This window comes from Sinohyriopsis cumingii, chromosome 4 (genome assembly GCF_028554795.1).
Source record: "Sinohyriopsis cumingii isolate HCF-2022 chromosome 4, ASM2855479v2, whole genome shotgun sequence".
Classification (NCBI taxonomy): Eukaryota; Metazoa; Mollusca; class Bivalvia; order Unionida; family Unionidae; genus Sinohyriopsis; species Sinohyriopsis cumingii.
Window position 1 is genome coordinate 117,277,590 of NC_142964.1, and position 72,089 is coordinate 117,349,678.

Consider the following 72,089-nt stretch of genomic DNA (forward strand, 5'->3'; position numbering starts at 1 on the left):
AAAGAAGGATGGACAGAGAAGTACAGACTTCAGAAACAGCAGAGAAAGCAGCAACAGCAACAACAGCAGCAGCAACCTGAACCTGACAGAGGCTTTGTCGACTGTCGTATCGATACTAAAGAGTTCTTCTTTTCTTTCCGAAGAAGCAGACCTTATCCTGGGAGAAAGCCTATCGTCAGAGGAGGCCGCCATCTTAGAACCTAAAAGATTGCCATAGCTTCAAGTTCACACACGAAAAAACAGCCCTTTTCAGGGCTACCCCAACCTCTAGAAAAGAAATAACAATCGATTGCCTATAATAAGTTCAAAAAATAGAAGTGCGTGTATAAGCACATGAATTCTTTATCTTGCTTAGAAAGTGTGTGTGTGTGTGTGTGTGTGTGTGTGTGTGTGTGTGTGTGTGTGTAAGTATTTTCTTGAAGTGGCTTGTCAATTTTTTTTAGAATAATGATGGGTAGTATAAAAAAGTGAGTGAGTGTTTTTTTTAGGTCCGCGCGTTTTGGGTCACAATCTAGGTAATATAAGTTTTGGGTTTTAGGGGATGTTTTCCTTCACGTCCGCGCGTTTTAAGTGATGATCTAGGTAATATAAGATTTGGGTCTTAGGGGGATGTTTCCCTTCACGCCCGTGCCTTTCGTATAAATTGAAAAACCTCTCGGCAGTCTAGTTGGTTGGTTGGTTAGTTGGATTATAGTGGTTTTCGTTCTTTTGAACATGTACCACTTGTTTATTCACGCACTGCGTGATTTTTAATTACTCCTGGGGGAAGGAAAAGAAGCCTCATCCCCCAGGCTTTTATGTACTCACAGAGTACTGTTTTAATTTAGCCACTCAGGTGTAGGACTAACTAGTCCTTAACAACCTGACTGAAAGGCTAATAAACATGAGTGGGAATAGTCACACCACACACTCATGTTTCTTAGTTGGATTGAAATGCCCCAGGTGTCAACCCAAGCAGTATGTGACGCCCGCCACGATTGGTCGGCAGCGATGACGTCACATTAGGACACCTGGTCTTGTGGCAGGTGGAAATCGTTCCACATACTGTCACGTGTACGTTGTCCGAGCGTGGTAAAGGAGGAAAGGTACTCGGAAAGCCAGCCATGGATGTCATGTACTCCCGAAAACGCCAGCCCGTACTTGTTCCAAATCATGTCCAGTTTTACTAATGGACAAAATATACCAATAATGTGTTAGCCACCTCTGCAGTTAATCAAATCATAAGAGTTATAAATTTTTAATAAATTTTCCGAACAAGTTTGAATTTAGTGTACATAGTGTACATACTTACTGAAATTAAAAACCAATACTTATTGAAATTAAAAACCAATCGGTCAAGTCTAAACGACTTATAGCAGTTGAGTAACGCATGGTAAAAGAGTAAGTGTGAGAATTTAAACGGCGGTACCAAAGCAGAGCAATTCAGATGTAAGATTAGTTGATCTAGGAGGGATACCAAGTCAAAATGGATCCCTATTAGATATTTACAGGCAATTTTAGTAGCCCTAAGAAGGGCCTTTTGTTTTTAGGCAAACGTTCCCCGTCTGTCCTCTGCTTCCCTGCATAGCTGGGCTGTTTTGCTTTCTTCGTTAGTTTCCCCAGGAAAGGCATAACCATGAAGTTTAGCGATGTATTTAGCCGCCTCAGTCAGCTGGTGCAAGGAGAACTCTGAGTAAGCTTCATAATAGAATTGGCTCAAAATTCTGACTCCATAATGCCATTGTGCCCGTCGTGGTTTCTGTGTACCAAGAGAGCGCCAATTAATGTATTGGATTGCATTGACGAAGTGGCCCGCTTTTTTGATATCATCAATTGCCTTTCCCAGTCCCATATTCCGGTAGATAGAGCCTTCCTTTTTTCCACTCTGTTTAGGTGGTGCAGGTTCCTCAACTTCACCGCCGCTGGATGATGATACTTCCAGGGCCGCTGCCAGCGTGGAAGTTTCAAATTCTTCGGGGTCGTCTGCCAACATTGCCTGGATTTGGCGGAGTATGTTAGTAGAAATAGTTTGTGAAGCTTGATTTAAAATTTCAGCCAGTTGTTGTTGAGTTACTAACGGATCTTGGTCCGTATTGGTATGGACAGTCTTATTCTCAATCCCTGCCCTTTGTGTTGTAGTTGTGTGAGAGGTAGACTGTTGTAGTTTGTTCTCTTGTTGAGTCGCAATACTGGAGTCACGTGGTAACTGGGTCTGCTTTCGCTCCGTGAGTGAGTTCGTAGAGGTGTTAATTTTCATGCCAGATGTTGTTTAAGAGACAAGGAGACGGTTAAGAGTAGATCAGGAAGGCAGTATAGATACAAAATAAAAAAAATATTTTTTTTTTTTAAATTTGTTTTTAATTTGTTTTTTTTCGTCTTGAATTCCTTATTTATTTTGATTCCTTATCTTATTGGTTTGGAGTGAAAACTTGTTTTATGGTTGTTTGTATCCCTTTTTGATTGATCAACACTACAAAATGAGCAGAAGGCTAGCGAAACGTTTTGAACTTCATGTGCACCTGGAAAAAAATAAAGTCATTGGGAATGTTAATTTAATCTGAATATTGTACGATATTTACATCCAGATATGAATAAATATTCCGTCTGCATTAATTACACTCCTTTATCGTTATGATAGTTAATGTAATTATTGTTTAGTTAAGTTCCTCTGAATATATTAAAATACTGTGTTCCATTTAAACAAAAACAAAAATCTTTTCTGGTTTAAAATATTTAGCATTACAAATCTGACGTATCGAAAGTTTCCTATCGAGCTGGTGTTATAACTTTCTTAACTCGTGTTAAAAACGAACTATTAGTCTTGCGAAAGTAACTGAGAAAGAAGGATGTATCAACATATAAAGAATGCAAATTGTTGAGATTGTTTTCGTTAAAGTTATATAACCGAAAATGTGCAATAAATGTTTAAAATCGGAGAATAGAGTGAAATGTATCTGAAATTATGGATAATGAATCTATATTATCAGGTATGGACAGTGTATTTAATTTAATTATTTGATATTATGTAAGTATGGAAAGTAAATATTATTTAAATATCTGATATAATGTAAGTATGGACACTGAATCTAATTATCTGATGTAATGTCTGTAATTATTCTCCTAGTATGAAAAAAAGATGTTTGACATATATAATTTATTCATTGGTTTAACCATAATGATATGTAGTACAGCTAAGATTCCTTCCTTTGTTGACTTTATGTTTCGCTAACTAAGTGTTGAACGGTGAACTATCCTGAACTGGAAATTTTTTGTGTACATGCGCATTGGAGCTAAGGGAGGTAATTTTTGGCGCAACGATCAGTAACTCCGTTGCAACACGATAAGTAACTCCGTTGCACCCGTGAAACCAGGTATGTGAGCGTACCTGGTATAGCCAGGCTCTTCTGTTTATTGATTTTACTCTTCAATGTGCCCCTTGAAAAGTATATTTTCATCACATAGGTTTATTGCCTCACGCATCTCAACTCGGTCACTTGTTTACTTATTTCACCCATAATATCTCGGCATCCTCCAATATGCAGCTTGGACTAGTTTATCATGCCGATTTCTGTTAAAACTCACACTAGGTTCAGGGCCTTGGAGAGCGATCACAGGTCCTGGGGTAAGAAACACCCGGGTCTCTCCTTGTTTATGTTCAAAGAAAATTTGTCTTTTATAAAATTGAAAAGTGTTCGGCCCGGGTCCCTTTACGGGCCCCGGGGATGTACCCCGGTTGCCACCCCCACCCCCATCGGCCCTGGCTAGGTTAACTGGCCTCTCCTATTTGATTTATTTGACCCGTACTCCTGTACATTCTGTACAACCACAGGACGTAAATATGTCAATTTCCTTTCACATCTTTGATCAAGACGTTAAAACCCTGTATTGTCATAATAACTCTATGTTCTGTCTCAACTTTTCCAAGTGCATCATTTTCTGGTAGCCTCATCAGTGCTCTGTCCTATTCCGTTACAAACTTTACTTGCTTGCATTACCTTTTCTTTCGGTTCTATTGGTCTATATATGCGATTCCTCTGCACGTACTTATTCTTTTCTTTCATAATATTTTTCTTTGTAAAACACCGGAATGAAATAGGAATAAGAAGATTGAGTCTCTTCACCCCCATTCCCTCATACATACCTCTGTAAAGTCATTTCACTATTTAACGTGTTTGGAAGCCGCGATAGCTCACTTGGCAGATCAACCCACAGTGGCGTCACAAGGATTGGTGTCACCCATTGCGGTAGCTCATGGTGTCACCCCCATGGACCTCTTTTCGTAACAGACCATACAGAATCCCTAGTAATTTCAGTTTGGTATCACCCCCTTTGATGGTGTCATCCGGTGCGGTCCGCACCCCCACCCCGAGTGACTCAACTGTCAACCCATGATTGAAACTACATGTATATATTCATGACAACGCTATATGTATCTCTCTGATGTTTTCGAACTTCATTAATATTAATCAAAATAAAATTCGGTTGGTGTGTGCTGGTGGAAGGAGAGAGGATGGAATGGGAACAACACGGTGAAGCAACATAAAATGAATGGAAGATTATGCATTATTCCATTTTATATATATATATATATATATATATATATATATATATATATATATATATATATATATATATATATATATATATATAAACATTTACGACCTATTGTGCTAGACGTTATAGTGGCGGATATAATTTAATTATAAACGTTTCTGCTTTAATTTAAAGATGTACAGGGTGGGGTTCGGACAACAAGTAAATACAATAAAGTTTTAAAAAAGTGTTTGGGTAACCTTTTGTTTTTAAATTACATTAGCAAGGTGCATAATTAAACTAATTTAACGTTTCGTGTGAGTTGTTGTTGTTGTTGTTGTAGGGCTTAACGCCATTTTTCAGCACAAGATAGGCTATACATGGCGGCCAGTATTAATGGTGGAGGAGAACCCGGAAACCCCCGGAAAGAACCACCGACCCACGAGAAGCTACTGGCAAGCTTTCTCACATAACCACATTAGCCGAATCCGAGACTCCAACCGACGCAGACAGAGGTGAGATGGCAGTGATCCGTAACGGTAAGCGCTTTAGACCACTCGGCCACTCGGGGCCCCTTTCGTGTGAGTAAACGTTGGCAAGATAAAAGGGCGAGAAGTATCAATGGCATCAACATATCAATTTGTTATAAAGCAAAAATCATGGTGTAATAGAGTTGTGTGTTCTAATGTTAGTCGCATCTTTACTTGTTCAAATCCACCCATATGAATGCACACTATCACGTTATTTGTCGAGTGAGCTATACACGTTGTTGTTACCTTAACTGCAGCGTATCCCCCGGGGGTGTAAAACTGAAGGTAAAAAAAAAACCTTGGTGTCAGAACTGGGGGTCAAATAAAAAATGTGGGGGTCAAAAATATGCTGACAAAGTTTCATCCAACTCGTACTTTTTCAGCTTGAAATAGGACATTGCAACTTGCACAACATACTCTCTCTCTCTCTCTAAACATACAAATAAATCAACATGCACAATTAACAAACAAATGCATTTTCAATTCAATAAATAATTTTATTAATTCATTTTTCTTTTAAAGTCTTACTTTTAACAGTCTCTTTATAATCTTTTTGAAGTAATATTATAGACCAACATATTACATACAAGGCAATACAAAAAGCCTAATAAATCTTTTTAACCGAATGGCAGTCATTTTACTGCCAGTCATAAAATGTGTACTATCATCGGTTTCATTGTACTTCGTCCTAGAACGAATTTATCCAAAAATCAAGGAGGCTAATGATTCATCTTGTTTCTAATAAGTTACACTTGAACTTTAAGGTCTTTCTTTTATTGCAGCAAAGTTAAAACCCAGCAGAATCTTCAATAACCCCTTGACTGTGTAATCCAAATAAAACGCATTTGTCTCGGCAAGTTTACTGATTTCTTTGTTGTGAAAAAATGTCTTGGGTTATAATGTGTTCTCCAGATATCTTGTGGTGAACGAGGGCAGATTTGTTAAAATTCTTAAATCCTGTCACGTAAGGATTGTTCACTTTTGCAGTCTTCGCAATCACGCTATAATAAGTAACACTACAACCTTAACTAAATTATCTTGTTTGTCTAATAAAATAAATACCTGTATCGGGAAGTATATACGCTGTTGCGTGAGGACATTATCTTATTTGTCTAAAAAAAACCAAATACCTGTATCGGGAAGTACATGTATGCAATGTCTAACTTTGATGATTTCAAGTCGAACTTCCTAGTTGTTATTAGTGACTATTCACGTGCTGGATTTAGGTCGAAATGCAGATATATTCTTTCTTGAGATCAGTTCAGTACGATATTATTGTTTGAAATATTAGATACTTCGGAATGTATTCGAACTTTTAAAGAACATCAGATTAATGTCACATAAACCCCATGTTAATAGATAGAATTTAGTCTGTTGGTATGTATGTATGCATTTATGCATGTATGTATGTATGTATGTATGTATGTATGTATGTATGTATGCATGCATGCATGCATGCATGTATGTATGTATGTATGTATGTATGTATGTATGTATGTATGTATGTATGTATGTATGCATGCATGCATGCATGCATGTATGCATGTATGTATGTATGTATGTATGTATGTATGTAGGCCAGTATATACATGTAGGCATGTATGTATGTATGTATGTATGTATGTATGTATGTATGTATGTATGTATGTATGTATGTACGTATGTATGTATGTATGTATGTATGTATGTATGTATGTATGTATGTATGCATGCATGCATGCATGCATGCATGTATGTATGTATGTATGTATGTATGTATGTATGTATGTATGTATATATGTATGCATGCATGCATGTATGTATGTATGTATGTATGTATGTATGTATGTATGTGTTTATGTATGTATGTATGTATGTATGTATGTATGTATGTAGGCCAGTATATACATGTATGTATGTATGTATGTATGCATGCATGCATGTATGTATGTATGTAGGCCAGTATATACATGTAGGCATATATATATATATATATATATATATATATATATATATATATATATATATATATATATATATATATATATATATATATATATATATATATATATATATATATATATATATATGGATGTATGTATACATGCATGCATGTGTGTATGTGTTATACACACAAACACACACACACGGATTCGCTAAAATAGAAAGAAACATATGAGCCTCTATTAGTCACACAAATCACACAATTTGTCATTTTATCAAAGCAGATAAAACAAACACAATCCACAAAGATCAGTTTTAAAATAATAAGTTTTGATCCATGCTAAAGTTTAGTAAAGGAGTGTACGAGTATCACAGCAACAAATATTTTCCACAATATTTTTAGTCGTTCATTTTTTGGAACTTCAGTAAGAATAATTTTTGCGTAACTATTAGAAATAAAACATTTAAAGAAAATAGCTTTAGCTTGATTTTTGTTAAGTTAATGGCATGAAACATTTTAAATTATACGTCTAACAGATACATTATTTTGTGTTTTTCACTTTCATTATTTATGTCAAAACCGCGAGAGAGAGGCAATGACAAGTAATGTCCCCATTGTATGTTTAATGTATTAAAGATAAATACTGAGCATCCTATATGGGTAAAAGGGTATTTTATTTACAAACTGCGCCTTATTACTATACAGCCTGGGGTAAACATGCAGTTGCTAACAGTAGTTGAATTCTACATCAACGATAACTATGAAGTACTAAGTAACGGAAAAGAGTGAAAACCAAAACGTTTTGTAAAATTCAACATTTATTTTATTTCCCTAGAATACAAATTGAAAATTTAAAAGTATCTTAGAGCAAAATTAAATCCCAAAATAGTCCTAAAAGTTCTATCACAAGTCTAAATGTATAAAAATTCCATATGAATTCCATTGGTGATCCGAATTCAATATGGAATGTGTGGATGTGCTTGTAGTGTCGAATGTACCAATGTGTCAATGACTTGAAATATAGCGATGTGTTAACGGTCTTGATTTCGCCCAATAATATAATCCAAAAAGGCCATTGAATGAATTCACATTAATCCCAACAACAAAAAATTGTTTAATCCGAAAATATTACTGAACACTTTGTAATTCAAGTTAACAAGTCCACCCAAATACAAACTGAACACAATAATAAGACTGATTCCAGCACGAACGTTAAAGTTGGAATGGGTAATTTTTCAACTGAACAACATTGATATAAAAAGTTAAGACACAATAACATACCCAAAATGTACGTTAGTTTCCTTTCTAAAACATTCAAGGTTGTCAACAAGTTTAGGAATTTCCAAGTGATATCTGATATCATAGACTTAGATTAAAAAAACAAAACATGTTTTACTCCATTAATAATGATCTGAATATTTAATCTCTTATCATAGAGATATATTAGCTATGTATTAGTTTGTTTACAAAATACATGTTGCTCGCCAGGCTGATGATTAACCTGATTTCGTACTAAGGTCATTTACAAAATACAGAGATACTAAACATAATGGTGGAGAAAAGCCAAGAAACAACGCAAATTATATATATATATATATATATATATATATATATATATATATATATATATATATATATATATATATATATATATATATATATATATATATATATATATATATATATATATATTTAATAGTATGTAATGTTTCTGAAGAAGCCTATGCATGGGTAGATTTTATGCACTAGTAGGATAGTACGTTGATCCTTAAACCACTTTAATTTTATTCCTATCGCAACAGAGGTACATCTGAACATAAAAAGGAAGGTCTCATAAGGCGTTACTTTTATACTGTGGACCTCCAAGGGGGTATTTCTCCCAGTTCACACATCATATAATTTCTATCGTTTTCAAAAGTTTCTGTTTATGAAATTGTGCACATTCATATGCATGACAACAACAACATCATTGCTAATAGCATTTTGTAATTTATTCTCAGGATTTTTCCCCAAGGAACATTTTTGAGAAATTTTATGATAAAATAATTTGATAATTTTAAGGCAAGATGAATTACGTATGGCACGAGTTAAGCAAATGTTGCCACAAACCGTAATCGGTGATCTACAGTGGTGAAAACTATATATCAAAATTATGAACAAATAAATCCATACAAAAATATAGTACATCAATATGCGCATGCGTGCGTACAAAATATATGCATGCATGTATGCGCATAACTTTATAAACAGTTAGCATAGTAAATACATTTTAAAACATCCAGCAAAATACATTTTTTGGAAGAAATAAAAATAATAATAGATTTACTAAATCTTGAAAACAATCAAAATCTTGAATCGCAAAAACAAATGAGCATTATTATTTATTTTCTAGGCTACCACCATCGCATTTTTTACCATCACAAGTCATACACAATCATAGTTAGATCAACTAATGTCCAAGCCATATTCACGACCAACCAGTTTGATTCGTAACGCAATTAAAAAAATTAGATGGAAAGAATAAAAATGTGACTTTAATTACACTTATTGTAGCGCAAATATTCCAAACTACACGGCTATACATAGAGAAAAGACTCTCAATATGAGCAAAGTAACGTATTCAGTCGCTTAATCACTTGGAATGTATTTGACCTAAATGTTCTGTCTGACTCCATTGCACGTTCATTTACTTAATTAACACGACTCGTGCGGCAAAGTTTTCAAATAATGTTTGTACCTTGATTTTGGGGCTGAGAATAAATTAGACAAAAAATGTCTTCTTTTTCTTTTGGAGCCTTTTTGTTTAAAGTCAGTTGTGTTTTCATAGCAGGTCAGTGAACCTACTCTTCTGTTGTTGGCTCCCGAAAATTCCGCGTGTTTGACATTGTACACAACTTTCACTTTGACCTTGTATCACCTGAGAGTACTTGCGCAGGTCTAAAATATAACTTTTATATTTGTTTTGGGGGGTTTTATTTTGAAGGAGACCGCTCTGGTGGTTTAGTGGTTAGAGAGTCCGCCTCAGATGCGGGACGTCGTGGGTTTGAACCCTGGCTGAGTCATACCAAAGACTTATAAAAATGGTACATGCAATTGCCTCTCTAGGCACTCAGCAGCGTTAAGAGGTTAGTGTTAGAAATGCTTGGATAATGTGACTGGGTAGGACATCAACTAGTATCATGCTTCATGTATGCGGCATGACGCCCCAGTGCTAGACATTACTATAAACTGTCACGCTGCAGACATCGTAGCAATATGACTGAAAAATTGCTAATGCTACGTTAAAAATCCAAATCACCAGGCCCGGCCCTAGGACAAGGCGAACGAGGCAACCGCCTTGGGCCCCGCAGTAACTCGCAATGCAATTGTTTTGCTTGGATCCCCGCTCTCATCGCCTGCTGCCTTGGGCCCCGCACATCCTAGGACCGGGGCTGCAAATCACATACACTTACCTTGAAGGAAATACAACATTAGAACCACTTTTCTTCTGCGGGGTAACTGTGTTCGAAATGGAAACTCAAAATGAATCTGATACAGACTGTATAACACGGTTGCTTTTCAATTAAATATCTATATTACGTTTAACTAATATCAAAATATTATGCTGGTATTCAAAACTATCAGTGTCATCACATTGTAAATGTCGCCAAAGTAAAATCTATCATATTTTATCCGCATGACTGTGAGTTTTCAGTTTAATTTCTGAACTTTTTAAATACTTTCCCCGGTGGTGTTGGTGCTCAGTTCGTCAGTACAATATCATCCTCTCTCTCTCTCTCTCTCTCTCTCTCTCTCTCTCTCTCTCTCTCTCTCTCTCTCTCTGCTGTCTGCAATTATTTTAGACCTGTTGTGCTCATGTTGTATTTCTTTGCATCTTTTCTCCCTCCTTTTCACACCTTACATGTTGCATGAGGTTATTATATATGTCATGTGCAACCGCCTATTGCTATTAAATTTACTTATAAAGTGTACAAAGAGGTAAAAACTAAGAGTACCGTTGCAACTGCTATCGAGATATCGTTGCAACGATAACCTTCGTTGGTGCGACGGTATTTTAAGCTGTTGCAACGCATTAACATTTGGTGTCGTTGCAATGTTACTCATATACATTTTCAACTATATTTACCTAACGTTTCCACGACATTGAAATACCGATATGACTATAGTTATTGTTGTTGTGACAACGGTTCATTTTATCGTTGTTTTTTTTTAATGTCCCTAAAATTAATTTTTTCATTCCATCGGTACAATATAATTTGAGCGTTTTAATGGTGATATCACTATCGGAACAATAAAATATACAGCTGCAACAATATAAAATACCGTCATACCAGCATCTAAATATTATCGCAACGGTAGATCTGGATACCGTCTGCAAGGATTCAAGTTTTAAAAATACATTTCGACAGTATATTATATTATTGCAATAGAAATAATTATAGTTGCATCATAAAAATTAGCATTATAACGAAAACTCTACCGTTGCAAGCTATTTGGATATCGCTGAAAATGTATGGGTTATTTTGACCCTTTTCGTTTACCATACTTCTAATCCATACACTTATCGGTGTATGTCGAATGTATAAACAGGCGGATATTTAATCTTCCTGATACATAGTATGTGCAACGTAACTGCATCACGGAAGGACATGTCTGACTTGTGGATATTTGTTTGTGTCTTGTGTTGTTTCTCTTTGATTGAATGTAAGTAACGCTTAATTTTCCGATATCACCCGTTTACCACATGGACTCAGGATTAAGGGGTCAATGGCTCGAGTCCAGCCGATGTCATGTTCGTTTTGTGTCTTTGAACAAGTTCTAACAAATATACATTCATATTTTATACACGAATAATGGTCGGTTTGTAAGTAGAGGCTTTTAAAGGGTACACTAATTTGTTTTGAGATGATGTATGTGAGTAGAATATAATATTTTGCTATTAACTGTGATCACATTAGGGATACGTCATTTACTGCTACTATTTTACACCATATTACCCGCAATAAGGGGGCAGGGGACAGTGGACAATTTTTATGCACAAATTTAATGCCGTAATCACTGGCCAAGTATAAAAAAATCATAAAAAAATAAAATCCACAAGTGAGGTCAAAAAGGTCCATAATTTTGGATACCTATATTAAAACAAAGCATAAGAATATTATCCACTTGACCCGAGAAGTCAATGGCAGTTCATAGAAGTTTTTGCACCCTAACCACAAATTTACACCTGCAATTTTCACGTCCGAAAGTCATTTTTGACACCATGTGATGTTCACAATGCAAACACAAGCCCCTTTTCCTAGATGAGAATTCTGTAAAAACAGTGTGTACTAAACATGCTGATGCAATTGAAAATAGTTGTCATCCAAGCCGTTTTTGTTTTAGATATTCTACTTGCCCCGAACCCACGTGTTTACTGCTATGGGATGCTAGTTCTTCCTAGCCGACTATAGCTATTTCACTTTCTACATACTGCAGAGTAAATATGGAAGGTGTACAGGCCTGACATACATTTCAAGAATAACAAGCCTAAAACATCAAGTTCATAAATATATTCATATCTTTAATTAGTAAACGATGGGAGCTGAAAACGTCACATCGTAGTGTTAAGTTAAGAAATTTGCCAGGGGCCAATTTACGAGACTGGCTCCTGCCACCTAATAATACGTAATGTTTCTAAAGAAGCCTATGAATGGGTAAATTTTATGCGATTGTAGGTTTGAAAGTTAATCTATTCAATTTTATTTCTGTCGCCACAGAGTTTCTACTGGACGTGAAAGGGGAGGTCTAAGTAGACATTATTTTTATAGTGGTCATCTACACCGGCATATTTCTCAAACACCTATCCGACAGCTTAAATCGTGTTAAAGTTCTCTCTTGGATAGATAACTTAATGAATGTCACGGTGTTTTAACGGTCTATCCAATAAACTACAGCAATATGGCCAAACGTTAACATTCGTCTCTGGGAATTGAAATAGTTGCAGGTGCCCTTTCTGTAAAGAAATATACTATCCACTTCATTAAAAGACATAATTATTATACTGTTGCATTGTTACGTTCCCACTGATATGGATTTACAGTCATCGTTTGTTTCATCTTTGCATGCACCAATCAGAAACCGTTTGCTGACTCACTGCCTCAATTTTTATCTTTTAAGAACTTTGAATTTTATTGTAAACAATATCCTTCTAGGAAGCCATGTTTATTTTAAATTTGTTTTACCAATATTATTTTGTAGTTTATTCGCAGGAATTTTCCCTCAAATTAGATAATTTTAAGATAAGACGAAACGAGTTGAAGAAATGTTTTCACCAACCGTAAGCAGGGATCTACCTTTCTAAAGACTATATATCAATATTATGAATGAACAGATAGATACAAAAATATAGTATATATGTCAATCCATACATACAAATATAAGTACGTGCGTGCGTACATAATATATACATAAATGCATGTTAATACATTATAAGCAGTATAAAAGATACATTTTGAAATATAGAAGAAAATACTTTTTTAAAGAAATAACTGTGAATTTACTAAACCTTGAAAACCATCAAAATCTTGAATCATAAAATCAAACGTGCATTATTATTTCTTTTTTAGGCTATCACCACGGCATTTTTCACCATTCCAAGTCAGATAGAATCATAGATCAAATAATATCCAAGCCATATTCACAAACGACCAAAGTGTGCATCGTAACGGAATTCAAATATTTAGTTGAAAAGAATAAGTGTAATTTCAATTAACTTATTTTAGCGCAAATATTTTAAGATGTACGGCTTTACAGAGAGGGAAACACAGTATGTACGTAGTAACGTATTCAAGTAGTATAAGGGGTGAGATTAGCGACAATGGGAATTAGCATTAAAAACACACCCTGGGTAAGATTAGCGACAATGGAAATTTAACATTAACCACCCGGGGTAAGATTAGCGACAATGGAAATTTAACATGGGCAAAAAACCCTGGGTAAGATTAGCGACAATGGAATTTAACATTGGAGAAAGAAAAAAAAGGAAATATTGAGATTAGCGACAAAGGCATTCGAACAATGGAAAAAAAATATCGATTCTAGGGACAAAGGCAATTGAACATGGGGAATAGAGTTTGGGTCTGTCTAGGGACAAGGGGAATTAGCATTAGATGGGAATAAAGTGTGGGTCTGTCTAGGGACAAGGGGAATTAAATATGGGATTTTTTTTAAAAAAATTTTTTAAAATTTAAATTTAAATTTAAATTTAAAAAAGGGGTAGGCAATTGAAAACTCATTCTCTTTTCGAGAAATGTGGGTGGCCCTGAAAAGGGCCTTTGGTTTTTCTTCTTCTTCTTCTGCTTCTAATTTCTTCTTTTTCTCCACCAACTTCTTATTTTCTCTCCTACACTCTTTTTCTTCTTTTTTTTTCTCCTCCTCTTCTTTCTTCTTCTCTTCCACCTCTTCTTTCTTCCTCTTCTCATTTTCTTCTTCTTTTTCAATTTTTTCATTCCATTTTCGTATTCTTATCCTTTCCTCTTCATCCTCTTTCTCCTCCTTTATTTCTTTCATGACACCACTTATTATGTCCTTTACTTTTCTTAAGTTATTAATTTCCATCTTTAGTCGATGGGGACTATAGGAATAGTGGTCTTCATTGAGTCTCACTAACATCTGCTCCATTATTCCTAAATTGTCTAAAACGTCTTGTAATTTTTACATTTTGTCAAGGTGGTTCGAAGCCATCTTCTTTGTAGAATGGTTTGAACGACGAATACACAATCGTACGTGAGCGGTTACAAAACCCAAACTATACTCTTCACATACGCTAAGAAATAATAAAGAAACCCATACTCTACCATTCACACAAACTTACGTGAGCAGTTACAAACACAAACACACAAACACATACACTCGCACTATGAAAAAAGAGTTAGTGTTTATATTCACACTACTCTACCTACACACACACACACACACACACACACACACACACACATTGGCAAACTGATGGTTATTTCTTTTCTAGAGTATTGGGTAGCCCTGAAAAGGGCTGTTTTTTTTTTTGAACTTCATGGACACCTGGTTAATGGTGGCACCTTCCAGGCCTGGCGCCACATACACATCTTGTTCCCCAGTTGCTTTTTACTTTTTTGGGGGAGAGAGCAGAGGCAGGATATGTGGCTTCAGAATCCCAATTTTCGGTTTCTGGGATTCTGAAATTTCTTCTTCTTTTCTCCTTTTCCTCCTCCTCTTCTTTGTATCTTCTCTCCTCCTCTTCTTTGTATCTTCTCTCCTCTTCTTTGTATCTTCTTTCCTCCTCTTCTTTGTATCTTCTCTCCTCCTCTTCTTTATTTCTTCTTTCCTCCTCCTCTCTCATCCTTCCTTCTTCCACAATGGCCTCCGCGACCAGTTCCTTCAACAGGCGCCTGGCATATTCCAGATGTACATGAAGTTCAAACAGTTTCGCCAGTCTCGTGTTCATTCTGGTGTTGATCAATCAACAAGGGTAGCTGGACTGCCGAACGAGTTTCAATTTATACTAAAACTGCGGACGTGAAGGAAAACATCCCCCTAAAAACATAAAATTGATCTTACTTAGATCATGACCAAAAAACAACGCGCGGACCTAAAAGAAACACTCACTCACTTTTTTATACTACCCATTCCTATTCTAAAATTTTTTTTCATTAATCACTCCAATATACTATTCACATACGCAAAGCAATCCAATCAACCCCCCAAATCTACTCTCCCCACACCTCAAACAGCCAAAAAAAACATGATCTTAATCTACTATCCACACCAACGTACGTGAGATGTTACAAACACAAACACACAAACACATACCCTCACACTATAAAAAAGAGTTAGTGTTTATATTCACACTACTCTACCTACACACATTGGCAAATTGATTGTTATTTCTTTTCTAGAGTATTGGGGTAGCCCTGAGAAGGGCTGTTTTTTTTTTGTTTTTTTTTTTTTGTTTGCTATGGCAATCTTTTAGTTTCTAAGAATGCGATGTCCTCTGAGGATAGACTTTCTGGCGATAGGTCTGCTTCTTCGGAAAGAGAAGAAGAACTCTTTGGTGTCGATACGACAATCGACAAAGCCTCTCTCAGGTTCAGGTTCCTGCTGCTGTTGTTGTTGTTGTTGCTGCTGTCTCTGAAGTCTGTACTTCTCTGTCCATTCTTCTTTCTCCCTGTTCACTTCTTCTCTGAAGAGTTCTTCTATCAAGTCTTCAGTGACTTTTAGCATTCTCACATTCTCTATCTCTTCTGGCTTCGGTATCAGACTGTGTCTGACCCTATGCAAATTCACGTAGGCTTCGTTTAGCTCAGCTAGTTTGGAGCACATCTTCGTAGGAGGATGAGTCGACAATGGATGGTTAGACTGGAAACAACCCGGTTCTTAAAGTCAAAGCGCGGACGTGAAGGAAAACATCCCTCCACGGTTTTCGAGCCGCAATGTTCAATGAGTGTCATGAGAGGGATAGTAAGAAGTCAAAGAGCATGAATCAAACATTCTTATAGCCAAACAAATCACAAAGGCATTTTCTTCAAAACACATCATTTTTTATTCAAAAATCACTTAACACTAACCAACAACTCTAACATTTTTTAACAAAAATCCAACAATATAACATCAAACATTTTTTTCAATTTACACTCTACTGTAAACAGGGTTGGCAACGTTGTGAATGAAATTGTGATTTCCACTGTTGCAAGTCATTGAGTCATGGATGGACACTACGTTTCCTAGCTGAAGACAACAAAATAAGCATACTAGTCACAAAATCAACGATTTACTTTCTCATCGTTTCTAGAAAAATCACGATCAAAATAAGTCACTAAATGTTCTTTTGCTGATAATAAGTGATCAATTTCGATCTCGACTTTCTCTTTGAATGTGTCAAAGAGGGTTTTGATGTAATGGATGTCTCGAGTCGTTAATGGAGGACAGAAATGTTCACGCAAGTCTTTATACCACCAACGTAACACGTCTTTTTCAAACAGACTCCAAGCTTCGTCCAGATATTCGACGATACATGACTTACGAGTCGTGAGAGAACCGTTTTCGAAAATGGAGTTTCACCGTGACTTTTCCTTTGGTGAATGGAATATTTTGTCCCAAATCTCCTTTTATAGCAATGTTGACCGTGTCCAAATACGACTTGCTGACAGGCAAATAATGAGGATGTACAAATTCCCGGTGGACGTGGTAAGTGTTTCCACCTTCCTGGTCACTGGTTGTGGTACTATCCACTTTGAAAGGAATGACACGCAGTAACGGCACAGAGGTGTGTCCCACCACGTTATACTCCACCACATCGGAGTACACGAACATCAAATTCAGTCCTTGGTTCAGTTCTACAGGGAATCGAAAAAACTTGTAAAATTCCGTATTGCTGTTGATCTTCGGTTTAAAATTTGGAGCCATTTTTGTGTCTCCACCTAAAATATCAAACAAGTCACGATTAAAACTGATGGACAACGTTTGGGTATCCTGAAATTTCATCAGTAAGCGACGAGCCACTTTATGGTACTCCAGGGTGACACTTTTTTTGACTCTGTTCAGGGCTTTGCCAAAGGCTAACTCGAACCTGGAAGCAATTGTGTCCACCAAATGTTGACCACTAAAATAAAACCCTGCCGAAATTTTCAAGGTGTAGATATTGAAGGGTGAATTGTTGGATGGTCTTGTGTCCCCTGAAAACCCGATGTCATTCATGACTTCTTGTAATTGTTGGTTCAGGATTTCGACCTCAAAAGTGTTTTGCTTTTCGGTGATGTTTTGGATTTGTGTAGGGTGAATCATTTCTACCAAAGCCACTTCCCAATGGGCTTCGTGATCTAACTGGATGGCTTGAGGTAATTTAGCCGTGTAACAGCACAACGTGTTGTTGGGGAACACCTCCATGGAACTGTCACTGGGTAAGGTCAAGTAAAATTGGTTTTGGTGACTCATAATTCCAGAGTTCTGTGGCTGTCCGAGGGGTTACTGGACGTCAGAGGCGTGTCTCCGCCCAAAATGAGGTTCTGGTTGTGATTGTTGTTGGAGTGGTGACTGGCACTGGCACTGGACACAAGGTTCCCGTGGTTCCCGTTCGATGAGAATTTCAGGGAGGGATTGGGAAGCAGGTAACCGATGCAACTGCTTAATAAAATGGTCCACAATTGTTTGTCTCCTTGTTGCAAACTCAAATTGGCGATGGCTGCCCCGATGACACAATACACCACGAAGATTTGGCAGAAAAAGACGATTTGCGTTTTAGGCACACGTTCTCCACACCACACCCACAAGGGTTGTTTTTGTAAATCTTGCACAGAAGAACTAGGTGAAGGAGGAGTGGTCGACGTAGCTGCGTCTGTGTGAAAAGGCATGATGGTCACTTCTTTTTATAGTCGATGACTTGCGAAGCGTCGATCCAAGAATCAAAACTGGGTGGATATCCTTTCCAACGTACTTTCACTTCTTTGACACGTCGTTTGCCCACTTTACGGGTTCTGCGTTCGAGAATGCTTTCGATGTCGTACACGTCGTCTTCTTTTTTGGTGACACGTTGTAACTCGGGCAAATAAAACGTTCCTTTGAGCACTTCTCCGTTCATGTCTTCCAATTTATAGACGGCAGGATGACGGCCATGCACCCGTCCAGTGACGCGAAACAATTCGGTCGTCCAGTTAGGTAAGTAACCTTTGTCGAAAGTGCGTTTGGTTTTGCCAATGCGCACCCAATCTCCTACGGCCAACTCTCCACTTTTCTTGGGGACAGCCCTCGTCGGGGACGTACCAAACAGGCGCTCAGACACCAACACTTCGTTGTCGGGAGTCACGTCTTGCGGGGCACGTCCGATGCTTCGATGGTAAGATTGGTTGTACGCTTGCACCAGGTGCGGTAAGATGTCGATGTACTTCAGAGTGTGGTGATGCGTAAAATATTTCCACATGCGTTCTTTCAAAGTGCGTTGAAAACGTTCCACGATGCTGGCTTTGGTTTCGGGATTCTCGGTGGTAAAAAAAATGAATGTCACGTTTCTTTAATTCTTTTTGGAAAGCTTGGTTCAGAAATTCGGTGCCTTTGTCCGTTTGCCATCGAAGAGGGTGACGGCCACTTTGTTTCAACACTCGTTGCAGGGCTCACACTAACTCGCTGCTCGATTTGGAAGTCAAGGGCACGACCCAGGCAAATTTGGAAAAGACGTCGATGACACAAAACAAATATTTGTAGCCACGATTGTAGCTGGCCAAATGAGAGACATCGGCTAAATCGGCTTGCCATTGATGATCGATGCCTTCCACTCGGGTGCGACTTCTGGCAAACTTGCGTCGAATGGGTTTGTGTAAAGTGTAGGTAGCTTGTTCTTGTAACCATCGTTGCACTTGAGGTAAACGGAGACTTTTCAGTCGCGTTTTGGTAGCACGATACAATTTTTCAACTCCTGCGTAACCTGCAGGATGGGAGGGATCGTAGTAAATGCTGGCTAAGACTTTTTCCATTTTTTGTGTTGGTTGGTGTGTTAATAAGACACCCACTCTTGGAGGATGCTACTCTTTTTCTCTTGGGGTATTTTCTTGGATTGCAATGCTTTGCGTGTGCGACCGGCAATAGGTGTTGAAGAGGAGGATGTCTGAGCGGGGGATATCGGTTCTTGTTTCACTTCTGTCTTCACTTCTGTCTTCACTTTCTTTTTCTCTTGTGATGAAGAAGGGGTGGCCATCATCTTTATAATCCATCCAATTCTGGAGGTAGGTGGTGTTGTTAACTTGCGTACTTTTTCTGGTGGAGTTTGAAACCCTTCTTCTTCTTCTCCTTTTTCTGTCTTGGTCACTGGTAGTGGTGGTACTGGTACTGGTACTGGTACTGGTGATGGTGCTGGACTTTTCATCAAGGTCTTAAAATCTTTCAGAGTGGGTAGAGCTGTTTCGTCTAAAGCTTTCTGGTGAAAGAGTTGCAGTCGTTGCAAGAGTTGACCGTACTTTTGCGATTTTTCTGTTTCGGACAAATCTTGGCGATCCATCAAGGACTGCAATTCGTGTTGTAACTGGGACATCTCGTTCAAATGGGGATTGGGAGGTAAATGCGGGGTGCGTTGTTCTTGCCACCGATGGTATTCCATCCATCGTTTGTAAGGCACTAAAGCTAGTTTTCGTCCTTCCATGGGGTTGTCAGGGGTCGATTCTGAAATCTTGGGACTTCCGAGGGCCTTTTTATCTTGCTCCCACCAGTCCTCCCAACATGGTTCCCAAGACTCCTTTCAGTAAGGGGCCTAACAAGAGAGGTAAAATGCCTCCACGTTGGACCAACATCTTATTTTTTTGACGAATCGGAATTTTCTTTTGAACCATTTGGCGAAGAACGTGACGATGTTTGCTTAAGCATTGTTTCTGGTGTTTGGACAAAGGGATCGTGCCTTTCAAGACGTTCAAACAACATTCGCACACGGTATCGATGACCTCTTTGGAGGCCGATTGAATGAGTTTTTTTCGTAGAGGTGGAGAAGCTTTGGACAGGACAGATAACATGTCCCCATGTTTGATTAAACGTGGTGGTAGTCCTTTTCTTTTCTTTCATTGTGGTTTTCTGGAGGGTGACATCTTTGAGTCTTCAGGAGCACCAAAAAAACACTGATACCCTACTTGGTCACACACCTTTTTTATACTGGAACGCGTCACCACTGATTGTCTTTACGTCGTATCAATTTGAGGGCAGGCATGACACGTCGTGCAGGGGTACGTAACGGACTAAATCGAGCCAGTTCTTCCTTGGACAAATCCAGTAAACTTTGTAACATGCCCGATCTTTCTTGGACTTTGATTTTGGGAGAAGGTACTTTGTGAGCAGCAGCCACTGCCACTAAATTGGAGGGTCCTACCACTGGGGAAGTTCTTTTGGGGGTCATCAACGGAGAAGTTCTTGGTGTGATCAACGTCTCCAAGTACTCTTCAGTTCTTGGTGTCATCAACGGAGAAATGGATGAACGTGAGGCTGCCGGAGATGCGGTCACCGCCGTGGCAGGTCGTGGTTTGCGAGTGTAAAGTTGCATCCTGGCCGAAGTGCCTCTCTTGCGACTAGTTTTCGTCTGTGGACTTTTCTTTTTCTGGGGACTTTTTCTCTGTTTCTTTTTCTGGGGGCTTCTTTTCTTTTTCTGGGGTGGTGTCTGGTCAGAGGAGGGTCCCGCCACTGGAGAAGGTCTTCTTGGGGACCTGGTCTTTTTCTTCTTCTTGGGGCTTCGTTGGACTTTTTTCTTGGGGAGAAGTTTGGGGGCATTAGGATCCCATCTTAAGAGAGAGCGAATGATGACCCCTCCTAGAGTACCGCTCCCTCCAGGTTTCAAAATGATTTGTTTTTTGGTTTGAGTGTCGATGCGGGGATCGGCCAGTTGGACCAAAGTGACTTTGTTTCGATCGAAAAAGCGTTTGGTTTGATGAGGAATCTTTATGATTCCTTGGAGTAATTGACGTGCCGTCACCGTGAACCATCGTAAGACTTCTTTGAGACTAGCTTCTAAGACACGAGCTCGTATTTGTGGATTTTTTTCTCGGCTGATGCCATACAAGGCACGAATCAATTTGACGGGAAGATGCGACTGAGGGGACGTCATGTTGACGCTGTGTGAGACAGACGAAAAGGGTCTGAGGTTTTTATAGATTTTTTTTGTGGAGTGAAATTAAGTCGGGGACGGAGACGTGTACAGGACAGGCCCTCCGTCTTGGCACCAGTGGTGAAACAAGTGGGTACGAAATCGCAAATCCTCGGGGGTCGTAGGTTTCAAATCGACGAGTAAATAGGCGTGTGGAGTTTGAGTGGCATCGTCGTACGCCTGAGTCAGCCAAGGCGTTCCTAACTGTTTGGCTAAGACTTGCACTTGCGATTTATCTCGAGGGCTTTTAAACTAGACCACATAATGCGCATTGAGACTGATGGTGCGATGGGCTTTACTTTGTTGAAACAAATTTTGGGTGATGTAAACGACACTGGCATTACGGTGATGCCCTTTGCGCGTGAACCACAGTTTAATTTCTTCTTCGTCTTCTCCTAACATGTTGTAAAAAATGACCAAATGGGTTTGACGGGAGTCAGAGACGATGCCGTCGTCTTCTTTAGGAATGCCTTCCACAAACACGATGGAATCGCCTTGACTTTCTCGCACTAGGCTGTACGCCGATTGCCACTCTTTGTAACACCACACGATTCGTTGAGGTGGCCTATCGATCAAATGATGTTTATGTTCGATCAAACGTTTGACGAATTCGGTTTTGCCTGAACCGCTAGGTCCAGCAAAGCGCATGTTAAAGGGATGGCGAAGATACAAAGCCTTCCAACTGGCACGATCTAAGTGTTCGTCGATGACTTTGAGAGTAGAGGAAGAGGGAGCAGAGCCAGCAGAGGTAGCCATAGTGTGAGAAATGTCACTTGTGACACGAAAACAAACAAGACAAGAGTTTATATACTTTTTTTCAGAACACGTTTATTGAATGTTTCAAACATGAATGCGAAAGACAAAAATACATAAAAGCCAAAGGCTTAAGTATAAGGATAAAAGGCACATGATAACCATTAACGTGGAATAAACACAAGTGTCTGTACAACATGTTTTGGGTAATGTTCTAACCAGTTCTACAGTAGGGGGTAAGGTCACACAAGTGTCCTCCCGAAAGGGTCTTTCAGGTCTGTCCACGACAGTCCCGTCCTGGGTGACGGGTTCTTCTGGCACCGTCACTCACACAGGTTGAAAAGTCGCAAGGCTCACAATCGCATTTCACTTCAGAAGCCCCCACACTTGAATTGTGCCTGTCTAAACTTGTTTTGTGTTTCTCTGAAAGTATTCATCTTGTTCGCTTGGTCTTGGTAGTCACAATGAACTATCGATCTTGCCTAGGGTTCCTTTTTATATACAGACCAATACCGACGTGTCCATACGGTAAGGTGAAATGATTGGGAAGTCGCACTCGCTTCTGGTACACGATTTGATAGACTTTTTCCAAGGGTCGACTGACGATGTGGTGAGTGGGTAAACGTACAATTTTGTTCGGTTGATAGGTGGTCACTTTAAAGTTTGCATCCTCTCCCGATTGCAAGGCTTCTTTCAATACCCCAAAGTTCACCACACGACTGGTACGATAATTCAGAGTCAATCCTTTCACTTTACACGTCGTGTGCAATTCTCCTTGTGGGTCCCGGTATTCGTAGCCGTAATTTTTGGGACCACCACTGACGAAACTTAGAATCTTGTCGTCGGGATGTTCGTCTGTCCAGGCTCCTAAACGGTCTCCTTCGATGTCAGGGTGCTGTTGACTCGGGTGATGGATGTAAATGCAACTGTCCGTGTCAAAGTACAGGACACGTTCCCCTAACAGTTCTAAAGCTTCGTACAATTTTAAGCGAGCATGAGTTGTCACGTAAGCCGCAATGATGACATTTCCAAAGGGGTCGTCTTGTACAAAGTCCAGATCTTCTTCGTAATTGACCAAGATCAAATCCTCGCGAACGACGTCAACGTGTTTCATGTATTTGGTTTTGTCGTGAATCATCTGGAAGTAGCGGGAAGGTGCTGTCAAATATTCCGTCTTGGGTAAACACGGTCGTTGTGCCATTTTACCCCACAAGCAATTTAACATCACTTTGGCAAACGACCGCCTGCCTTCGTTTTTCTCGATGTGGTCTAAAGAGATGCCTTCTTGTTCATAGTATTTCTCTTTGAATGTCTTTTCGTCTTCGGAAGTGTGACACCAGGAAGGATAGCCGCTGACTTCTTGCTTCAGTTTCAAAAAGGCATCCACGTAGTCAGCGAAAATGCCTTTCTGACTGGGGTCACCCTTGTGGTATTGTTGTGTCTTGGGAAAGTGGCAAATTTCGTACACTTCTAACAGTTGGTATCCCATGTCCAGAGCTTTGAACAATTCTACGCTGATCCAGGTTCCCGTCAAGGCACGTTCTTCCTGGGTGTGCTGACAAGGTTGGTCTTGGTTGCACGTTTCGGCACAAGTACGGCACAATGGAAACATCAGTTTGCCTTGACAATGGTGAGGTAAGACGGGATGGTATAGGTTCGTGGGAGGCAAAACTTTACACTTGATCAAGCCTTCGTATTGTCGAATGTTTTTCAGGTCGATGTGTTCCGTGAACAATTGTGGGTGCCCTGCAGGAAAGGGACAATATTTTCACACGTAAGGATACAGCGAACACACGTCCAAGTATTTGATTTCTTCTCCTTTCTCTTCGTCGGCTTGGTACAGCAAACAGGTGGCATTGGTCCTTCCTCCGTACAAACTATCCCTCGGGTTTAGGGGGTCCATCAGCTTGTAACTTTCCACGGCACGTTTAAACTCGGGATCGGTTTTCATACGGTGATCGTACTCGTGTTCCCACATTTCCACCACTTGGTATCCTTGCTGTTCTAACTTTAGGCGTCGCTGACAAGTGTCCTCGTACAAGTCTTCCATGGTTCGTTGTAAAAACTAATTTTTAGTGCTACGATCAGGGTAACAGACGGAACATCCGTGAAATAAGCAACCGTTAAACTCGTACACGATCTTCGGGTTTTCTAAGTCCCAGCCATCGACCGAATACGTTCCGATGGTCTTTTCGCCTCCTCCGTTGCGGGCATGCTGAGTCCATTTGTCTTCCTTGTCGCACAAGTAATGTAACCAACGTAGGGCTTTGACCGAGTATTGACATTTGACATAGTGGGTCGTTTGAGGACTGATGACAGCCACGGTGTTTTCAGGCATGAATCGTTGTCGATACACTAAGGAACACGCTTTGGCAATGGTGCAAGCTTCTTTCAAAGGATCGACCCCTCCGTGTTCCATGAACAGTTCTCGAGATTTTCCACAGCAACGTCGTAAAATGTCCACGTCGGAACGACAATACTTTAGCATTTCTTCCTGAAAGTCGAAAGGGTCGGAGGCGTGAGTCTGGTACCAAGCGTAGAAAGCTTCTCGTTGTTCGGTACGCATGTTGTCGGGGTCGTAATAGTGAGCCTCAGGCAAATGGGGTAGAACGGCATGTTGATTGGCTTCCGTATTGAAAAAGTGTGGAAAGTACCCTTTAGCCATTTCTGTCATTCCAAACGTTTTAGGCATTCGACTCAAAGGCATGGCCAAATAGCTCATCGAATCTTTAAACTGAACTTGTCCCACTTGCATGAAAATGATTTTGGCTCCGTTCAAAGTCACTTTAGGACGTTCGGTGCCTGGTTCCGTATAGTATCTGAGAAGAAACTGTCCATCGTATCCGGAGAAATTGTGAGCCATCACCGTGGCATGACAATGACAATCTCCGTAACGTTCGATGTCCTCTTGGCTCCACGTCTTATCGATGGGATCTAAGACCCATTGGGTAAAATCGGCTAACGTGTTCGGTCCTCGAAAGATTTTTTCACGCCCTCCGGGAATCTTACTGCAGTGAGGGCAATGACTGAAGATAGGTTCTTGAATGCACTTCTCGCACGCTCGATGAGCCACGCAGAAATTAGGAATGTGAATGCCAGTCTCTTGCATGCATTCGAAATCGAAAAAGATGAAATTGCCTTTCTTCTTGTGACCGTCCTCTTTCTCTGGTGGGGGTTGGTATTTTTGCACGTAGTATTGGTGTTGCAGGTCCACGATGTGGTGACAAATGTGACATTTTTTCTTTCCTGAACATACGTGTGTCTTGGCATTATTGGTACGTAGGCCTTGTCGACACATAGGGCACAATCTCAGCAGTTGACAAGCACATTTCTGCTGTGAACCTTGCGTCTTCAGATGTTGTTGGTAACAGGCAGGGCTGACAAACGTGCGCAGACAAGCAGGACAATCTACTCTTTCTTGTCCTTCGCTCAGACAGGGTGGAGAGGCCAAACATCCTGGGCATTTCCATCCGCAACGTTTGTGTTGCTCTCGATTGTTATAGCCATAGTCACATTTCTCACAGTAATAACTGTATCCCAGGAATCCAGTGATAGTGGTAATGGTATCGAAATGGTCATCGTGATAATAGACATGAATGTATTTTCCGTCCTTAAAGTATTTCCCTCGAAACAACAGAGGCCCGCACACTTCTTGAGGGTACACTTTCAAGGTGTAGCGTGGAGCTAGGACATATTGCAATTTTTGCATCTCAGGAATGCCACAGGGCGTGTCTTTGGACAGGCCGGCTTGTTGTAACAGGAGTTCTGCTTCATTTCGTTGTTTGGCTCGGTCGGATTGTTGAATAGTTTTCCAGGCTCTTTTCTATTCTGCCGTGTCGTTCTTGTCGGCATAGGTTCGTCCCACCACGATAGCCCTGGCTAAACACATCTGGTCTTGAGAATTGTGAATTTGGACGAGACTCTTTTTGGTGTTGCGATGGGCGTTCACCAATAACACCTTATTGCGTTGTCCGGTCCCTTGAGGAGGAGACACGTGGGCCATTTTCAGTGTGGCTTTACCATCGGTGATGTCAAACTGGTCATTAGATTGTTGTACGTGTTGAATCTTGTCCATGACTTTGGAAGGGGTTAGTTCTGCGGGTCTGCTAAACTCGATCCAAACAGGGGATTTCAAGCTGTCGTGATCTATGGATAGTGTCAAGCGATCGTCTTCTTTGGGTTGACATTGTCGCTTGAGTGCGGTGCGCAAAGAATTCCACATCTCGGTGATAAACCCTTCTGCTTTCTCCAATGGTACGACGGACTTGAAATCTTTAAACTTCACTGTGTAGGTGTAAGCCGTGGTTCTAAATTTCCTAGAGGAGCGCTTTTCCGTCTCTCGAATGGAATAGTACTTTTCAGGGTTGACTAAGAGTGGTGAACTTGGTTTAGAGGGTTCGGATTCTGGTTCACTCATGTCCTCTTCAAAATCACTGGCATGAATTTGTGCCAAGACTTCAGCTCTGGTACGAGGCGATAGATCACGTTTCTGCCTCTTACTTTCTTCTTCTTCTTCTTTCTTCTCGAATCAATAGGATCGTTTCATCTTGAGTGCAAAACGTCAAATGACTCAAGTTTAAACACCATAGACTAATTTATAGTCATGGCAAACCAGCGTATATAAAAAGGGTGTGTGTCTTGTCCTTTCACTATTCATTTCACTCTCAAACCGAGCACAACGATGGAAGAGACTACCCAGATGGAACGTTTCATCAGAGCTTTGCGAGGGGTCATTAGAAAATTCTCTTTAGACCAGCCGACGGACTACTCTCCTTCCTTTCGAGATAAAAGTCAAGATACTTGCTATATCTGTCAGAAGAAAGGGCATTGGTCTTCAGAGTGTCCAGACCGTCAAAAAAGAACAAAAACAGGGGCTAGAAAAGACAAAAGTCAAGATACCTGTTATTATTGTCAAGAAAAAGGACATTGGTCTCCAGATTGTCCAAAAAAGAAACAAGAGGAGTCGGAAGAAAAGAGGGATTCTTCAGAAGAAGAAAGAGATTCTTCAGAGGAAGAAAGCAGCCAGGTGAAGAAAAGAAGAAGGGAAGAAAGTGAGGAGGAAGAGGAGGAAAAGACTGTGACGGTGAAGAAATTAAAAAAAAGAGAGAGTAAAAAAAGAAACAGAAGAAGTGAATGTAATTTATAAAGTGTTCTGTTGTGAATTGTGAATTGGATTGTAACTATGGAGAAAAGAATACATTAATGATATAAGGTAAGTGTCTTTGAGTTTTGATTTTAAAATAAGAAGCTACACTCACGCACTCGTACACAGACATGTACTATAAGGGTAAAATGTTTTTTTTGTGTTGATTTTTGAGTTATTGGCAAATTGAAAGGCTATCTCTTTTCGAGAGAAGTGGGTGGCCCTGAAAAGGGCCTTTTTTGGTGTAGGGGTGAGTTTAAGCAATCAACTTTAACTGCCTTAAGCCTTTGCCACGGCCGAGGCCTACTTCTGATGATGATGATTGGGTTGAAATCACTAAGGGTGGTACGATAGGTTTAGTCACAGGGTTGGCGTGTTTAGCTCGGGAAGGTCGTATTCTCTTCGGTCGTGATAAAGAAGTCTGATACATTTGTTTCAGACTTCTTAACTCCGCTAAAATGTCCAACAGTACCGTAGCCGTTTGATTTTCACCCTCTTGTTTCTTTGCTGCTGCTACTTCTTGTTGTTGTTTTTTTTTCTTACCTCTTCTTGTTGCTGTTGCTGTTGCTGTAGGAGAAAAGCTTGTTCCGCTTCCTTTTGTCGTTGCATAAATTTCTCCAATTCTTCTTTCTGTCTCTGTCTAAAATTTTCCACTTGTGGTAATGAAGAATGAGACGAAGGTTCCGGAACAAATTCTTGCGAGGTAAGAAAATCCACAAAATCCCAATGTACCTCTTCTGAAAGTAAGTCCGGGTTCCCTTGGGCGGTCTCTGCTGCTGGTGCACCCCAATGGATCGTTTTCTGAGTTTCCGTCATGTTGAATCACTGTCGCATAGATTGACAGCACACAGGCGCTAGCGAATCTATATAGACCACATGACGTCACAGACTGCTCTCTTCGGATTGGATGCGGACTGACTGAATTTTGTAACTCGTGTTCGGATTGGTGAATGAACTCAATCCGTTTCAATCCTTCCTCTACCTATAAATAAGCACAGTTCACTGCATTGATTCACCTGTTCTCGTCGCCTCACGATGTGGACCACAGTTGAATCATCCACCCTTGTGTCTTCCATGATGTTTAGGACGGACATGCTCATGTATGTCCGGTCCAAGTGGACTGTTGTTGATAGGACAGATACTAGTCTATGGATGAGAAGAGTTTACATAGAAAGACAAGGATGCCTCAAGAGGGTACTTGTGTATGGACCTGCAGTTAGAATGAGTTTAAGAAGAAGAAGAAGATGTGACAGATGCCGTCTATGTTAATATTAATATTAACATAAAACCAAAGGCCCTTTTCAGGGCCACCCACATTTCTCGAAAAGAGAATGACTTTTCAATTGCCTACCCCTTTTTTAAATTTAAATTTAAATTTAAATTTAAAAAAAAATTTTAAAAAAATCCCATATTCAATTCCCCTTGTCCCTAGACAGACCCACACTTTATTCCCATGTAATGCTAATTCCCCTTGTCCCTAGACAGACCCAAACTCTATTCCCCATGTTCAATTGCCTTTGTCCCTAGAATCGATATTTTTTTTCCATTGTTCGAATGCCTTTGTCGCTAATCTCAATATTTCCTTTTTTTTCCTTTCTCCAATGTTAAATTCCATTGTCGCTAATCTTACCCAGGGTTTTTTGCCCATGTTAAATTTCCATTGTCGCTAATCTTACCCCGGGTGGTTAATGTTAAATTTCCATTGTCGCTAATCTTACCCAGGGTGTGTTTTTAATGCTAATTCCCATTGTCGCTAATCTCACCCCTTATACTACTTATTCAGTCACCTAAACATCTGGAAAGTTGTTGACCTAAATATCTGCCCGACTCGTGCGTAGTATACTTTCTTTATCAACTGTTGCCTATGGCTATTTCAAATTACCTTTTAGTTACATGTAAATGTATATCACGTTGTATACATATGTGCTATGTTGAGCTTTATATCAACTCTGTTTCTAATGTCATAAATCTTCTATATTACGACATGCGAATTGTAACCATAGCTGACAATCCATGTGTTTTATTATACCAGAGGCCTTTAAATTCCAACAAAATACTTTATATGCATTGTACTATAGAACGAAAAAGAAAATATTCAAGTAGGATTTTTAAATGAGTCATCAATGATCTGTTATGAGAAGTTGAATGAAATTAATATCACCGTAGGATTTAAAGCTGTATATTCGTCGCCAACTATGTGTACTGTTACGTACCTGATAGATCAGGCTTATGAAAAGTCCCTGTAACAGTTTTAAATCTTACATTACTTTTTTTGTTAATTACTCTTCTGCTTTTGTCAATTATTTTGTAGAGATTTCGAAGAGTAATACTCTCTTTGAATTTTACATGAAATGCAGCTCAAAACGAGCCATGAAATTTATTTGTGTAGAGAATAGAAATAATATCGTCGGTGTACCTTACAGTTTTAATTATTGCAAATCAGTCCAAGGTGAGAAAACAAATTCCACATTTTAAGGTCGTTTCAATTTAAATTTATCCGTAACTCTTCATCTTTATTTAATTCAAAAAGAAAATTAATTTTAATGTTACAAATATGTAAGATAATAATTTCATTCTCTCTCACGTTAATGTTTAATAAGATTATGTTACGCCATATTTTATACCATCTAAATTAAAAGTCTAAAACAGGAGCAATATCATTGCATTCAGTTACCGAAATTGATCCTATCCCTGTTTTAAGGCAAATAAAATATATTTAGATATACTACTATTGTACACTCAGTAGAATTGATCACAACTAAAATCCTCCTCACATAAAAAGCTTGTGAGAAAAATATTTTCGGACAAAAGGTTTTATTTTAATAATATTGGTTCCTTGTGGCAGGCATATATAGTCCATTTTCAAGCATACAAGTATTGCCCTAAAATATTTACCTTTTGTCTGTCATGGAAATGTTCGTCAAATACATATGGATTAAAGAACGATTAAAGTCGAAAGAGGTAAGGATATACCCGATACATTGCATAATCTATCCCCAGTGAAGCAAAACCAACAACGTCACAGTTTGATGATGGGGGAAAATGTAAGAGAAGATATTGCGGAATATAGCCCTACTTATTTGCATAAATTAACATTTAAAATAGAAAGGTTTAGTAGAACCGTGAGAACTAGAATGAGGAATTTCTCTTAAAACGAAACCGGAAAATTGGTGGATGTTATGATTAATGTGATCGAGGGATATAATAACAATAATCACACATAATTAGATATGAGACCAGACTGAGGTAGGAAAGAACATTATACATGGATTAATTTATTTGGTTACTAAACAGCTCATACATTTAAAAAGCCCAGATTTAAAATAAATGAAACAGAAATTGAAATACAAACCTTCTTCCACAGGGATATCTAAGTAGTGATATAAGACACGGTGGCCACAATGGAAAACCCCACGTTAAAATCGGAAACGTTTATAGCCTCCAGCAGGAAATTAACATGGGTAATTACACGGTAATTGACACGTGGGTCAAATGCGAAGTGTTACAAGTGACTGGCCTTAGTCGGGTGGGAACTGTGTTCGAGTTGACCTCTAGGTACGTATGGAAAAAGCTATGTGAAAAGGGTTTAAAGCCTCAAAAGAGTTTATAGAGTCAAACTTGTTTATGGAGTCATAATTGTTTAGAGGGTCAAAGGGATGTTTAATGGTAAAGGGTCTTAAGTTTGACTTATCAACATACACAAGCAAACAAATAAACACTTATACAACAGAAAGGCAAAATAACATTTCGTAAGAGTTCAAAAGTATATCTTTTCGGGGCAAATTAGTTGTCCTGAAGAGGACCGTAAGAGTTTGTTAACCAAAGTCAGTTAACAAACGGAACATCGCACTGATCTTCTCTTCTTTAAACTTCGTCTCACAGTGGGACCGTACACAAAGACTTTCCACAGGCAGCCTTGCTTCTACACACAAATCCTTCTCCTCCAAAAGAGTCGTATATTTCAGTTGATGCCACTAAAACACTTGTGTGTTCATTAGTGCTTTCAAGACTGGTCAATTGTAACTCAATTCTGTCTGGTTCATCTCAATATCTACTCCAGAAACTTCAGAAGGTTCAAAACACAGCTGCTCGAATCATACTTAGAGTACCACGATCAGAGCACACCTCCCCGCTGCTCTGTACCCTACACTGGCTATCCATTCAATCCAGAATCAAACACAAAATTTGTTCTCTGTGCTACGTTTCATTGACGGACTCTAGTCCAACATACTTATCCGACCTCACCCATTTGTACACACCAGCAAGATACTTACGCTCCTCTTCTGACAATCGTATACTCGTTGTTCCCACTATGAAAACAAAGTCATATGGACAGCGTTCTTTTGCATACCAGGGCCTAGCAACGTGGAATGAATTGCCCACTGAACTTAGACACAAAGATACAGTGATACCATTCAAGAGTACTCTCAAAACTCACTTATTTCGACTGCAAGAACAAACTTAAAGACCTAATAATGTTTCCTACCTTAAATATTCTCAGCATGTTTTTTATGTTTTCTAATTTCATGGTGTTTGTTTTTGTAATCACATCATCATATATGTTTTTTATCTTATAGGTGTTGTCTAATGTTGTAAAGCGCATAGAGCTTCTAAAGATTACGCGCTATACAAAGTTCTCATTATTATTATTATTATTATTATCTGTAATCTTCGTGATAGTCCGGGCTGAACAGCATCCCAGAAATTAGGGTGGATGACTCAATGTGTGTCCACATCTTGTCGTGAGATCATGTGAAACCATGGTAAAAGACACGGGTATTTATAGTCTAAGTGCAGATCAAAACCGATTGACATGTTTCACCAATCAAAAAACGAGTTACAAACTTCAGACACAACGCGGAGTCTTTCTTCCAATCAGAAGAGAGCTACGTGTGGCGTCGCATACAGTACATATTTGCGCCAGCGTCCGTTCGTAGTGAATTGATGCGACATAGTTTTAGCGTGGCGGAAACTAAGAGGACGATGTAGAAGGGTGCGCCTGCGGGGGATGCAAAGAGTGATGGCAGGGCCATACTTCCAGTAGAGAATGATTTTAATTGGGATTTAGTCGATTTTCTTTCCTCTTTGCAAAAAATTGTACCGGTACCAGTATATACATCACCTTCTCTTTCTTACTTCGGGTAGATGATTTAGACAGAGACAGAAAGAAGAATTAGAGAAACTTGTACAACAGTTGAAAGAAGCCGAACAAGCCGTTGTAATTCAATATCAACAGTAAGAAAAGGAATGAAGAAAAAGAGAGGAAGAAGAGAAGAGAGAATGCGACGGAGTGAAGAAAGACGATGAGAGTCAAACGTTGACGGTGCTACTAAACATTTTGGAAGAGTTAAGGTGTCTGAGAGAAATGTATCAGACTTCGACCGAAAAGAAAAATCCTTCCCGTGCCAATAATTCACACAAAGTCATTACTTTGCGCTGACTATCCATGAGAGAATATGAAGAGAAGCAGCGATCACTACCAAATCATCTACAATATCAAGTGAAGAATAGAACTTGGCTGCGACAAGGGTATAAAGAAATTAAAATTCATCGTGGCCACTCGGTGAGTTTGTTAAAAAAAAATAAACACCAAGCGGTCCTTTTCAGGGCCACCCGCCTCTCTAGAAAAGAAATTCTCCTCAGAGATTGCCAAATGAAGAAAAACCTTAATCCCTTTCTAAATATACTGCCTGTTGCATTCCTGAAATGCAAATAATGCGAGACTCTTGGCTCCAGGCTACATATTACAAGTATACCCTCAAGTGGTATGTGGGCCTCTTTTGTTCGAGGCCAATATTTCCCAGACGGAAAATACAATCACTTCTATCATCACGAAGAACATTTCGATGCCATTACCATTATCATCGGATTCCTTGTTTCCAGATATTTCTGTGAGAAATGTTACCAAGGATTTAGCCATCGAGAGTAACACATTCCTTGCGGAGAGAAATGTCGGATTTGTTTATCCTCTAAACCCTGCCTTCTTGAAGGAAACGAACGAACGAACGAACGAATCCATTGCTTTGCTTTCCAGCAAACTTTTGCCAGTCATACGTATTGACAACAATATTGCATAGTGCAAGGTTCAACCGAATTTTGTCAAACGTTTGATCGAGCTCAAAAACCATTGTGACCGATCGTCCAACCCAACGCATCTTGTGGTATTAAAACGAATGGCAATCGACTTACAGTATCCTTCAAGAAAGTTAAGGAGAATCCATTGTCTTTTTGTAAGGCATTCCTTGTGAAGACTACGGAATCAAGTCTGACGCAAGTTAAACACATCTGGTCATCTTCGACATGTTAGGAGAAGACGAAGAAGAAATTAAACTCTGTTTTACACGCAAAGGGCATCATTGTAATGCCAGTATCATTTACATTACCCAAAATTTGTTGCAACAAAGTAAAGCTTATTGCACCATTAGTCTCAATGCTCATTACGTAGTTTTCTTTAAAAGTCCCAGAAGTTAATCTAAAGTGTAAATATGAGCCAAATAGTTAGGAACTCCTTGGCTGACTTATGCGTACGACGATGTCACTCAGCCACCTCATGCATATTTACTCGTCGATTTAAAACCCACAACACGCGATTATTTTTACTTCACGACTGCTGCCAAGAAGGAGGATCAATTATTTGCACCTACCAACTGGCTTGACAAAAGCTATAACAACATCCGACACTACTTTTCTGTCCCACAATTGTCAGCATGACTTCTCTTCAATCTCACCTTCCAGCCAAATTGATTCGTGCCCTGAACGGCATCAATTGCGAAAACAATCCACAAGTGCGTGCCTGTGCGTTAGAAGCCAGTCTCTAAGAAGTCCTACGATGGTTTACGGTGACAGCACCTCAATTACTTCAAGGCATCATTCACTTTCATCATGAAACCAAATGCTTTTTTTCTGAGAAATACATAGTGTATTTATCACAAATGGCATATCCCAGATTCGATAATCAATCAAAAAGGCAAACCATTTCGAAACCGGAAGGCAGTGGCTCTCTTGGAGGTGTCATCGTTAGTTCATTCTTAAAATGGGATCGTAATGCCTAAGCAGTCAACAAGAAAAAATCATCACCCCAAAGACATTAGAAGAAGAAGAGCGGTTGTTGAACGATCAGGTCACATCCCTAGAAAAAGAAAAGTCCCAAGAAAAAGAAAAGCCCAAAGAAAACAATTTCTACCAGAAAGAGAAGCAGTGCTGCCCGGACATAATCGTAATCCCCCAACCAACGTCCCTATGCGACCATGTCTTCATTTTCTTCGACCTCGCCGATGCTCGTGATGCCGCCCAAACCCGATTTGACACGCGTCGTTCATAATTTGATGAATAAATGGAAACCCGTTTCTAAAAGAACTACTCCTCTGACAACGACCTCTTCTTCTTTAGCCGCAGCGGCATCCACTAAATTGTAACTCTCCCGAAGGTCAAAGTCAAAGAGAGTTCGGCAATGTTACAAAGTTTACTGGATTTATCGAAACAAGAATTCTCAAAAATATATTTCACTCAGTATATATCTTGTGCTTGGTATACTACAAAATTGGAGTACAAATTGTCTAAGGAAGAATTAGATTTGTGGATTGTTGTCGGTTTATAAATGATTCGTTACACGAACCTGCAAAAAGAAAAGAGATGATGAAGGATATCATACGATGAAACAATGAATCAAAATACGATCACATTTTTAAGGAATACATTACCTGTCTAAAGGTATTGATGACTTGAATAGGTTTAAACAAAATAAATTACTACTAGTTATCAGTTTTATTTTAATCTCAAAAAGAAAATTACTGCTAATATGTGAAAGCTGTCATTGAATATGTTAAATTAAGACCAATCTGTAATCTTCATGACTGTTAGTTTGAAAATCTTTTTTGATATCTTGTTATAGTTTTGAAGAATTTAGAAATGTTTGCCTACAAAATTATAAACTAGATCCATATAGTTACAGTAATGCTAGTAAAGCCAAAACTAGTAGCATCACAGTTAGTAACTAGCTATGTTATATATTTATTCTGGCACAATTGAAGTATTTACTAAGAGACCAACTTAATGTACTAAATATAATCATGATGGACCATATGTTTCATCAAATGCAAGGTCATGTATTATTTATACAGGTACTAAGTAGCTTTGCGGATTTCCCTTATGTCAACTGTTGCATGTGAAAAAATATACATGCGTAAGCGAGGCAAAAATCAAAGAATGAATGAAATATTATTAAAGTGGAGATCTGATAAAAAATAGTAGTTTAGAAGTAGATTTAGAAGCACCAATATATTTGCAAGATTATATTAGTGATTATCTATTAGCACCAGAAACCACGTAATAGCAAGCATGAAGAATGTGTCAGGAAAAAAATAGGGTTGATACGTAAAGACATGGATGTAACAAATAGCACCTATGCAGACTGAAAATGAAAGACATATCTCATTATTAATTTTCGAAATTATTTGACACGGAATATGAGTTAGAGCGATACATTTCGTTAAAGGCTATTTTATATAAAAAATGCATCAAATAATTTAAAAAAAGGAAAGATATAAAAAAAACCAAACTTTTCGTAACTAATCTATACATCCGTGTGAGAAATAAGCGATAATTTACAGAACTCGAAACCTATATTTAGATGGCAAAGGATGCAAATATCAGAAAGACTTTGTAATTTGCAGTCTAAACAATAATGCTGAAAAATTGAAACATTGTCGTAGCAGAAATGGAAGTCGTCTATTGTGTGACAAGTATAGTCATGACAGATGTCTTTATGTATTCACATGTGACTTAAAATTAAGTACGAAGAAAAATGTTTATATTTGAGAAGAAATCTGAATTACACCCGATTTCATTTTGGTCAAGGGTCATTCAATATTCAAAACGTGTATGTGAAGGCAGGTTTCGGTTCTTGGGTCACAACGAGTAACCATATACAGCTTCTTTTGATTCTCTGTTCATAACATGCCTCTAAAATGGGCCGTCTCTCTGAAGTAACTCAATAATCCGTATATCAATCGTGTATATTTTTAAGTTGGTGATGATTTCATTTCTTGGGGGGATTAAAGTGAGCAGGATATAGTAAATTGTATGCGGAACATAAATTTGGAAATGAACAACACATGATTGTAATTATGATTTCGTTGTACAGTTCACATAAAATAATCTTGATAACGTAATGATAATAATATTATAATAATAATTAAAAACATGACGATATATGTTGCATGTATTTGTTCAAAAGTCAGTTTTGAAAGGTGAATCTGTATATAGCGGTCACCTGTGCAAGGGATATAGTCACTGGCTAATAATTCCTTTCCCACAGACCACAAAGTTATTGGGTCATAGACCTCAATCTGAATGTTGCTGAAATGTTTTCTTGGTAAACTTGACATACTGTATATAGTGTTGATAAAACAATCATTGAGTCGACTTTTAAAGCCGTCGGCAATAAATATTGCACTGCTTTATTTTAAACTAAACTCTCGTGTATTGCCACACCATTAGTCTTCTAAAAAAGTAATTCTACATTTTTAAATGTCAAATGGGATACATACGGTTTGGTCAGAGGTAATAAAAATAGACCCAAAATTTAACACTTAAGTTCATATTTTTAATTTAGAATCACAATTTCATCATGAAAAAAATTTATCTACTGTACCGTGTATCAGAATATTCACTAATGGTAATCGTTCCAAGCATTAAATGCCGCTTATAAATCACCACCACATTTAAACTGAATCTGTTGCCTGCAAATACTTATTTGAGTGTACCCATATGCAACCTTAAGTATCACTGATTACCATACATTTTTAAGGGCTTTTTTCACGACTTCCATTGTACTATGGAGTAAAACTAAAATATCTTTCATACAATAATTGTATGTCCCATCATATCTGAATTAATGAGATGGTTGGTTGAGTCTCATTCTTCTTGCTAAGAAACCAAAATTAATAGTCAGAGTGGCCTAGTGAATAGTAAATCCTGGTATTTTTGTATTATGTATTATGTACTTTAAATGTCACAAAGATTTAGTCTGTGACGATGTGACCATTTCATCCTTTACTAACGTAACAAACACAATCAGACAAAAATAAGTGAACATTAAACTTGGTACAATGCGAAAAGTGTATCAACTTGTCAGCAAATATATTACGAACATTTACTTCATCTAACGTTATCTCCGGCAGTAGTCTCCTCCTATTAAGCTTGCCATTAGTCCGGTATCTAATGTCGATTCGAGTATCATGGTCATGGAAGGCATCAGTAAATATCGCAGAGAACATAATACTGGAAAGGGTTGGGTCTAACACACAACCCTTCCTGACTACATCTGATCATAAACATGGAAGCTAGCACTAAAACGCTGCCTCTCAAATGCTCCTCATGCCACTACCTCCTTTTCATAATAAAGGGACAACCTCAATTCAATTCCATTTCATATTTCAACAAACTTTTAAATAACCATTAGTAAGTTATTTCTAGTAAAATCTATGCAACTAAGCTTTTAAAGTGTACTAAATCTAGGGGAAGACAGTGAGTGAGTAGTCACGGTTGTGACTCAGTATTGATTTAAATCAAATGAGGAAATATAGTCATCAAAAGCGAAGGCACAATCTTGATTTCCGATAATATTCTTTTACGAATCATTGCTTCTTGGAACAACATGCCCGGAAGCAGGGTTTTAAATGCAATAAATTTTATCTAAACTTGAATGATTTGTCTTTCAAATTCTCTCCAGATTGTTACTAATTTATACACTTCCCAATATTCATATGCGTGAAGATAAACGTATGAAAACAAGGCTCATGAAATCTTCATAGAACATTAATGTCCGTGGGTCCAACACGATATCAAGTAAGTGTTGCAGTTTAAATGCATACAGCATGGCATTTTTTTATGAAGGATCTGGCAAGTAATTATTATAATACAAATTAACCAGTCATGGAAAACTAATAAGGTCAATGAAACGTTCATTTTATATCAGCTGAAAAAAATCCGTATCTACGCGTTATAGATGCACGTGAAGAACCTGAAAGAAACATATTCTGGTAACGATTTCCAATTTCTCCTGATGATAATTTTAAACTTAAGTGATTCTTTCACGAGCATGGAATGTCAATGTTCCAGTGCTAATTTATTTTTCAGTTGAATTCGTTTACGTTGTAGCCTCTGCAGAAATAGCTTCAGAAGGCAACTAGTAAACACTAAAGCTAACGTCAAACGATATACTGATTTGTTTCAAGTATATATTTTTTAATCATGTTACCAATTAAAATAAACTCTGTAATAAATTGTCTTAATGTAAAATTACGATACTCTCTAAATATTTCCTTAAGGAATGCCATGGTAATGTATAGACAGGAAAATAGGTATCCAATGGTGAATGTAGATTTGAAATGATATATGTCCTTGAAGTAATTAATTGTTTTTAAAACATAAATTATCAACTATTTAAAAATTTAATTTAATATCTGATTATACTGTCATTAGTCAAAGATGAACAAATCTTTAATTCGATACAAATTAAAAGACTTTCTGCCAGAAGCATATCGTTTAACATAATTTAAATAAATGTACATGTATCGTAATGCAACTGCAAAGAAAACAGAATGGAGGCAACTATATTATGACCGAAGATAGCCGAATAGGAATGCTGATCACTCCTTAAAAACAAATCAACTCTTCCACATTTCATGGCGGCCTCGAAGAATTTGATGAAAGGATATCACCCTCTTTGAGCATGTATTTAATGAGCAATGTTACACTGTATGCTGATTTGAATAGTGTTGAAATATTTCGTACGTGAGTGAAACTAATAAGGTACTATTATGTACATTTAACGACGATGACTGAAAATTCACTGATGTACAAAAGCGGAAATCATTCGCGATAGTGTGCGGAACGATTTCAATCTGTACATAAAATGTAAGTACCGAGTTTTCTCCCACTCGACTCCTTAGAAGCAAATATCATCTCCGTATTCTCTTATAAATGTAGGGAGGGATCATATTTTCTATGATTCTGAGACTATGATTCTGAGACTGAGACCATACCTATAGCATCATTCACAAGAAGATATTATAAACTTTAAGTTCCTGTTTAATTGCATAGACAGACGTGACATCATGATGTTGGAAATACTTAAGAATTAGATATGTGATGACAGTCGGCTTATAATGTGTCTACTTCATATAGAAACGTGAATTTATTAACATCAAATTTTTATTTATTATAAACTGTTTCTATTTTAGAAAACAACAAAGACTGGTTTACTATAAACACATATTAAGTACTATATAATTACTCTTTGTTTTCAGGCCAAACTGTTTCTATACAACAAAATAGAACAGACTGGTTTACAGCCTTCCAGACTTGTAAGATGTTGTCTGGAAGATTACCCGAAGTAAACATTTCTAATAACCAGCTAGAACTGCAAGATCTCGGTATTACTAAGAATATTTCCTCTCCTTTCTGGATTGGGGCAACATATGACCTCTTGGACATTAACGTTGTTGAGCCCCATTACGGTAGGTAATTTTTTCTCAGTGTCTGAATTTATCACGGCTAGAATAAACTTTACCATATCACATAACAGTAAAACTCTCATGTATTTATAACTACTTATTTTCTTTAGTGTCGGTCTGGTTGTCTTTTTCGTTGGCCGTCTAGGATGCAGTTGGTATATGGTTCTTGAATTACGTCAGCTCATTGGATGAGCAGATTGAAGACATCTAAATACAAATTTCCTGTGTTGAACGAAGAAATAAAACAACGCGAAAAATTCTTACTAAAGATCAATGACGAAAAATAATGTAGATGGTTAGCATCGTGATCCCGATCGCTGCAAAAGGCATATATTGTTATCCTTTGGGTGATATATTTATGGCGTTGTGTAATATCTACTGGTTTTCCTTGTCATGGAGAGAACATTAATTTAGATTGTATTGCTCAATTACTATCAGAAAGAATGGTGGAAGATGTGGTCAGTGGAAGTTACTTCTCGATGCTAATTTGATCATGAATAATGGAATCCAAAATAAGGACAAATATGAAATCACGATTAAAATGATACTGAGGAAAACTTCAGACAGAGCAAAAGTTAGTGTATATTTGCTAAAGAAAAGAAAACATCATCACCGGCTACATACGTAATTTTTGTACCCCAAGCCAACGATAATACTTTACAAATTTTCCATTGTTTATTATGTGCATATAAACATTTATAGCACGTGTGTCATACAGATAAGTGTTTTAGTTTACACTGCAATTGTTAAGAACTATCAATACAACATATTGGGTTTATACTGCAATGCGTAAACGTAACTTCATACGTAAATCAAATACTCCATTACACATATAATACACTGCTAAATCTCAAAAGTCGGTTTTTGGCGACAACACTCATTCTGGTATAAAACAAGTTTGTGAATATAATACACGAGCGTGCTTTGATAGATTATTGCCCTCTGGCAGGTGCTTTAGATTACAACTAATGATTACCATGTTACAAAATCAGCATTCTTGAGGGAAATGTTCAGGTGGTAGACATAATTAGTTTGAAACCATTTTTAAAAGAATATTCTTTAGGCTGGCATTTTCCAACAGAATGACGGAGACTTATGCCCTTACCTGACCCAGATGAGGGTTGGGAATTTTAAGTAAAAACGTTTATAAACTAAATACGAATAGCTTTTATCTATTAGCAATGAATGAATAACATATCAAAGAGTACAAAATGAATTTATCGAGACTGCATCACATTGGTCGCTTTGCAATTATAAGGAATTTGCTAACTATAGTTTTCACCGGACGCTTTATTGCTTGTACCGTGTCTAGATCTGACAATATATATATTCCTAATATTGCTTATTCAGGTTGAAAATAATGCATTCATATTATAAATTTTAGTTTTAAGCACATATATCTTTTTCCATTCCTAACGAATGACTTCCAAATTGTTAATCTTGGGCCAATTCAGTTGAACCTGTCATATCCCTTGATGATTATGACTTGCTTCATCCAAAACAAAGCCGCTAACATTACATAAAGAATTAGTTTGCAAAAAGGCAGTTTAGTTTATAATAGCGATACATGTTTATATTGTCTACTCCAGCTACCCTTGCAAGCATAAACTGGAGATGTTTGTATGCTGTGATTAGAACACTGGTTCACTTTAGCTGCCTTGTTCAGATGTATTGATATTTTTGGTTGTTGATACAAGGAAACGGGTCCATCTTTAACATTAAGCTGAACCAATGTAGAAACACCCACGAATATTGACTAACACCTTGTCTTACTAACCAGCACACAACTCTATGGACCAGCACACCTATGGGAAATAAAAATTGAGGGGCACTATATCCTTTTATAGGCATTAAATAAGATGGAAAGAAGAGCAAACACTTGATGACAGGCATTGTCTTACTTTCAGAATCCAAATATTGTTCTGCAAATTATCAATGCAAACTTTTTTATATTTTGTAAAACTGTTTTATGTTTAAGCTCTAGATTTGGTACGTTTACTGAAGTGTTATCTGTTGTCACATACTGATGGTTGAAGACAGCGAGAGTTTGATGATGCACAGTCAAACAAGGTCATATTTTAGCGTTAAGATAAGTTTTTTGTGCAGTTTACGGTCGTTACAAGATAAACTTCTGCTACTGAACTGATACATCGAAAGAGCAAGATATTGTGGTTCTTCACCTTTGTTACAAATGTACTGGCTGAGTTATCAAAATAATAAACGGTGAAAAAGACCGCGAAACATTATTACACTGTCAACGAGACACGGCTTTGGCAAGAGGTTTTCATGTACTTGAAGAGAATTAAATTTTCTGTTTTCTTTTAAGAAACAGCAAGCAACAACTGTACTGATTTAACGACAGGGCTAATTATTTGAGTTCTTCGCTTTGATGCAAATGTACTCGGGTGTTTTTACTTGTGGAGAAATAAATTTAAAAAAAAAACCCAAGGAGAATGATAATGTCATGAAAAAATTCAATATGTCTGTCATAAGTGCAACTGATTTATCTGCAGGAACTTGAGAATTCAGCTCTTTAAATTTAACCGATTAGTTGTACGCAGAAGGTCTAAATTTTCTTGAAGTAACTTTGTGAGTAACTTGAATGTGAAGACATTACTCAAGTTCTTCGAAATACTTTCTTTCTTGGATCATCTTGCCTCTCTCGGTCCCTAGAAAGAAGTGGATGGTGTTGAATATGGAACAACCATTCGTTTAAAATCACTAGGATGAACTTTTGCCAAACCTTTTGAGAGGGTGTGAAGTTATTGCTTATTATCTAATTGGGATGTATGCTATTTACTTTTATAAACGACCAGTAGAACATTTTTAAAAGTTAAATGTCATGGGGAGACAAATAATATAACCACTTGACTGGGATTTTCTTGTCTCGGTCCAAACCCCAACATATATATATATATATATATATATATATATATATATATATATATATATATATATATATATATATATATATATATATATATATATAGTATGAACGCTGAATCAATGATATACCATGAGATGTATACATTTTTTATTAAAAGGAAACGAGGCTTGCCGAGTTTCCTTTTAATGAAAAATTTATACGAGCGGTGTATCATTGATACAGCGTACATGCTGTGTATATATTTTATTTTTATCACATACAAATACATATATTTGCCCGATATTTGAACGGAGTTTAAGATTGACTACATTCAACTGTGTGAATGAACTACTCACATTCCTATCGAGTGTGTCCGCTACAATATGTAGTTATATGCCTTTTGTGGCCATTTACAGTCACCTTTGCATATTGAAAAGTTAATTGTTTTCTTTTTGAGTTTCTGTTTTTATTCACATTGATTAAATCAATATAAGACCCACCTAAGATTTAGACATGAAAGATGGATTTAAGCAAAAAAGTAGAGCAAAACACATGGTTGGCTAAGCCATTCCCATGAACGCACAGGCTTTGACGTACCGGCGCATGGAAGTTAGTGTGGAATAGAAACTAAGCGAAATGATGAACCAACAAGAGGTAATAATTAACATATTTTAATATATTTAAAGTTCATCTAAGTCATTATTTTGCTTTAATAACATTATTACCGACAATAAAACTCTCTCTCTCTCTCTCTCTCTCTCTCTCTCTCTCTCTCTCTCTCTGGTCGGTTTGAGTTTAAATCTCTCTCTCTCTCTCATTCTTTGGTCGGTTTAACTTAACGTTTACCATCATTCATAAGTCCAGAGACATCGTGGGATGACACAAGAGAAAATCCTATACGCTTGTCTTTTCGCCAGTATCTTGTTACGACTGCCCAGAGAGAGAGAGAGAGAGAGAGAGAGAGAGAGAGAGAGAGAGAGAGTGAGTGACGGCCTTTGGACATTTTCTTATTTAATTAATGATTTTTTCCTCTCTTACGCCGGTCAGACGTATTTTGGTATGGTGTTAATGAAGTTGCTAAGCGTGGCGGTGAGTGCTCCTCAGTGATCCTTGCATCCACTTATTGCTTCAGTGCATCGTCATTGATGAGTTCTTGTATCAATTGAATTCGGTTTCAATTCATTATAAGGTCTCCACTCATTTCATCGCCAAATGTTTTAATGTTTGATGTCGCATTTGTGTTTTTGACGTAGTCTTTGATAGATTCTAACAATATACCCCGATCTCGTCGATTTTGGCCAGATTATTGGCAACAGCGCCTCGCAGCTTTGTAACAACATCTTGAATGTCTCGTTAGCTGTTTTGCGTATTAAAGTTTGATTTTGAAAAATCACAAGTTCGTCCACGGCGAACGTCAACAACAACGCAGATTGTAAACTCTTGCCAGTCCGATTTGATGGTAAACCTGTTCTCCTTAGCAGGCTAAGCAACCTTCATAAATGTTAATAACAGTCATTTCATATACTATTACGTTTAATTTCTAAGTGACAAAGTAAAATCAATAAGTGCTTGCGGTATTGGTGAACGCTCAAGCGCACTTAGCGCTTTAATAACAAGATTTCCACATATGTTGTCCATTCACCCGAGTTTCTAACGCCAAAGTCGAATAAAACTGATTGTCGTCCACCACTTCGGGCTAAATAATCAATAATATCAAGTAATGGTACAAGCCCGTACGAATAAAAAATAGAGAACTGATTAGGTGTCTCCGTTCACACAATCCAATGTGTCCCAGGTCATGTTGTTGAATTCAAGTCAACGATACCCGTTTTCCTTGCGCCTGGAACCATTGAGGCAAATTCATTCTGCATATAGACACCAAATGCTCGTCTTACTTTACCAATAGCTAGCAATTCGAGGTTGGTTAATGGACGCGTCGTCTTTTGCAAGTTTTACCGGGTAGTCAACGACCTCAGTCTGTGGATATTCTGCGAGTCGTCCCTGTTAGTCGAATACCTTTTCAATTTGTATTCGTTTAATATATGCTATGCTGCTCCCAATCGCCTTTTCAAAGCCATTCCAGGTGGAATGACTTTGAGGAATTGAAATTTTCCACCGGAGTTGTTGCATTTGCGCCGCTTCAGACTTGGATAATGTTAATGTCCCTGAGGTGTTGTTTTGTTTGGCTCCATTATGATGATTAAGTTGTGTTTAGGTCAACCACAAGGAGTCATCTCCAGTTAAGATAGTTTGAAAAGCCTCAATGTGATCCCGTAATATTTTCTTATTGCGCCTCTTATTTTCGTGAGCTGCTTTGGGTCAAGGCCATCATTAACTTTGTGATAGGATATTATTATTTGGGAACGGAACAGGTCTAATAACTATGTTACAATTGTACCAGTTTTCTATAGGCGCATCAAGAAGCCTAATTCAGCTAACATTTTCCCAGTAAACTCCTTAGATACCAGTCTAGATCATTCAACCTTTATGTTTGTATCACCTGCCTTCGATAGTATTTTGCAAGGGTATTCTTCCCAATTCACGGTTCTGAATACAGAAGTACGCATGGGATTTTCGAGGATCCATTGTCAAACTTTTCCTGTAAAAATGAAGGCTTGTTTCCATCATTGATACTTCGGTTCAGTTGTTGGAAGATTTTTAATTGTCTCTGTGACTCATGAGTAACTTTTATGACCACATCAACTTCCTCACGCATTTGCTCGATGTCGCTTCTAGCTGTATTTAGGCCTTCTTGAAATTTCTTAATCGAAACTGGTAAGCATTGAATGGTCTCTGCGGATGCCATCGCGACTTTCTTAATATCTTCGGTGAGTTCGGCTACCTTACGAATCGCAGCAAGTCCAATTATTTGCAAGAAAATGTGCATCAATGACGCAAAATATCATTAAGATCTTACAGTTATATCCGATTCCTTAGGCACGTGTGCATCTCTTTGTGTTTCAAAGATCATGTCTCGGCAAACTATTCTCGCGGGATTGTCTTTATGTTCAAGCATCCCATCGTCGTACCAAAATGTTTCTCACTTGGATCATGATCATCAATGGTGGGAGCTTCATCGATTGTGGAAAAATCAAGAGTGCACAATTTACTTCTTGGTGAAGACAAAAGTGCTAACGGAATCTCACTCATCATAGCACGGCACGTCGTCCGCTGATGGCACAATTACGTACAACCAATCAGATGCAGCCCATCTCAGAAAGTCATATTAACAAGTGTTTTCTCTGATCCTTCCAGGTCAATAATCAAATCACTGAGTTGTAAACATGTCACCGTGCTTGGGTAGATAAGGGTTTACTTGAGCAGGGACGTCGATGACGTTAAAAGCATTATTAATTTTTCTCTTTCGTGTTGCAATTTTTTAATTCATTTGTTGTAATAACAATTATGGAACACACTTGTTTATAACACAATCATGTCTGCATATTGTGTGCAATGTAGCACGAAAACTCGTACTGCAAATCCGATGCGGTTTGAAACACGTAATGGTTCAGCTGCGATCGAGGTAACTTCTGATCGGTGAGGAGCAAAGAAGTTCATGGTCGTTGAAAACAAAGTTGGTGGTGATGCCACTGATTCATTAACAAAATCACCTGGGACAAGATGGAGGAAATGCCCAGGTGAAAAGCAAATATCTGGATACAATTACTGCGGCCTGGCACATGGCGTGATATACGACTTGATTCTAACCAACAACCAATGCGTAAGGAAGCACATTTAAACTGCGTAGATACTGAATTTTACCACCAGGATTTTACTTATTGGACATCAAACGATATATGTGCTTGTTAATTTGCCGATATATACCTATCCATGACTTTAACGCAATTAATCCTACACTCAGAGAGCAGAATTCCTAGATGGATCATCAAAGAAAGCACGAAGGCTATGATTGCTCTTGGTGGCAATTTAGTGGACAAAGGCAGTTGATTGAAATTATAAATAAATAGATGTAATAAACAAACAAGCGTGAATTTCTTAGCGGACTTTATACAAAGATATACTTCAGGCCTAGCGGTTATTGGAAAGATGAATCAGCAATTTAAAGGTTAGCAAGCGTGGCAAAAATCATCCGTGCGATTGTTTGATCATCATTGGCTTAACAAGTTTGGCTTCTCATGAATGGTTTCAGAAAACTCAACAAAGTCCATCAAGCTGATACTTTTGTTTCCTCCGCATGAACAGGAATGTGAACCACAGGGTCGTGGACAACAAAGTCGCATAAAAATATACGAATTAACTATCGCAGCTTTGTCAGCAGATGCAAAGATTCTGAGCCGTTAATGTCTAAAGATTCAGCAAGTGCCGCATATGCATTTAGAGATATATATGCACTTTCGCCAATAACATGGTCATGACAGTACAAGTCAGTCTTGTTCAAGAATTTCTCGAATCGATTGCTGCATTGTTAACAAAACGTAGGGGTCTCATTCGTATTGGAAATGTTGTTATCCATCGTGATCAAGTCATTGTGGAACAATTTAACCGTACACTTGTGGAATGGTTATTCGGACATAAATAAGCACAGGATTGCTAATGAGATCTCAGAACCGGTCCCGCGAATGATAAACACGACTTCTATCAGTTATACAATCACTAAATAAAGAAATAACACGTACAGTTGGGTTAAAACCTCCTGAGACTATTCGACAGAAGACAGAATACTGTCCCTGTTACGCACAAATCAGGTTCCCAACCACTACGATTAGACATACTCGAAAACAATTTCGTTCCGTATCTATAAGGCAACGTCGTGCTACCGAACGGTGTGGTCATTAGATACATTTCCAAGTTCAGACCAGAATGGAATGAACTTTTAGGACAACCAACACGTTATCACTTAGTTCCGTTGAGGAGCATACGAAAGCGGATGCAGAACGGCCACCAACGTCTATTTTAATACAGCAAAGTATCACTGCACTAGTGCTTCAATTTGTATCAGTAATAAATTGATTGACAATCGCGTTGTGTCCGTACGCAGAAATGGTAATTCTGTCATGAAATATATATCGCTTGGTGTCAAGTGGAGACAAACTCACATTGTGTATAGATGCACAACTATACGATATTTCTTTGACCGACTCTGATTTGCTATGAATGAGAATTCGCGTCGCTCAGGCAAATATTCCACATAAATATCATATTTGAGATCTTTTGCCACAACATCCGTAGGAATTCATTTCGCCTTTTTGTTGTTTTTGTAGGATCCACCGATGGAAATGGAAGTTCCTACCAAAATATAGTATATGTAGGACACAGTCACAGGATTGGCTTGCCAGCACATTAGCCTTTGAACTTGCCAACAACCTTTTTTATTGGCATTACTAAATAGCAAATGATATTATGGATCGTCACGAGTGCCAAATTCGTTTATAATTATGTCAATGCCACATTCACATTGTCAGTGGCTTTATGTATAAGAAGTGAATTGGTGTCGGTATAGAGTATCTTGACACGGTCCTGGTAAAAAGATTTGATCTTGTCATAGTAGCTTTGACAAATGGAACACGGATGTACCAAGATAAATTGGCTTCGTCAGTTTTAGCTTGGCTGTTTGCTGTGAACAGCTACGAGTCCACCTTAATATATATGACTGAAATGCCGGGTCAGCAACAAAACTGCGATGTTTGTAGTGTTCGTTATCACAGACAAGGCAGATACGAATTGGCTTTCGTAAATTTTCCATCGTCTTATTGCAGATATCCTTTAACATGACTTGAAATAAATCTCTTTCAGATTCACTCGTGGTCGCTGTGTGCAGATCTGAGTTCGTCAGGAAGTATGGAAATATCCACGCATGTTATTGAAACCTAAGCACCCAGTGGATTCGCAGCACTTATAACTGCTCTCAGATTATATTCCAGGTTATGTACTACATAGTTACCCTTAGTTCTCAGGTTCGGAACTAGTTTGGTGCACTGTGTATTGGGACAGCCTAAATTTACAATGATTTCACATTGATAGGGAGACATCAAAGATATGGATGCACTCATTTCTTCTGGTGTGAGATTGTAGTCGTTGTGAAGGTGCTTGATGTTTTCTAGATACTCCAAGTAAAAGTACTAGATGTCGGTATTATCTTATCCACATATCTGCTTTTGTATATTTGCAGTTGTGTAATCAATCCATTCAAATCCGCCAAAATCCATAGGCTTAATCATTACCCATTCATGATGATTGTCGACGTAAAGCTACATACTGTAATTGTTTGGGATAGCAGAGTCATAAACATCTATGTTTGGATTACCACATAAGTCCCACTACCAATTCCATGTTCAATAAATAGATGCTGGTCAAAATCGGTGAGTATTTCAATCTCAACCTTAGGTTTTGACAGCACCGCATTCCAAGCCACTCCAAGGAATGCCTCAAATACATCCACGTGCAACAACACGTCGGCGCGTAAATACAGATCATGATAGTCATATAAGGTCTGACAATCAAACTCGGACCAGTAATTGCTTGCATCTGCTAAATGGTCGCATTAAATTCCTTGAGATACAATGCTGAATGCAATGTCTCAGTCGGAGGTAACTGAGTTTCAACAAACTTGTTCCAATCGCTCGTGTATTGGTGGCTATACATTCCTTTACAAGTAAGCAAACCAAATATTTCATTATTGGCACCACCGTGTAGATGAGTGATTTTGAATTAATCATGGATGATTTTGTATCAATCATTTTAATTTGCTGCGAGGTTGCTCACGAGTTGAACTGATCTGAAACTGAGAAAATGATGCGTGTCATTTAACTGAAGTTGTCCGTCGCGTTTGTATTGAAACGTATAGGTGTATTTGATATGTTGCTACTACTTGCATTACTAAGTGACCATTGTACCCGCGAAGGTTACGAAGCACAGATGAAATTTTTGTCTTGTTTGAATAAATTCGTAACTGTGGAATACGCGCCAGCGATATCACAGTGATTATCAGCTTTCTTATCAGTGGAACAGAACAGTAATTAGTGGCCTCAGAAGACTCACTAATGTCAACAATAGTCATTATCATGTATGCAGGCGGAAAGAGCCGTTGTTGGAGCCATTTCATACTAACCTCGAGCAATTTAAGTGAAACCGCAACTGAGTCCTGGCTACGATAGAACACTGGTAGATCAGTTGTTCCGTCGCATCTGACTTCCATGTAACAAAGCGAAAATGGAACGTATGCAACAGCTTGTGTTGTCTTTGATTCAGCGTTGCTGGTGGTGTTGGAACTTTCGGTTCTCATGTGAATCGAAACATTCAAACGTTAAAAGTCGCGTAAATAACATACGGAAGGTTCATTTTACATTGCACAGTGCTGAATTTCAAAACGTTCTTGCCAGGTTTGGGCACGACTGTACTCTCCGGTTTTTCGCTGTTTCCTACGCAATAAAAGTCATGGATGTGAAGAAGCCTTTGTGTGGTATACACATCCAGGCAATGTCGAAGCGGAAAGTTTTTACCGTAATGCTTAATGTGTCCTTAAGTAACCCAAAAGAGATTGTTTATCCGTACGTAATGATACCGAGACTCTAAACCATTCATGTTACTTACCAACAATAGATCAAACTTGGTCCAATCATGCTAATTTTTGTTTTGTACACATGGGGATAATGCAAGCGCATACAAGCCATTGTTCCAAGCGACGACGCTACTGGATTAAGTTCTTCACTTTTCACGAGTGTGTTATTAGTAACCTGTACAGAAATTCTATGTCAGCAAGCTTGAGTTCACCCATGAATTTCTAGTATTGGGTGTACACGTTAAGAATAATCGCATGAAATTTTTTAAAATCAGTATCAGGTTTTTGGAACTCAAACTCAGACACCTGGATTTGTTGACGAACATACTTGGCTGCATCAGTGGTGATGGTAGCTGCAATGTGTCGATGGTTTTGTTTATCCTCAACTGGCATGACTGTACGATCCGTTTTTTTTTCTGTTTCCGACATAATAAAAGTCATGGGTGTGAAGAAGCTAAATACATCCATGCAACGTCGACGCGGAAAGCTTTTACCCTGATGCTTAATGTATTGTTAAGCATCCCAGAGAGATTGTTTATCCATACGTAATGATTCCAAGACTCTAAACCATTCATGCTACTTTCCAACAAAAGATCAAACTTGGTCCATCCATGCTAAGTTTTGTTTTGTACACATGGGGATTATGCAAGCACATAAAAGCCATTGTTCTAAGGGAATACACTAACGATACTGGGATTAAGTTCTTCACCTTTCTCGAGTGTGGCATTAGTAACCAGTACAGAAATTCTGTGTCAGCAACCATGAGTTCACCTAATCATTTCTAGTATTTCCGCCCTGTTCTGTGTTGTCACTCGCGGACTCGAATTCCCATTCAAAACATTGGTTGTCATTATGTTCCAAGGTGGAATATATTTTGCTGTTGCTATATAATTCGATCTTAGGAATGTAATGTTTGGGGAAGTATGCAGTTGAACTTACACGCATCTGTCAAGAATCCCTCCAACGTCTCAAAATTCTTTTCAAAGCCAATGTCGATTTTATCATTGATAGCCTCAAGTGTATCTCTGGTTAAATATGATAAAGGTACCACCATGAATCCAAGAGGTTGCGATTTTAAACCCTGTTTAATAACTCAAGGTTAAGCGACGTACTCAAATACTCATGGATAGTAATATCTGCTTTAACATAGAGGTACCCGATCGTTGTAATATTGATTCGATTCCTTGACAAACTTTTCTAGCGTCTCAGCTTTGGGCGTACACGTTTAGAATAATCGCATGAAAAGTTTCAAAACAGTATAGCGTTTTTGTAACTGAAACTCAGACACCTGGGCTTGTTGACTAACATACTTGGCTGCCACAGCGGCGATAGTAGCTGCGATGCGATGCGTCGACGGTTTTGTTTATCCTCAACTAAACGTACAAGTTTGGTTCGTTTGACTTCTGTGGGAACTTTGCTATTTAATCGTGCATCTGTTGCACGAAGCTCTCTCACAGTCTAACGCGGTAGAACTGTAAGACTTAATAACGCAAGTATGTCAGTTTTTCTTGCTCCTCTTTGTATTTGCATATTACGCTCACGCGAGGACTGTTTCTGTTTCTGCACTGTTGACATTTTCGTTACAACCGGCTCTATTTGATTCGGGGGAAACTGGTGCACAATTGGTCCTGATTCGTTTAATAACTAAGCTTTTCGCATTTGTCTTGGTACTAGTATTCCATGTTGTGGCACTGGTAACCTCAACTGATTAACGGTAGGCATTTTGGTATATAATGAAGATAATGTTTAATTGCACATTCCATACATAAAATTTATAAACAAATTTAATTAACCAGGATCTTAAACTGCAATCACTTCAATCTTTGAAATCTAGAATCATATCGTCTGACGTTCTGTAATCGTATCGTCGTATGTTTCTACAATCATATGTTCAGCGATTCTTTAACGGCGCTCACGATAATATTAACGGACAGATCCGCATGGTCGGCAGAGCTAATTACGAGACTTTACTCAGATGCCACATTTAAGACAAGGTCAAGCACCTAGACCAACATGTAACGTAGTCGATTACAGTCTACATAATAGCAAGTTCTGCGTCAGAGTTCACGTTTTCCAGGGCATGCGCCTTTGCATTCATTGCGTCCTAATGTCATGTGTGTGTCACGTGTGTGTGTGTGTGTGTGTGTGTGTGTGTGTTATTACTCTGTGGTATTAAACCAACTAACAGAGGAAAAGCATACACCGACAAGTTATGTATAATTCAACAAATAATGTATTTCCTTATACTAGAAAGCGAAAATTTAAAAGGAACGATTAATCCGAAGGTAACTAACCTAGGCTGCAATTACCATTTTCTGAATATATTCTATAAACTAACAGGAAATTTTCATTCTGGATGTTTCTAAGGTCAAAATCAAGACTATCTTAACTCAAATTAAAGTAAACATGTTTACCACCAATAATAACATGAATATTTAATATATTATCATAAAGAAATAATTTATATGCATTGTGTTGTATACAAAATAAATATCACTGTTCATGCATACATACATACATAAACATACATACATTAAACATAGATACATACATACATACATGCATGCATACGCACGCACGCACGCACACACAAACACACACACACGTACGTACGTACGTACATACAAACATACATACATACATACATATATACATACATATTCTTTTAATTTGGAATATTGTTTATCTGTCTTCTCAATTTATAATGTCCGTTAACCTATACCGACGTTTAGCCATATTATCATTTGTTGGATGGTAGTTAATGTTATACCATTCAATAATCATCAATGATGCTGTACCATAAACAGTAATGTTATTAGGCAAAGTAATGTCTCGCGACAGTCTCCGTAGCTTAATATCAAAACTATCTTTCTGTGCAAAAGAGATTTCTTCAAGCGCGTATTTGGTGAAATCACTTTTATTTACTGTTCAGATTATGTATGAAACTAACTCGAAACTGATCGTCCATTGTACATGCAAGATTTTCAAAAGTATTATAGTTCTCGTTTATAAATTTAAAATTAGTTATATATATTCTACCGTCATCGAGAATTGACTCTATGGATTCTGTATCTTTACACGGAAATAACTATCCAGAGATACAATACCATTTCATAGGGTGTTGTATAATTTCTTCACATTCTTTGTTATTACAAATGAATTTATTGTTATGCATATGTCCAAATGCCATTAGTGTTTTATTTAATATGTTGAACATATTTCTCTAATTAATTTATCCTCTATTATTAGAGTATTTGCTGATCACTTCATCAACGCTCAATGGTCTAGTCAACACCAGCGACTTAATTTCTTCCCGACACAATATCATATCATGATTTTTCCCGTTTTCCCTCTCCTGCCATTGGCCAAGGCCAAGTCACCGAGTTTCTAATTAGTAAGTCGATTTATTTATCAAAAACTCCGGATAAGTATTTGAAAAATAATATAGCTTTTCTACCTCTTTGACAAACCTAAATGACGCAATTAAACAAAGCAGCCATTTAATCTTTTCTGTAATTTTTACCAGAATTAGATATACTAATAACTACCTTCAAAAAAATATATACATCCATCTGTGCATTTTCCGGCATTTCTATAACATACCGCATTGACTATTTAATGCAATATTCCCACACAAGCCCTGCTACAGCCAATATAGTTACACAGAGGAAATACAGTTACATAAATATTATCAGTAGAATAAAGCTTGTGCATAACATAGCGGCGCTCAGTAGTCATATTCCTGCAGAAGTCGTGAAGAAAAGGAATCTCAGAAAATGTAGTGTAGTCGCAATCAATAAAATAGGCTTTGACTGTGACACATAGGTTATCACTGACTTAGCCTCTTTGGTAAGCTATATATTTTTACTTCGTACAAAAATCATTGCAGTTTACATTGTCTGCAGCCCTTTCCTTTATCACACTAGTAAGTTATGTATTTTGTAACCTTTTTACTACAATTTCACTTTGGGCCCACCTTTAATCCACCTTAACAAATCTATGTGAACACAATAAATATATGTAATGCATGGTGATGTGACTGGGAGAGTTTGTTATTGCCTAGATCAGTGTTCCCAAACTTTTCGAGTATGAGGTCCCTTTCTTAACTTCAAAACATTACATGAACCCCATGCTAATAATTGAGAAAATATATACCCCTTGGAATACCCTCCCCGGGCGGTGTCCGTGGTTCACATGTTTGGGACCACTAGTCTAGTTGTTGGCGTGAATATTTCTAATCTTTTTTATTATCCCATAGGGCATGCACTCATGTGTGACGATCAGATAAAAGTAGTAAAGTCATGGGGTTTAATAATGAGTTGATCTGTCTCAGCTACTGAAATCCAGACCTACCAATCTAACACTAATTGTTTAGTATCTACGGAACGAAACAGTCCCCGTTGGAATTTAATTATTAAAAGGGCGTTGGTGGGTAGAGGTGGGTGCTGGTCAGTAATATATTGTGCTGACCAGTAGAGTTGGTTTTGGTCCATGAGTACGGCTGTTGGTCTGTAAGACGATGAGTGGGTCTGTAGGAGTGGGTGCTGGTGAGTAAATGGGAGTACTAGTCAGTGCTTGTGGGTACTGGTCTGTAGGTATATTATGCGCTTGTCATGAACAGTGGATGCTGGCCAGCATGGGCGCCCGCAGTATAGGTCAATGGGAGGGTCATGTGACCCCCTTGAAATGATACTACAAATATATATATATATATATATATATATATATATATATATATATATATATATATATATATATATATATATATATATATATATATATATATATATATATATATATATTCCGACAAGTTTAATCATGCAACTGAAGCTGAAAATATGTCCCGAGATTCTGTACAAAACGCTTACTAAATATTAACTTTAGTTACAGACTGCTTACTATACTATCTCTCCCGGACATGACTAACTGACCTCCTCTTCAAGTGCAGGGTACAGAGCAGCGAGGAGGTGTGCTCTGATCGTGGTACTCTAAGTATGATCCGAGCAGCTGTGTTTTGAACTTTTTGAAGTTTCTGGAGTAGATATTGAGATGAACCAGACAGAAATGGGTTACAATAGTCCAGTCTTCAAAGTACTAATGTACACACAAGTGTTTCAGTGGCATCAACTGAAAATAGTTGCGAATGGAGCTGATGCGTCTCAGCCTTGCATATGTTCATGACATGTTGGTGCAATGTGAGAGTACTGTCCAGAGTAACACCTAGGTTTCGTACTGATTGTGTGAATTTAATGTTGGTGTTACTGATATTTAATGTTTGAGGTAAAGGATGTGAATGAGAAAGTCTTTGTGTTGTGATCAGAATGGCCTCAGTTTTATCATCATTCATCTGCAGCTTGTTACATGTCATCCATGATTTCACATCAGAAATGCACCTCTCTACACCTTGGATGGTAGCATCAACTTCAGTTGGGTGGTTAGATTTGTATATTTGGGTGTCATCAGCGTACAATTGGTGAGACTGGATTATGATCTATCACACTTGAGAGCGGCTGAGTGTATAGAATGAAGAGAACAGGTCCAAGAACATAACCCTGTGGAACACCACAACATATTTCAACTGGGCTGGAGTGTATTCCATTTGCAGACACAATTTGTGTCCTGTTGACCAAGTAGGACTTGAACCACAGTATGAATGCCAAATACATGCTGGAGACGGTGAAGTAATATATCATGGTCTATTGTGTCAAATGCTGCAGACAAATCAAGGAGGGTGAGGACTGTAATCTTTCCGCTATCCAACGCAGAGAGAATGTCATTAACTACTTTTAGAAGAGCAGTTTCAGTACTGTGGCAAGGGCGATATGCAGATTGTACATTGCTAGAAAGACTGTTTGAATTCAGATGAGATACAAGCTGGGATAGAACAACCTTTTCTAAGATTTTTTATATGAATGGGAGATTAGAAACTGGGTGGTAGTTCTTTAAATCGTTATGGTCTAGTGTTGGTTTCTTCAGCAGAGGTTTTACAGTGGCAGTTTTGAAAAATGATGGGAATTCCCCGGATGAGAGAGAGGTATTAATAACATTAGTTAGTGAAGGCAATACTGGATCTAAGCACTCAAGCAGCAGTGATGTTGGAATTGGATCAAGTTCACATGACTTTGGTGCACTCTTCATCACGATTGTACGTACGAAATCCATAGAGACAGGTTCAAATGATGCTAATGGTTGCCGCTCAAATTCTGTATCCCAGGTGTATGGTGACGACGAGTCAATTGAAATTGTGGTGTCAAGCTTATCTCTAATGGTTTGTACTTTGTCACGGAAGAAATTTGCAAACATGTCCGGAAGGTTGACTGGAGAGAAGGTAGTTGGAAGTGGTGTAGATTTGTTCCTTGACATTAGCTTGTTAGTAATCTCGAAGAGCTCTTTGCAGTTGGAGCTTTTCATGATCTTAGTAGTGTAGTGGACTGATTTCGCTGCATGGACTATATTAGTGACATTCTTCTTAGCGGCTTCATAGATTTGCTTATGAATTGAGTCTGGTGGAAAGCCAAAGCCTCTCAGATGGCCGAGTAGGAGGTCCCATTAATTCGAACACAAATGGAAATAATGTTTGTACGGAGATATATAAGTGGATCATTTCCATCTATTTTTAAAGCAGTATTATCCTTTTGTTAAGCTAGATTTTGTTTAGTCAGGTCTAGATACACGTAGTCCAATAAGTCAACTTCCCTCCCACACCCACCTCCAACCTATGATAATATTGATGGACTATGCATAGGTTAGATGTTATGTGTTCATTACAGTGTGCATACGAATCTGTCCAGAACACACCAGCGCACAAATTAGACACGTACCGGTATTTAGCATGCGATGTTGTAATAATTGCAGGAATAGCAGTAGGAGCTTTCTTTTGAATTAAACATATTAGTACATTTTGAGATCAATTGAAAAATCGGGGGTGAGGGTGGGTGGGTGTCATGCGACAAATAATTGTATGTATGTTCCCTTTCTTAAAAATAAAAAAAAACTTTCACGAAAAAAATTATACATTCCGCTGAGAATTGAACATATTAAACTCGCTTCACTTATGTCTTATTAAATAACATTTAATGTAAAGTCCTATATGCATAAAATGGTTTAGATGACTGAAGGGTACCTAGAAATAATTTCAAATAAAAACATCTCTTATACACTTGTCTGTAACATTTCTTGACATGTTATTACTTCTTTTCTTTCAATATTTTGTAGGATATAAGTACCCAAACACCTGCTGTGAAAAGATTCAGAGTTTTGACGGATATCATCAGGTCCAGTGTTTAGACTGCCTACAATATAACGGAGTTATTTGTGTTACATGTATGTGATAATTTGGTAATATCAATGATTTTTGTTCGTTTCTTTGTTTTTAATACATGTTACTGTCATTTTAGTCCAAATCTTATTATTATTATTATTATTATTATTATTATTAATATTATTATTATTATTATTATTATTATTATTATTACCGCTACTTGAACAGTCGCTTTTCACATTTAGAATGCGTGCTAATTTTCTCATGAAAGCAACTAACGACGTTCCTACTGATGGGATCATCAAAGATAATTCGGACTGGCAAGGCGCATTTCTTAAGTGCAAAAACAGGAATCTAAGACTTCCCACCAGAGACAATCAACAATTTCTGGCCAAAGTAACACGTGATGTGGGAGCTTTCTGGTTGGATGTCATAAAACAGATTAACTTTATGCCAGATATAGGTATGTTATTTCTTTGTCACCTTGTACCTCAAGCCTGTGTGTTTATACGTTCTTCATGATGAGCGAGATTTTTTCCTTACTCACATTACTAATGCAATTTGGAAATATGAATACGATTTATTTCACGGCCTTTATGAGATCTAAATTATTTGTTGGAAGAAAAGGTGAAAATAAAGGAATATTTATTTTATTAGAATAAAATATATTTATTATTTTAGAAGCTAATACACAGAATTGCAATTATTAAGACTCCAGGCATGAGACAGTCTAATTTCCTGATTGAAATGGAAATAAAGATAGCTTTATAACGTTTCTGATTAAACTGGGTCATTTTGGGAAGGAAAATTAACAGTATCAGACATCTTTTGAAGAATATCATGATTAATAGCGGTTGCTTGATGTGATTGTTGCCAGAACAGAACAAAATATCGTCATTAATTAACTATAATATTCACTCCTAGGGATCCAAAATAGAAGCTGCTTATACAGTTTATTCGGAATCATCCACGAAAAGAACTGTTACAATACCTCGACGACTACTGCTTGTGTATTTGGTGAGTTTAATAATTGGTAACTCAACAGTACTAAAGCTGAAATCATGTCTAATTTATGATTGGTTGACGTTGGGTTTTTTTAACATAAAGGGCCACATATTAGATAAGTAAATACCACTAAAGTATTCAGTTTTAGATGAACGAATAAAAGATGATATAACTTATACTTCTAACGACTGTGTCAGTGTGTTTTTTTTTTAAACGGAATATTTAGTATCATAATCGTTTTTCTAAACTGACGTTTCCTGTAATTTCAGATTATTTCTAGCCTTAAGTTTAATTCCGTGAAGGTTTCTGAAAGGGGGTATAATCAAAAGCCAGCATAAAGCAACATTATTATAGTCACGTGACTTCAAGCGTCTTAGAGCGTGAATTATGTTGAACTTACACTCGCAAAAACAGGTCAATATTTCAAATAATAAATGAGGAAGTGCATCCAACAATATCTTATTTACGATCCCTATCGTTCCGCCCCGGTGGCCTAGTGGTTAGAGCGTGCGCCTTGGATGCGAGAGGTTGTCGGTTCGAACCCCGGCCGAGTCATATAAAAAACTTATTTAAAAAATGGTGCTAACAGCTGCCTCGCTAGGCGCCCAACACTAAGAGCAGCAGGTAGGGTAAACCCTACAAGGTTTAGGAGGGTCAGTTCGCGATAATAAAGCTTTCTACGAAAAAATGAAAATGCAAGGTCAATAACGCCAAACCGAAGCCTCTAACCGACCGAAATTTCTCTAATTGGGTTTGTTCATTTTGTTAGTTTATTTTTGACGCTTGTGTTTTCAAATTTGTAAGCGCGTTTGTTTACCCATCTGCCCATTCAATATTTGTCGTCACCCTCCCTACTACTGTCTCTTAACAAAGAATGTATTTAAAACCTACACGATATGTCGACCGAGGATCAAGTAAATTTATTGTGATAAACCCATGAGGGGTAGCTTGCGCAAGCGAAATTAGGTCTTGGACTTAATTATATCCATATCCCCTGAACACCAAGTTTGATGAATGTTTCGCGGAGTACGTGTATTGATTCCATTAAACACAACTAAAATATTGCAGTTATCTCTGATTACTTTAGGTATTTGTGTATATCGCTGAGTAACATATATAACAACAGTGTTTTTGTGTCTGCCTCGAGAAAATATCCTAGCTGGATTTGAATGTTTGGCCAGCATCACATCGTCGTATACTAAGAGATTATTAATAAATCTATCGAGGTCATCTACAGATAGGGCCTCATCAATATCGGTGATAAAATTAATAATATCATTACCATCCTCGTCCAACCATTTTTCTTTTTCATTAAAATCTTTAAGCACATCGTAGCATCGTTGATTATCTACAGATGGTGCCACTAAATATAACCTATCTCACTTGAGCCATCTCACTATCAGATTAAGTAATAAATTTGGCTTACCAGACCCAGATGGACCTATGATAATTGCTGTGATAGAATTTGGTAGAGCTGGATGATGATTGACTTGCACTTGCTTTCGTGTCGCTACAAAATCAATGATATCCATGTTGTACAAATATAATAGATAATATGAATCTTTATATTGTGATCGATGCAGAGCATCCACCCCCACGAGTAGATTAACAACAATAATAAAAATAATAAAAAGCGTGCGCTTACAGGTAAGTGTGTCAAACTTAGATTAGTAAACTTGCTGATGCAGCAAATGTCACACATTCTGTTGCTGCAAATTGGTTAGCACGACAGGCAACATGGCAAATTTATCTACCACCACCTAAACAAATTCAGTATGCACATTTTGATGTCACCATTCCCAAAGAAGTTCATCAGGCAGATATTTTGTTTTTACCACATGGTACTATTAAAATTGGTAGACGTCAATTACGCACATACAAATACGCGTTAACTCTCGTTGACGTTGCAAGTGGGTATAAATAAGCAGAGAAGTTATCAACTAAAACAGAAACTGAAGTTGCATCCGCTTTTGAAATAATTTATCAACGAGTACCCTTGCGATTGCCACAGTTGCTACTGGTTGTTCCTGGCAAATAGTTTCTTGGTGCAGTAATGTCGATGATAAAACAACATAACGTCAGAATCAGACGAGGACACACCGCAATTCATGGCGATTAAGCAATTGTTGAACGATTTAATCGAACACTTGCTAAGCGGTTATTTGAATATCAGTATGCGCAGGACATATCCCTGGACAAAGCTGAAATAGACATGAGATTTCATCAATGGGTTGAAAGACTAGCACGTGTGATAGTTCTGCGTTAAATAATGAAATTACTCGTGCAATTTATATGAAACCCATTAATGCGATCACAAACAAACATATACGAATACAACGACATGACTTCTTCTCAAAACAACCAGTACTAGGTTATGTTTCTGTAAGATATTTATATGAATCTGGTGAACTTGAAGGTGGTAAAAAAAGAGCAACTGATCCTGTTTGGAATGTGACAACACGTACAATTTTCAGCGTGGTAAGATCTACGGGTAGACCTGAAAACTATAGATAAGATTCAACGTGGATTTGTACGTGAACAATTACAAGTAATTCAAGAAGATACACAATTACCACCTAGTTCACTTTTGTGACCTCGCGTCGTGACATCGTTTACATTCAAGACAGGTCAGCATCACATTTTCGCTTGTGTGACCAAGACTAGCATTAATTCTATCCACGGTAAACTGTCTTGGATTATTATTTGAATACAGCCACAACATTATTGTTACGGCTCGTACATTGATTATTCTGTTGTTATTTTAGTGTAATGTAAATTCACCGTCGAGATCAAAGTCGCGTTTATTGTTAATTTTTTTTTTGTCACATTGTTTATAACTAGCTAATTTTTTCTTGCTTCAACATCACCAACACTTTCGGTGTTGTTAGTAGTTTGATTTTTATTTTCTGTGACGCTATGATAACCCCTCGCAGCTGAGATACTCTTCTGACTCGAGACACTGCGAGATAAACTAAATTTGACCATTCAATATGATCATCAACAATTCAAATAATAGTATCCGAAAATAGTTAATCCTTGTGACGAATGAATCGTTATAGCATATCCTAGCGTCCATCGAGTTTTGTACATCGTTAACGCGCTCTCAACAACACTGACAGAAACTAAAACAATATAATTTAACACAAGATTTTGTTTGCTACCGCAACCTGACATTTCAACGTCGATATTTTGCCGCCAAGTATCTGCTGGGCGATAACACAATGGTACAGATAGATTTGAAATTTTTTCTTTATGTAGCTGAAATAATTGTTGTTGAAGTGTATCAAGAACTATCTTTCTACTTGCAATTATCCAATTATCTGGTTTCCACATATTTCTAAAACCATTTATATGTGTTTCTGAAATTATCTCAGGTATTATTTGAAACTGAACTTTATCTCGTTGTAGTCTGATTAATTTCTTAAGCTCTCTTAATTCTGGATCAAGCGTTATATAATCATCAGTTATCTCATCATAATAATCTGCGAACGTTTTTAGCCATTCATGCAGAGACAATAAAAGTATGATATTTTTAACTCATTGTTCGTTCATTTCTCTGTCGAGTCTATGTGTATGTGTCAAAACAACCATTTCTGAACAACTGTTCAGGAATAATTCAATCGCACGTGTTGTTTTACCAAAACCTCCCGGTCCATTGAGATAAAAAGTTTTATGTCTGATCACAGGTTCATATACCGACGGTGCAGATGACAATTCTGATATGTGATTATTCTTGTAATAAATATTATTTATTTCAACGTCGGCAGATTCAGAATAACTAAATATCTTTTCTTGTTATATTCTCCATTCGTCCCATGATGCATCAGCGCCGATATATAGTTGTTCTACCAATCCTGTATTTTTTATTGATATATAATGAATCTGTGGCAACTCTAACAGCGGCATCAGGAAATATGTTTATCATTGATAATTAATGTATCGAAACGTACGCAAGCATCGAAGATTTTAAATGAGTAAGCTGCGGTGACTCGCCATCAGTCTAACTCACAATTGTACCTAATTTAGTTCCGTCCGATAAGTTAACATTACGTCGACTTACAAATGTGTTTCTCTCCGTTGTATCAGCAATGATAAAATCGAGCTCAGCATCGTCTATAATTAATCTTGTACAATGTCGTTTATGATCATATGATCCTCCCTGCATACATTTATAAATTATTTTTCTGCCAAGATCTTTTGCGATTTTACTCTCAAAATCAGCTATTTCAAGATTTTCATCATCAGAATGTTTCTTACGTTGTAGTAACCAAACTTGTTTCTGCGGACGATATGTTATAATTGCTTCACTTACAATCAACGATATTAATATTTTACATCAAGCATATATCGTAATAAAACTATTGGAGCCAAGCCGCGTTCGCATGAATGTTTCAAACTAAACAGCGACAATAGGATGAAAGGTTTTCGGTGCAAATTTGAATAGCTCGATAAAAGCAAATCCAGTTAAGTCAAAATCTGGTAAGGGTTCTTTTATTGCAACTCTGATCATCTCGTGTGTTGGATGTCTAAATCTCTTAAAATATGTAAAACACTCTCCCATTCCAAGAAAACTTCCCGGATAACATACAGCCATATCAACCGAGATAACATCCTTATAATCGCATTTAGTATTCTACAATCCGCCTTGTCCGTATTCCACACAACTACGTTGTATATCTTCAAGAAATTCCATCCGTGTTGGTTTCCATGAATTTTCCTCCTGAGCAAAAAAGGGAACGGTAAAATAATTACTCAGTAATTGTCCAGCATTGTCATGGGTATATTTCGAAGCAAGATTTTTCACTTTTTCATGGAGAGATTTTGTACGATAATTATCTTCATTAGGTCGTACAAATTGATCATAGTTTCCGTCATCGGAACTTTGAAACAGCCACACGGATACAGGATCCTTTCTACTGATATTTCTGATAAAATCGAACACATTTCCTTGACAAAATCTGATTGTTCTATTTTGTGGGAATATTGTTATATCCGAAGTCCATGGGTGTGCGTTGGGATTAATAATCTCAATCGAAGCTCTATTTTTTATTTTTCGATTCGTACCAAATCTCTCCGGGTAATGTCCTCACTCTTATAGAAATTTTACTATTTTTCTTGTTCAGCAACATCTTTGATAGACGCTCTGTTAGCTTTAACTGTTTCTGCCCACTTATTATTTTTTGAGCCTTAGATCCGTTAAACCGTTTCCACCTATCGCGTTTGTGAAGTGTTCTGTAACTCGCTCGGCTACACAATTTAGCCTTGACAGTTTCATCGGTTTGAGATCATCAACGCTAGGTTTATCATTTAGTTGATATCTTGCATAAATAATTGCAGTCACAGGATACGCTCGTTCATACTACGGTTTGTCAATACCAGACAACATTACTGGTTTGGAATTTTAATTAACATGACAATATTTCCAGTGTGATTTAATCGAACAGGGTCACGTTTGTAACGGATAATCCAAGTATCGTTTACCTCCGCAATAAACTTTACTCAAAAAAATATCTTTGGTTGTCGAGATAAGTAATAATCGTTGCCGCTCTTTGGTCATTCATTGTAGCATCGATGACTTCGTCATTGCGCATGATTCTCAATATTGACCACATACATTAGCTGCACCATCGCGGCGAAATTCTTCCGTGGCGCCATGAATAATTTTAATCAGGGTTTCTTTAGTCGGATCAACCAGAGCTCGCCTCGGCAAGTCAGGAGTTCTACTGTCAAGATTGAATCTAGCTTTAGAGGGCTTAATCGTAGATAATCTCTCTAACTATTCCATATTATAATTAAGGCAAATGTATATATTTAAATTCAAGTATAATTATATATAACGATTCAAGCAAAAAATAATTTTAAATGGCTAAAGATCGGCTCTACAACTCTTGTAACAATGTGTAAACTAATTTTGTGGATATCACATGTAAAGCGTGCGAAGAGAGAGTCTAGGACCATAACCGTGTTTAAAATGTAGCAAAGGGGTTAGAGGAGAAAACGCAGTTGTGTGTGCAATGTGGTGGTAACAAATACTGAGAGCTGTATAAAATGACGTAAAATGACGTTGATCTAATATTTCGTCAATTATGATATATTTGTGCTAATGATATTTCTTTCGCTGAAATTGCAGTTGGAAAGCTAACGCTAATTCAGGACTGGTTGAGTTTACTGATATCATCGTTGTTTTTGACGTAGTTGTATTAGCGACGATAGGTAGCAGTAATTCTTGTGATGACGACATTATTTATTATTTGTTAAATCGGAGGTTTAATATCGTTTTCTTCTTCTTCTTCTAGTTCTCCATCTTTAACGTCGATGATTTCATCATTTCTATATCAAAGTATTGAATAGGGTTTTCTATATTTTCATCAAATGCCTCGTTGTAAATTTAACTCGCTATCTGATATTATTCCATCAATGAGATATGATGAAATCTACAATGATAATTTGGGGTATGTTAACATCGCCGCGTTTAGTTTTATTGTATACTCTTGTAATTTTGTATTTGTGCACGTCGATATTTTTTGGGCGATTATATTAAGAATACCAGCAACTGTTGTTGCAGCTGAAACACAAATTGTTACAACCACTGGTGATGTCATTGTTATTGTTGATAGCAATACGCCAGTTCCAGCGATAACAACGGACGCTGAATGTACAATTATGCCAACGACAACTACAGGTCTGCGATATTTTTTTACTTTTACTGTATACTCGTGAACGATATTTTTTCAGTTTGGTTTGCCACTCACATACTTGATTTTATCTATAATGTTGCACGTTGATTCGGGTTCATTATATTTTAAGTAGGTGATAGATTAGTGATCATTTCAAGACACAAATAGTAAAACAAACCTATGTCTTTTCTTCGCTCCAACATCACTAACATAGAGCCAGAGGATCCAGTTAGTGGATAACGCCATGAAATTGTGCTAGATATCATAGATGTCGTAGTGCCGAGTACTGAGAACCTTTATATACCGGTAACCTCAGCACAATGTTTGATGGATTTATTGAGTGATGACCATAACTCTGATCCAGACGCTACTGTATGTACTACACTGTCGGTGATTGTTTTGATTGCGGAGAGTTTAAGGCCGATAACTGTTGGCTTTCCAAAGAAATCGTAAACGATTCCATTTACTTTTGTGCGAAAATTTGTAAACGCGTTTATATGATTAGAATATTCAGATCTAAACAAGATCAGTCCATCATTAATTGCAATTAACGAGTTCATCATTAGGAGGTTGTTATTGTCGACGTATTTCTTCGTTGCAGCATCATCGTTTGATTCTGTTTCTCCAAGACCAGTAATTTTATTATTAGTCATATTGAGTAAACGATCAGTGATCTCAGTTCTGATCGTGTTGTTGTTACTATGTATCTTTTTGTTGCCATATGATCGTCTGGTTTTGGTTCTCTCATATTAATAATTGAATTTTTACTCATGTTGAGATCGCCATACATAATATCTCCAATTCTTCTGATGCGTCCAGTAATCTCTCCATGAGTTTTAAGATTGATTCCTCCGAGTTTTTAATTTTACCGTTTTTAGCAAACGTCACTGAGTTAATTTCGGTCGCATCTGAAACCCGCAGAATAATATCTGTCAACGGGATATTGTTCGTCTTTTTTCGTCCTTGTTTATCCTGAAAAACAACGACTTCATTTTGGTCCACATTTGCGAGACTCAGAAGATTAGCGAGTTCACCCTTGACCTCGTCAGGTGTTGCATATTTAGTCGCCTTGAGGTTCACCCTGAGTCATAATCAGAGTAGATCTTCCTTAAATACCTACCATTATACTTTAAGATCTGTTGAAAACGACGGTGGACGACGATGTATACTCGTGCATGACTTTATGAGATGGTGTTGTTGATGATGACACAGAGTCGAGTATAGCCAGTACTTCACGGCCACATACTGGCGGATCTGTTATTGTCTGTGTTGGTAATGCTGAATACCAGACGAAACTGTTTTGAAGATCGCCAAGATATTTTAAAAATTCTTTTGATGGCTCCAACCCATACGAATCGAAATAAACAATTCCACGTGGATCAATCGCGTATGCAACCCAATGAGTACCTGGACCAGAACTTCCATCGAGATTAATGATGTCGCTTTCAACACGGTTTGTTTATTTTGGCAATTGATCACGCACAATTATTTAATCGCTTAGCAGCATCAAGTAAATCAAAATTGGACATAGGAAGAATTATCGAAGTGTCCTGTGAAGTCTCAGACCTTGAACGTACCACGAGTGGGGAGTTCATGGTAGTCTTAGACCCTTTCCTTTTTTTTGTAAGTTTTTATTCCGTGACCTCTTGCGCCAGTTCCAACAGCACCATGTGCAGCTGCTTTGGCAACAGCTGGGGATGTAGCGGCTATCAACGCTGGTATTGCTGCAAGAAGTGGAAATATACCACCCGTCTTGACTGTGTCTTTAATGGCACCCGCAGAAAGATTGTCTAACGCCGGTCTTTGAATGCTTGGAGTCACTGAAGTGCCTGAGTTGACGTTCAGTCAGTGATAGTTTATTTGGACTACCTGCGATCTGTTCATGTTTTAGTGTTATTTTTGTTCCGCATTTCTTTGCTGATTTCTATTGAAGCTTTTTATTCTGACCAGGAGTCAGGGTAACACTAACATTATGATATGATATTATAATATCATGAGCGATTTAATTACTGATACCTTTTGATCCAATTACATATTTTTCACTGGGGCATCAATAACTCTCATTCGTCCACCAACACCTTCAGATAGCATTGTTTAGTCTGAGAGTATAACAGCGATTGCTCTGTACCTAGCTATAGCTCCTCTTGCCACACGAGCTGGAAACAGATTATCCAGCGAAATGTAATAAATCAGATACAGCGTTGTAAAATCCAGCTGTGATATTTTTAGACCAGAATCGATATTTTTATCGCGTCCCATGAATGTCATCAAACGATGATATATGCACATGCAACATGATTATTATCAAAATTTAATAATATATCTTCGGATGGTTATTGATGTCCATTTATTCTCAGTGAAACTTCAGTAATACAAAGTTTGTCAAATATCATTATACTGTGTGTTTGTGAGTTTACGAGTGCATCATCTTGGAAAATAACAAATATATGTCGCGGTGAAGAGACACCTTGCTGTGATGCTATCTGCCATCTGAATAAACCATCAGTGGTACTTTGAATACTATCTGTGGATATTGTCAACCATGATAATGTTGATTTACCACCCGAGTCCATAAAAGAGAGCACATGTTGTTCTTCAGTGAGCGATGGTATCAATATTGGCATCCACAATGAAAGTTTTCACAGTATTACCTTACCAGCATCACCGGCAGGACGCCATATTGCATGATCGTCAGTAGACTATCTTACAAGTACAACTGTATGCCTGGATCCGAAAATGACTTTGCTGACATTTCTGCAAAATCCAAAGATGTGGAACAGTGGAATTGCACATGAAAATCTTCTACTTCCATCTTTCAGGATTGATGAACATGCTGCGAATCCTAAATTAAAATTTGGATTAGCACCATGAACCACCGGCCACACATCAGCGTCAGCGCAGTCGGCGGCGTTTCTTGGTCGTCTTATATTATATGATCCATTGTTAGGGTGATTAGAAGTGTCTTTGGCAAACATCATTGACGGACCAGCTGATCTTGATAATCATCGGAATATCTTGCTAGACCCAATATCGTCGTGGCAACGTCGACATCTTTCTGAATTGATTCAATATTTCTTCCGTCAATGATATACGTAGCACTGTCGAACAACGCCATAATATCATTATTAATAAAACCAAAACTCATATCAGCTCCGTATCCATTACTATCTGTTTTCAGAATTTCACCTTCTACTTCAATAGATGCTTCAGCGGGTTAAAAATATCTGCTTGTATCCTGAACTTGCAGCACAATTCGCCCACACTGATTTGGCTGTCGTGCGTCATAAGAATAATATTGATAATCACGCACATATTCATCTTTGAGAACTGGTGCGTCCATGTCGAATGCGGGATCAGATACACACTTGAACATTTTTATTATAATTGTTATCGTCTAACACGAAGACCACTTCCTGCTATCATATTAGCAGTTATATTTCTTTCTTTTTCTGACAGGGGTACACCAGCCAACTCTGCTAATGTATGATTTGCAGCTTGATTTATTATTGTACTGACATTTGAAGGCATGACTTCAGTGCTGGGCAGTTTTACTGTCTCCGGTTTTCGTCGTATTAATCGTGATAGTCTATCCTTGATTGCCGAGAATGCTTTAGTAGCAAATCACAAACAACACCAATACCTTTATCACGAACAACGTCAATAGCTTTCATTCTCAGTTGCGTTGCAATCGGTATTGCTTTTGGGGCTATCCTTCTAAATAGACCCTGAACAACATTACCTAGTTTATCAACGTAGATCGCTTTATAGGTTTTGGAGTAACAAGATTCCTTACGTCACTGACCTCCTCATTGAGTTTGTCAATACTCTCAAGTACTTGTTTTGTTCCTTCTTGTAATTGTGGTTGAACAGCAGCTATTTCACCTGGAAGTTCTCGTAGGATCTTTTTGTTTTAGTTCTGTCTGCTATTTTTCTAGTTGCTTTAGCCGTTTGCTCCAACGTGGGAAGAAGACCTTTGATAGCCTCTGTAAATCCTTCGGTAACCTTCGTGACCGGTTTAAATAATTGTTCTGCACCTTCTGTAAATTCCACCTGAGACTCCTGACGCTTTTGTTGATGTTGCTTTACAGAATCATGGACGAAGATATATTTTTAATTGCCTCTAATCTCTGTCGAGCTAGTTTAGATGTATGAGATTACATTATTGATATAATAATGATTTAATTACACCACACTGGAGCAGCAGGGAGGGTGACAACATATATTGAGTAGACGGGTGGGTAAATAAACACACTCAAAAAAACGAAAACACAAACGTCAAAAATAAACTAACAAAATGAACTAACCCAATTAGAGAAATCTCCGTCGGTTAGAGGCTTCGGTTTGGCGTTATTGACGTTTATGTTTTCGTTTTTCGTAGGAAGCTTTATTTTCGCCAACGAACCCTCCTAACTTTGTTAGTGTTCACCTTCCTTGCTGCTCAAAGAGGTTAGTGTTAGGACTGGTTGGCCTGGTGTGAGGATAATGTGACTGGGTGGGACATCATGCTACATGTCTGCGGTATGATCCCCCAGTTCTAGACATCATTATGAACAGCCACACTTCAGACATCGTAGCGACATGACTGAAATTTTTTTAAAGCTATTTTAAAATCCAAATCACACACACACACTTTTATTCAGTTTAGTTTCACTTCAATTGGTAGTATGTGTTGCACCTGTACTTACCTGAGGTATTACGTTTTCATTCTAAACCAATAAAGAAACAGTCCTTTCTGAGTGTTTTTATCGGTAAATAACCATTTATTTTTTAAAACTCTCATGTTTTTGTTCAACATGGATCGCAAAATTACGCATGCATTATTTTCTTTCTTTCTTTCAGACAAAAACATTTCAGGCAGCGAATCGAATACATATACTCCACATGTTAATACAGAAGCTCGAAGCAAAGTAGGATCTTTACAAACGAAGACAAATGGTAATATTATTACGGGTGTTCTAATAAACTTATGCACGGTTGTACGGCGGATATTATGACTCAAGTGAAACACGCGTGCATGCATCTCGTACACAATGTATGGGTCACTTTTAAAATTGGAATTAGGATTAATGGTCACACGTACCAACTTTGAACCATTAACATTTCTTAAGTTATGTCAGTTTATGCAAAACCAATCGCTTCTCAATCCTCGTCTGAAAGGTGGGAACAATTAAATTCTAATAGACCTTCACATCTGCAAACTCTTACAAATCATACTCTGTGTCTTGGCTTACACAAGCGGAGTGCACGACGAATAAAACAGATTACATAATATTAAATTCATCCAAAACATCTCCCCAAAGCAAGACTGTGTGGGTCTACAGACAGCTTCTAAACTATATACCAGGGTTTCAGGAATTCAGTTTCCACGGTGTGGAAGGAAACAGAATAATACGATCGCACGTGTGCACGCATATATGCATATTCAGCATCGCGTGATCTCGACCTTGTCTTCAAAAAGTGCTTGGATACTAACTACAGTAAACATATTTTAGAAATTTCCCTGTGTTGTTCATAAGTTGATGGTGTTTTCTTGTAAGATTGTTTATGGTATATGTATCATATGATATGTGTATGATAACAAATTAAGTACATGTATCTTAGATGATATAGTGAAGTGCTTTATGCAAGCAGAAGAAAATGTTTACTCCTTTGTTTAACTTCATTCACTGTATAGTTTAATAAAAATAGCAAAAATAAAATAGTACTTTTGATAAATTTCTTTTAAATGTTAAAATAAATACTATTTTTCATATTTTTGAGCTAAAATTTTCATACATGGAACAAATATTAAATTTGATTTTAAAAAATTTCACAAAATTATCGGTAGTAAAAGCGTTTGGTAATGTCTTCATTTCAGGAGCAAAATACGCCATAGGTACCCTTAAAACCACAGAATCGATGCAATTCCAAACAACTACAAATGAAACTTTGGCAACGTCTCCTAATATACATGCAAAGTTTACGAGCTTAACAAATATGGCCGCTGACGAGGAGAGAGTGATTGGTAAGCACTTTTGCTTGATTCTAATCGAATGACATCAACCATCAATCAGGTTTTCTAACCTCTAGCTTACAAATGCGTCAGATAAGACATGAACATTTGCATGGAAGGGTCTAATTAGTTTTTCTTTATTTTTAACAAACCTTTGCAAAACTCATCAGGAAGAAACGACCAGTAGTGTTATTATTTGCGAATGTCTCAAAAGATGATCATCATAAGGTGTGCATGCTGTCCATAAAGTTCGCTTCTGTGTTCCATATTTTAATCTTGACATAAGCTGACAATGTCTATACTGAATATCTCTTGAAAATGTTTTTATAAATATATTTTTTTCTAATAAATAATGTGGAGTGTGTATGTAAATCTTCATTTTACAGAAGCAGAAACCACTGTTCAGTTTTAGGAGGATACATATGTATAATCTTCTCGAATAAGTGGATGAATCGATAGATATTCCAATGCAAGTATAATAGTTGTGTCGAATATTATCCTAATGTCATAAAAGCTGATACTAATAGTTCATATCGATCAATACCATCCACCAGTATAATATAAATTAGCCAGAATCGGTTTAATATTATTCATCTGCATCCATACTCTTGACCGTGTGTGTGTGTGTGTGTGTTTTTACATCAGTGCCCCGCTTCAAGCGCGGAGTATATTAATGTCGGAAGGTATCTCAGCCATTCCGATGCAAATATATCAAAACGCCATATTAGAAGATATACATTTTGAGGTAAGGTAGATAAAGGAC

At 37.7% G+C, this 72,089-nt stretch overlaps 2 protein-coding genes across 2 annotated transcripts in view; both read left to right on the plus strand.

The window, feature by feature from the left end:
* The first annotated feature begins 11,590 nt into the window (after nucleotides 1-11,590).
* Nucleotides 11,591-58,754, plus strand: LOC149801962 (uncharacterized). The gene is made up of 5 exons (XM_089954371.1): nucleotides 11,591-11,670; nucleotides 39,800-40,009; nucleotides 57,607-57,714; nucleotides 57,924-58,115; nucleotides 58,577-58,754. Exons 1-5 carry the CDS (start codon nucleotides 11,616-11,618, stop codon nucleotides 58,687-58,689), a joined length of 678 nt encoding a protein of 225 aa, XP_089810497.1. The 5' UTR covers nucleotides 11,591-11,615; the 3' UTR covers nucleotides 58,690-58,754.
* Nucleotides 58,755-70,142: 11,388 nt separating this feature from the next.
* LOC149801963 (uncharacterized) overlaps nucleotides 70,143-72,089 on the plus strand; it is a 9,153-nt gene continuing 7,206 nt past the window's right edge. The window contains exons 1-2 of the mRNA XM_089956361.1: nucleotides 70,143-70,269; nucleotides 71,192-71,338. Of these exons, the coding sequence (XP_089812487.1) occupies nucleotides 71,233-71,338 (106 nt within the window). The 5' untranslated portion in view covers nucleotides 70,143-70,269; nucleotides 71,192-71,232. The remainder of the gene's footprint in view (nucleotides 70,270-71,191; nucleotides 71,339-72,089) is intronic.

Coding starts and splice junctions, on each gene's coding strand:
- LOC149801962 (XM_089954371.1), top strand. CDS start 11,616: ATGTCTGACTTGTGGATATTTGTTTGTGTCTTGTGTTGTTTCTCTTTG. Junction 40,010..57,606: donor CGTTGTTGAGCCCCATTACG/GTAGGTAATTTT, acceptor AATATTTTGTAG/GATATAAGTACCCAAACACC. Junction 58,116..58,576: donor TAACTTTATGCCAGATATAG/GTATGTTATTTC, acceptor ATTCACTCCTAG/GGATCCAAAATAGAAGCTGC.